Source organism: Chlorocebus sabaeus, chromosome 18 (assembly GCF_047675955.1).
Source record: "Chlorocebus sabaeus isolate Y175 chromosome 18, mChlSab1.0.hap1, whole genome shotgun sequence".
NCBI classification, from domain to species: Eukaryota; Metazoa; Chordata; class Mammalia; order Primates; family Cercopithecidae; genus Chlorocebus; species Chlorocebus sabaeus.
The window spans coordinates 20,549,297-20,621,135 of NC_132921.1; the positions used below are offsets into that span (position 1 = coordinate 20,549,297).

General features: G+C 42.7%; 2 protein-coding genes and 1 pseudogene across 4 annotated transcripts; 1 reads left to right on the forward strand and 2 right to left on the reverse strand.

Moving 5' to 3' along the window:
* Window positions 1–2,322: 2,322 nt before the first annotated feature.
* Window positions 2,323–3,461, reverse strand: LOC103244188 (pleckstrin homology domain-containing family B member 2). Its single transcript, XM_008013901.3, is given in 2 exon segments — window positions 2,323–2,768; window positions 3,255–3,461. Coding segments are annotated over 2 exon segments (525 nt in total). The 5' UTR covers window positions 3,334–3,461.
* A 26,651-nt stretch (window positions 3,462–30,112) lies between these two features.
* On the reverse strand, window positions 30,113–34,364 carry PMAIP1 (phorbol-12-myristate-13-acetate-induced protein 1). 3 transcript variants are annotated; one of them, XM_008013902.3, is made up of 3 exons: window positions 34,122–34,361; window positions 33,645–33,928; window positions 30,113–31,779 (listed from the first exon to the last, which is right to left on the reverse strand). In XM_008013902.3, exons 1-3 carry the CDS (start codon window positions 34,177–34,179, stop codon window positions 31,729–31,731), a joined length of 393 nt encoding a protein of 130 aa, XP_008012093.2. In that variant the 5' UTR covers window positions 34,180–34,361; the 3' UTR covers window positions 30,113–31,728. The 3 variants fall into 3 exon arrangements, with proteins under 3 accessions (XP_008012093.2, XP_008012094.1, XP_037843894.2); XM_037987966.2 differs by having other exon boundaries at window positions 31,405–31,779; window positions 33,782–33,923; XM_008013903.3 differs by lacking the exon at window positions 33,645–33,928 and having other exon boundaries at window positions 34,122–34,364.
* Window positions 34,365–41,862: 7,498 nt separating this feature from the next.
* LOC103244190 (cytochrome c pseudogene) lies at window positions 41,863–42,585 on the forward strand (annotated as a pseudogene).
* The last annotated feature ends 29,254 nt before the right edge of the window (window positions 42,586–71,839 follow it).

A 71,839-nucleotide genomic window follows, 5' to 3' on the forward strand; every position in this document is an offset into this window, starting at 1 on the left:
ACACACATCCTTCCAGCTAGGAACAGACACTCTCATGTCACCAAGTCCCCTAGGATTGGCGATAAAAACAGACTTGTGGTCACTGCTCGGTTTCTCTGGCGTCTGGTTTCATATGGAATCTTATGTAAGTTGGCCTCAGAGGGAAGTGGCTGAGCAGCAAAGCAAGACAGCATGTATGTAATTAGTCGGGCAAAATAACACGTCCATGCTAACTGGAACGTATGTTAGGGAAAACAGAACCATATGGAGCGTGGGGCAGAGATATTCACTCAGCTAAACTGCCTTTGTAAAATCACATGTTTAAAGCATGCAGGACAGAAAACCAGAATAATTCAGAGCTTGAAAACATGAAATAACAGAAACGTGAATATTTGCAATACATACTTCCTAATATTGGAAATAAGAGCATTGGACAGAAAGGCAAGACTGGGTTTTCCAGAGACACACATTTTGGGGCTCAAAATTTCATGTTCTAAGCTTCTCTATCACGTAGGGATCAAGAACAAAAGCAAGGCTGGGGTCCTGGCCAGACCAAGTGGTACCTTGAGCCAGTCCGTGTGTCCTGAGGGCCCCTGGGCCCCATTTCCCATCCATAATCCAAGTTTGCTCAGCTATGGTCTGTCCTGGTACTCGGTGGACAGCCACAGGGCCCCGCTCCTGTGGGCCTTCAGAGGGACAGGAGAGAGCAATCCCCCCACAGTCCAACCCCCCAGAAGGCCTGAAATGGAAACGCTCTAACTAAGGCTCTCCTGCACTCCCCCGCCTTTCTTCTAATACTACTCTCTCAACAAGTAGAAAAATAGGCTATAAGGAGGCTTAGGCAGCGATGCAAAACCCAGGCAGACACACACTCGAATAGCTCTCTCTGAATAAAGCGAATCTGCCTCCATACGCTTGTTTGTTATTGTTCTGGCTTTTCCAAGTTTTAAAGGATAAAACCCTAAAACTCAGAAGCTCAAATCAATTCCTAATGTGGGATATGTTTTCCAAATATGGCTACCAAAACCATACAAGAATAACCTGAGAATAAGAAGCTAGGGGCCGGGCGCAGTGGCTCACGCCTGTAATCCCAGCACTTTGGGAGGCCAAGGAGGGTGGGTCATGAGGTCAGGAGTTCAAGACCAGCCTGGCCAAGATGGTGAAACCCCATCTCTACTAAAAAAAATATATATATATAAAACAAATTAGCCAGGCATGGTGGCACACGCCTGTAGTCCCAGCTACTCAGGGGGCTGAGGCAGAGAATTGCTTGAACCCGGGAGGTAGAGGTTGCAGTGAGCCTAGATCGTGCCACTGCACTCAAGCCTGGGTGACAGAGTGAGACTCAAGCCTGGGTGACAGAGCGAGACTCAGTCTCAAAAAAAAAAAAAAAAAAGAAATTAAAAAAGGAAGCTAGGGTTAGGGAGATTTCTGAAGCATCGTTTTTCAAATGCGGGTTGTACCCTGTCGTCCTGAGGAGTTACCCTTGCTGGGGGCCTGTGGAGCCCCAGAAGGCAGATCGGGGGGCTCTCACACCACAGCCTCAGAGAACTAACCGGAAGGTTACCAATCTACAACTCCTAAGGTAACGTGCAACCAGTTCTGGTCTGTGGTTTGAAAACCTTAAATGGAAAGGAGCTGTAGATTTTCTTGCCACAGTCACTCATGACTCATACAACACTATATTACTGGCATAACATGAAAACAAATTATCCCTTAAGCACTACACCTAACTCTAAAAAGAAAATCCCTTTCAAAACAGGTATGCTCAAATAAAGTATTCTGAGACTTCCGGAAGGACAGTCCTAGAATGAGCCAGTGCCCTGGAGAGCCCATGTTTGAACAAAATAGCACAGTTCTGGCCGGGCACGATGGCTCACGCCTGTAATCCCAGTACTTTGGGAGGCCGAGGTGGGCAAATCACAAGGTCAGGAAATCAAGACCATCCCGGTCAACATAGTGAAACCCCATCTCTACTAAAAATACGAAAATTAGCCAGGCGTGGTGGCACATGCCTGTAATCCCAGCTACTCGGGAGGCTGAGGCAGGGGAATCACTTGATCCCTGGAGGCAGAGGTTGCAGTGAGCTGAGATCGCACCACTGCAACCCAGCCTGGGCGACAGAGCAAGACTCCGTCTCAAAAAAAAAAAAGAAAAAAATACCACAGTTCAAACCTTTCTCTGTTGTACTTATGTGGATTAGTTACAATTATGGTGTCACTACTTTCAAAGGAACGATTAAAATTATTGTTAAAAACACTTGTCACAAACAGAAATGCCCTGTAAATCATATTACTGCACACAGGGTTATCAGAAGCTATGCACATCAAGATCTGACAGCCTCTAGAAGACCCAGAACAGAGACCCTACGGCCATGACCATAGCCACTCCCACCAACATGCCCAGTGCCAGGTCACTGTCATTGTCTGGATATCACTCTTGAATGATGACTTGGTTAGCAGGCTGCTGTTCATCAAGTCCTGCACAGGAGTCCTGGCAGGGCGCAGCATAGGCCTGGCCATTAGCAGCATAGACAGTTTGAGTTCCTGGCGGGCACACACCACTGTATGGCTCACGGCCCTATTCCTCAGTGGCCGGAGCAGCATAGGTCATGTGTAGTGGAGGGGAGGAAACCACAGGTGTCTCATGAGTCATGACAGTGGAGCCCACATAGGCTGTGTTTGTCCTGGAATCTTGGAGTGTAAACTTCCAGGCCAAGCAATCACCTGTGTTTTCTACACAAAGACTAATCGCTTTCCCATCTCACCTAACAATCTGCAGCATGCAGTCTTTTTCCATATATATAAAATATATATCAATATATATTTTAATAAGATTATATATTATATAATTATTTTTAAATATTACATTAATACAATTAATATAAATACATTAATATTTAAGTATAATTATATAATGCATAAATATTATTTATTATAAATTATACAATATATTTTATATATATATATATATATTTTTTTTTTTTTGAGACAGAGTCTCATTCTGTCACCCAGGCTGGAGTGCAGTGGCATGATCTCGGCTCACTGCAACCCCCACCTCCCAGGTTCAAGCAATTCTTCTGCTTCAGCCTCCCGAGTAACTGGGGTTATAGGTGTGCGCCACCAAGACTGGCTACATTTTGTATTTTTAGGAGAGACAAGGTTTCACCACGTTGGCCAGGCTGGTCTCGAACTCCTGACCTCACGTGATCTGCCTGCCTCGACCTCCCAAAGTGCTGGGATTACAGACGTGAGCCACCACTCCTGGCAGTATGCAGTCTTTTGACTTTCCATCCAGAGGCTGACTATCCCGACATTCCTGCCCAGTGGGGATGCTGAGGCATTCCACTTGCATGGGGACCTTATCCTCAACACTCTGCCGAGTCTGCTCGTCACAACAGGTCAGGTACCATCCGACCACAGGTCAAACCAATTCTTATTCCAGAGCTTCAATATAGCACTGTGTCGCAGCAACCAGCCACTCTTCACACCATCTCTCCACCCACTAGCCAGAGTGGAGAATACAAAGACGCCACTGCGGTTCCTCAGCTCCGACTGTCACACCAGTGTCTATTCTTCTAATGCAATACTGCATTTGGTTTGTGAATATTGATCTGGAATTTTTACATCTATACCCATAAGTAAAATCAGCCTATAGTTTTACTTTTGAAATATCTTTATTGGCTTTTATAAAATGTAATGCTAGCTTTCAGAAAATGAATTGGAAAACAGGAAAATAATGTGTTTCCTAAGATAATTTGGGGTGCTTTTCATCTACTTCTAAAGAATGATCATTAAACTCCTTTGAGCCAAGGAGACCTTGAAAAATTTAAAGAAACCTTTGGACTTGAGCCCTAGAAAATAGTATGTGCTCACTTAAACTTAATTTAGCATACAATTTACAGGAGTTCTTCAGATTTTACTCTGCATTACAACCCTGGCCAATTAGAATGAGAATGAAATGACGTGTTTACTTTTCCATTTTCTCACTAAACCATAAGGATCATAAGGAGAGGGACTGAGTATGTCTTAGTCACCATCCAGCACTTAATGTAGTAGGCACTGTTTAGAATCTTGATATGCTGTTTCACATAATCCTTCCAACAACCTTTCAAGACAGGTTTATTGGCAAAGTCACCTGACATAAACTACCTTGTAAACAGCTTTCTTTCCAGTTATCAGAATGTCCCTGAGCTAGTTGAAACCATAGGCATTACACATAAATGGGCTAATGCACCTTGAAAATAATGTAGGAGTTTGAACAGAAACGCACTTACCAGCTTAGAACTATCTGAATATGAATGAACTTTCTTTTTTTATTCCTGTGGTAGGAATTTCAGGCCCCAATGCCTGGACCCAACAGTAAGAATCAGGACCACATCTCCACAGCCTCTAGGAAGAACCCGTGTGCATCTCTTCAGGCCAGCTCGCAATGCATCCAGGCATACAGAATTCTGCACCTTCCCTATGTCGTGTCTCTGTTGAGATGCCCCTGAAGAAATGCTGTTCTTCTAACTGGATGAACAGAGCCAATGTACTACAATAAAAATATATATATTTAGTCTTAGTCCACAGATCCTGACACATGAGCTTCTAAAACCCATAGAATCTCTGGCACGACTAAGAGTGGGTTTTTTGGACCTAAACACAGAAATGTCATTTGACCCAGCAATCCCATTACTGGGTATATACCCAAAGGAATATAAATAGTTCTGTTATAAAGACACATGCACACATATGTTCATTGCAGCACTATTCACAATAGCAAAGCTATAGAATCAACCTAAATGCCTATCAGTGACAGACCGAGTAAAGAAAATGTGGCACATGTACACCGTGGAATACTATGCAGCCATAGAAAAGAATGAGATCATGTTCTTTGCAGGGACATGGATGGAGCTGGTGGCCCTTATCCTTAGCAAACTAACCCAGGAAAACTAAATACCACATATCCTCACATATAAGTTACAGCTAAATCATGCGAACACATAGATACATAGAGGGGAAAAATACACACTCAGGCCTATTAGGTGGCGAGGTGGGAGGAGGAAGAGGATCAGGAAAAATAACTAACGGATACTAGGCTTAATACCTGGGTGATGAAATAATCTGTACACCGAGCCCCATGACACAAGTTTACCTATGTAACACACTTGCCCTTGTACCCCTGAACTTAAAATAAAAGTTAAGGGTGGGGCACTCAAGCCTGTAAAGCCAGAACTTTGGGAGGACAAGGTGGGTGGGTCACTTGGGGCCAGGAGTTCGAGACCATCCTGGCCAACATGATGAAACCCCGTCTCTACTAAAACTACAAAAATTGGCTGGGTGTGCTGGTACACAGCTGTAGTCCCAGCTACTCAGGAGGCTGAGGCACGAGAATCGCTTGAACCTGGGAGGCAGAAGTTGTAGTGAATCCAGGTTGCGCCCCTGCATTCCAGTCTGGGTGAGAGAGTGAGACTCCATCTCAAACAACAACAACTAAAATAAATAAATAAATAAACAAACAATTTTTTTTAAAAAAAAAAAGAGTGTCTTTCTATATGTTAATGAGATGACTGGTGATTAGCGGTTCCTAGATAACCTCAGGATGGGAGGTCTTTGCCAGAAAGCCCAACACGTGATTACAGGATTGGAACTTTCAGTTTCACACCCTGATCTTCAGGGAGAAGAGAGAGCCAGAGATTGAGTTCAACCACCAATGGCCAAAGATTTAATCCATCATTCCTAAAAACCCCTAAACAAGGGGCTTCAGGGAGCTTCGAGGTTAGTGAACTCATGGAGGTGCTGGGGGAATAGGGTACCCGTTCCCTGTAGCTTGCCCTGTGTGTCTTTTCATTTGGCTATTCTGAGTTGTATCCTTTATAACAAACCAGTAAATGTAAGTAAAGGGTTTCCCTACATTTTTCCAGCAAATTCTCAAACATGAGGAGAAGGGCATGGACACGCCTGATTTATAGCCAGTCAATCAGAACCAAAGTGCAGGTGCAACCCAGGACTGTGATTGGCATTTGAAGTGAGGCCAGTTTTGTGGGACTGAGCCGTTAACTACGGGCCTGCACTAACTCCAGGTAATTATTATCAGACTTGAATGGAATTGTAGATCACCCAGCTGTTGTCCGAAGAACTAGATAACTGCTTAATGTGAGGGGAAGAGAAACCCACACACATTTGGTATCAAAAGTGTGTGAGTCAACAGATTTTAGGCACCAGTGAGCTGCTGGAACAGTGCCCCCTCCATTTCCCCAGGTCACTAATGAGGTGGAGGAAAACTACAGCTTCTTTCTCCCTTCTGTCTTTTCTCCTGCTAAACTAAAAAAGACTGGAAGCAGCATCTGAATTTGTTTGTGTTTTACTCATATCCCATGCAGCTAGCTTATCTGTGCAAAGGCCCCATGCACTTAGAGAAAAATATCTTGCTTCAACCTCCACCCGTGGAACTAGAAATTTTGCTTTTAATCCAGCTAGTGCAGTAGATTTTACACTACCTATTTTTCAAATAATAACATCGAAATTTAACATTAATTGGTCCAAGTTCACACAACATTGCAGTATCAGGGCCCAACGTGGAAGCCTGCTACAGCGGTTACTGCTTCAGGGGACCACCACTGCATCACCCCATATACAAGGTATTCAGTCATTCTCCCCACACGAATCTTTTTCTAAATCCACCCACATGGGGGAAGTTTCTCTGGTTCAATTATTTCATTGAGGAGGCAGAGATGACTCACCCCAGGAAGTCACACCAGAGTGGGGAAGAAGCGACAGAAACCCAAAAGTAGGAATCCTTCTCCCAAGCACACAGTGAGAACTAGGTTGGCAAGAGCTGAGTGTCATTAAGCTTTTAGTCTCCCACATGTGTCTTATCAGGCCCCACAACAATTCTTTGGGGAACGCCAAGGAAGAAAAGATTACTTGATAAACAGTTGTGTCTTCCCCTTCCCTAATCTCATTTACCTACCTCCAGAAACATGTTTCATTCTGACTGGGCAAGTCTTGGCCTAGACATTCTGTGATCTCAGACCTCCAGACTTATCAAACTGCTTTGGGATTAAGCTTGGTCTTTCTTGCCAATTATAGATTCCTTTCTCTGTTAAAACAACCCTCTAGCTCAGAAGGGAATTTCAACACCATCCCTGGACTTTCCCTTTGGGCAGGTCTAGGAGCACTCAGCAAGATGATTGGTTCAGTAACTGTGATTGTGACAATGGGTTTTCAGTGTGAATCTTTTCTAAAGGAGTAGAATTCTGAGGCACCTGTTAGGAAGCGTGCTCGGACTTGTGAATCTCCAAGGCAGGCACTCATTTTCTCATTTAGGCCTCTTGTGCAACTGGCCTCATTTTTAAAATTAATATATTAGTTTTTTCCCCACACCAGTAGTTTCTACTCTTCCTAGAAAATGTGACGCTAACACAGAAAAACAATGACAGACTTAAGTCCATGGAAGATATTACCTAGCTGATTAGTAGTAATAATAGTAGCAAACACTTAGGTAGCACTTACTGCCCATCAGGTGCTGTTTTAAGTTCTTTCTATATATTAACTCCTTTCATCAGCACAGCAATCCTATGAGGCAGGTCTAGTGTTATTCCTACTTTACACATGGGAAAACTGCACCACAGAAAGGTTAAGTAAATTGTCCAGCTATTAAGTGGTGGATTTGAAATCAGAGTCTTTACCCTTAATTACTACACAATTTTGCTTCTAATAGAGTGTATTTCTGAATAAGCTTCTGTAAGGGCAATGGTCTCAGGTTTTAGTGGAAACCACAATTCAGGCCTCAGGAGCCCTACCATTCTCCGGCAGACATGGCATGGCCCAAACATAAACACGAAAGCATGAAAAAGGTTTTTGGTCAACTACTGATTTCTGGACATCTTTGCAGTTGTCTTTTTGTGAGGAAAAAAAAAAAAAAACGATGGAGAAAATGAGTATGCATGCTTGCAGCAGGACACTAATTTTGAAAAATTATAGGAAAAAGTGTGATTTTGTTAAAGAAGTGTAGTTGGTTATTTTCAGAAGATTTATAGAAAGTCAAAACAAGGCAGGCACAGTGGCTCACACCTGTAATCCTAGCACTTTGGGAGACTGAAGCAGCAGGATCCCTCGAGGCCAATTGTTCAAGGCCTGCCTGGGCAACATAGTGAGATCCCATTTCTTCCAAAAAAAAAAAAAGCCAGGTATGGTGGCATGTGCCTGTAGTCCCAGTTGCTTGTGAGGCTGATGCAAGAGGATTGTGTGAGTCCAAACTCAGGAGTTCAAAGTCACAGTAAGCTATAATCACACCCCTGCTCTCCAGTCTGGGCAACACAGTGAGATCCTGTTTCTGAAAGAAAAAAAAGAAAAGAGAAGAAAAACCACCTAAATCTCTTCTTAAAAATATCTAAGAATTTATCTAATGTCCTTTAGTAACAGAAAAATAATAATTTGTAATTTGTGCATCATGTATTTTTATGAAAACAGTATCCTTAGCATTGTTTCATTACAAATACAAACATAAAATAACAATGATAAAAAGATACCTTACACAAATTTCAAACCATAGGAGAGACTTACCTAAAAATAAGTAGACAGATTGTTTTTCCTGCCCTAACTCTTCAATCTAGGATTCCCAACATACAGGGAAAAATGGGTGGCTAAACTATCTATTAGACTACTACTTTGGAGGCACTGGAGTACAATTTGTTGCTGCTGTTGTTTTATTTTTTCACTATGATATGTACCATATGTATCCGAGTACTTACGACATAAACAATTTAAACACTAATTATTAGTGAACACTTATTAAAGCCACCACCATTTGTGATGAAATTCTGGGCCGAGGAATAGAGATGGAAAAGATATACTACTTGTAGACTTGGGCCCTAAAGAGTTCCCAGATGGGATTCTCGCTCCACTCATCCGTTCCCTGGATGCTGCTGAGGTGCAGGTATTAGCTTGCTGGGACTACCATGACGAAATATCACTGACTAGGGGGGCTTAAAAAACAGAAATGTATTTTCTCACAGTTCTGGAGGCTGGAAGCCCATCACCGAGGTGCTGGCAGGTTTGGTTTCTCCTAAAGCCTCTCTCACTGGCAGGCAGACAGCTGCCCTCTCGCCATGTTCTCACATGGGCTTTCCTCTCTGTGTGCACATCCCTGGTGCCTCTTAATAGCTCCAAATTTCCTCTTCTTCTTATAAGAACATCAGTCACATTAGATGACGGCCCATCCTAGCAGCTTCATTTTAATTTAATCACATATGTAGAGGCCCTGTTTCCAGCTATAGTCACATTCTGAGGAACTGCGGGCTAGAGTTTCAACAGATGAATCTGGGGAAGATACAATTCAGTGCATAACAGTGACCTGGAAGCCAAAATATGGAACCACAAGATGAAAGGATCCTGGGTCCTCAAATCGCCCCTTGGAAGAGAGAAGCCTAGAAGATTTCTCAACTAGGAACAATAGCATCAGACTTTTAATGAGCAACCCAGGAACTTTTAATTTTGTTAAACAACTTATATTTTGGGATTATTTATAACAGAATCCTCCACTGATCAAATGAAAGAAAGCTCAACCATCTCCTGCTGAGTGTATCTAATTAAATCAGGTTTTAATATACTGGCTTCCGGTGAGGAGAAAGAGTACAAATGAAGAGAGATAATTCTACACCTGCAGTCTCTGAAATTGATTTGGTGAAACTGACCATGGACATTAGATTCTGTAATGAACTAGTACATTAATTAATGCTAAGTGGTATGATTAATTTGAATTACGTTTTATTTAAGTGCAATGAATAGTTTGGGTTCTTATCTGTACCTGAAAAAAAATTCAGAATTAACACATCTCAATTGGTTCATTTGCAGTTGTTTGGTAAATGCGAGCTAGTCCCATATTCTTGGGTAAGCATATTTCTGGAGAGAAAAAGAAAGAAAAAGAAAAAGCTTCATATTCTGACAGCTTTATGATCTCTTTGAGGTCAGTTGAAGTGTGACTACCAGAAGCAGAGGCCTGCCAGCACCCACTATTCTTCTGTTCAGAGACAGTAAATTAGGATTTGAAGGGAAGAAAAAAGAAATTGGAAAGGCAGCCTCTTGGCAGCTTAAATTTCCTAGGCTGCTGAAAGGGGAATCCTCCACAGTGAGCAGTGAGATGCTGAAAAAAGATGGGGTACGGGCCGGTGTTGCTCACGAGTAGCCCACGGAGGCGAAGGGCCCTACGTTATGTGGAAGGTGAAGAATGCTTCTGAAGAGAGCGTGGGGTCTGTAGTGGATCCATGGAGGTTCATCAAAGCTTCCTGGTGCTGGAGACAGACAGCCCCTGCTTCAGTTGGTCCCCTTGTCCCCAGCCTCACTAAACTGTTCCCCTCTTCAAGTCTTTTCTGTCTTGGACAAGTAGATTTACCTAATCTTCAGGGATGGAAAAACTGATTCGCCTTGGCCACCTATTCTTCTCAGTCTTTTGCATCTTCCACCTGGCTGTTAGCTTTTGAAACTAAAAGCCAAGAGTTGGATTCTTATTTCTGGGGTTCTGCTATGACAACTGTTCCTTGAGGCAACAGAGCTTGGTTTCTGTCTGCCCAGCAGCAGGAGGTTCAAGGCGCAACAGCGAATATCACGCACACCAAAACCTCTCTCAATATATCAAAGCAGATTCCTGCCAAACATCAAAATAAAGAGCCGGAAAATTTTTTACCCCTTTTATGTTTGTTTTTGGGGAAAAAACAACCAAAGAAACTGCACATTATCTAAGGGAACATTTACAGACAAATGCAATCTGTCCTCTTATGGGAATCCCTGGCACAAAATCCAACGACTGATGTGGTCACACCGCGTTTGACAGAGAGGCTGCGGCTATCGGGTGAAATAGAACTCCTCACAGAGACCAAACAAGGTTTGTGGGTTACCAGACACTGGTGTCCTCTTACAGACAAAGTGTGGTCTTGTCAGATGACATTCCAAAGGCACATGTCATCTTAGGTGTTCAGGTTGAAGTGACCATTGTAGAGAAGTCTCCTGTTTAGATGACAAAACAGTATCAAGCACAGCTTAGAAATTCTACATTTGCCGGCCTGGCCAACATGGTGAGACCCATCTCTACTAAAAATACAAAACTTAGCCAGGCATGGTGGCATGTGCCTGTAATCCTAGCTACTCGGGAGGCTGAGGCACGAGAATTGCTTGAACCCAGGAGGCAGAGGTAGCAGTGAGCCAAGATAGCACCACTGTACTCCAGCCAGGATGACAGAGAGACTCCATCTCAGAAAAAAAAAAAAAAAAAAAAAAAGAGGCCGGGCACGGTGGCTCACGTCTATAATCCCAGCACTTTGGGAGGCTGAGGCAGGTGGATCACCTGCGGTTGGGAGTTTGAGACCAGTCTGACCAACATGGAGAAACTCTGTCTCTACTAAAAATACAAAATTAGCCAGGTGTGGTGGTGCATGCCTGTAATCCCAACTACTCAGGAGGCTGAGGCAGGAGAATCGCTTGAACCTGGGAGGCAGAGGTTGCTGTGAGCTGAGATCACACCATTGCATTCCTGGGCAACAAAAGCGAAACACCACCTCAAAAAAAAAAGAAAATAAAATAAATTCTACATTTGATATAGAATTAAACCATTAGCCAATTCAGAGTCGCTTATTTCCCTCTGTTTTATAGAAAATTGACCTAGATAAAAGTCAAACTCATGGTTTGTGTTTAAATAATTAAAAACTTGAAATGATGTACAAGTAGCAGTAACTGACGAAGCTTCAAGAACAAAATAGCCTAAAATGCTCTTATTTTAAGACAATTTGGCCCAGGTGTGGTGGCTCACTTCTGTATTTCCCAACAGTTTGGGAGGAGGCCGAGGCGGGTGGATCACTTGAGGTCAGGAGTTCAAGACCAGCCTGGCCAACATGGTGAAAGCTCGTCTGTACTAAAACTACAAAAATTAGACAGGCATGGTGGCACGCACCTGTAATTCTGGCTACTTGGGAGCCTAAGGCAGTAGAATTGCTTGAATCCAAGAGGTGCAGGTTGCAGTGAGCCAAGATCTTGCCACTGCACTCCAGGCTGAGCAAGAGAGAGAGACTCTGTCTCAAACAAAACAAAATAACAAAAAAAAAAAGACATTTTGGATTTGAGACATCAGGAAGCCACCAAGTGACTGTCAATATTTTGACCTCAACTCTGACTTTTGTTTAGGGTAGGTTATATCCTCAGATTTTTTTACCCTTCTTTGCCAGTGGGAAGCTCTAAAAAAAAACCAGAGGATCTACCTCCAATTCAGAAATAGCCAAAAATCAGCACAAACAAACACAAAGCAGCATGAAGAACTGTTTTCTACTGCTGGAATACCAGGAAATCTGAGCAGAAGACAAGAAGTGCTGCTGAGACAGGGCTTTAGTGGTTGGGTTGGTTGGGGAGGTAGGTGGTTTGGTTTGGTTCTTTCCCCTGGATTCAACTTATAAATTAGGTGGTAAATCACAAGAAAATTGGCCAACATCATGAATCATTTATGGGAGTTAAGGAATTACCGCCACCCAACCTAACATTTTCTAGACATGGAAATTGACATCTGGAGGAGTGACTTTCCACCCTCCCTCAGCAAGTTAGTTGCAACACTTAGAGCAAGAACCCTGTTCCATCTCTGAGTCCAAGACTGTTCCCACTTCAAAAGTGATCATGGACCACAAACCACAGCTTCTGCTTGACAGCCCTTACTATATTATCATGATGAAAACTCACGAGAACAGCAGCATGGAAGTTCGAGGTTCTAACGGCGATAGAAACTGGATGTACAGCATGTAGTAGGTGGTGAATAAATATTTTATTGACAAATTACTGAGTGATCATGTGAATAAAGTTGTCAGGGCATTAGAGACATAATGAGCAGCTTATAGTATATAATGGGCTTTCTTTTAGGGTTTACTTTCTCAAAATATTTGGACAAGGGTTACCTGATAATGCTAAACATTCATAACAGTAAGTATAGACTTCAAATTTGGCTCACTCCACTGTTCAAATGCTTTAAGTAAAACGTCAAAATTCAGAACATCTGGGATGAAATAAGGCTTGGTTAGTCTTTGCAATTAAAATACTCTTAAAATTACATTAAAAATCAGGCCAGGTGTCGTGGTTTACTCCCGTAATCCCAGCACTTTGGGAGGCCAAGGTGGGCAGATCACTGGAGGGCAGGAGTTCGAGACCAGCCTGGCCAACATGGAGAAACCCCATTTCTACTAAAAATACAAAAAGCAGCCAGGCGTAGTCGGGGGCGCCTGTAGTCTCAGCTGCTCGGGAGGCTGAGGCAGAAGAATCGCTTGAACCCTGGAGATGGAGGTTGCAGTGAGCTGAGGTCGCGCCATTGCACTCCAGCCTGAGCAACAGAGCGAGACTTTCTCTCAAAACAAACAGAAATGATATTAAAACTCAAAATGGTTTTAAATGTATTACAGTGGTTGTTGCTGGGACTGCCAATAGGGATTAATTTTTCCTCCCCTTTTTACCTTTCTTTATATGCTGAATTTTGCAATATTAAAAACAAGATTTAAGGCCGGGGGCGGTAGTTCACGCCTGTAACCCCAGCCCTTTGGGAGGCCGAGGTGGGCGGATCACGAGGTCAGGAGATCAAGACCATCCTGGCTAACACAGTGAAAGCCCGTCTCTACTAAAAATACAAAAAAAAAAAAAAAAAAAAAAATTAGCCTGCCTTGGTGACGGGCTCCTGTAGTCCCAGCTACTCCGGAGGCTGAGGCAAGAGAATGGCGTGAACCCGGGAGGCGGAGCTTGCAGTGAGCCGAGATCGCGCCACTGCACTCCAGCCTGGGCGACAGAGCGAGACTTTGTCTCAAAAAAAAAAAAAAAAGATTTAAAAGGGCAGGCCGGCCGTGGTAGCTCATGCCTGTAGTCTCAGCACTTTAGAAGGCTGAGGTGGGCGGATGACTTGAGGTCAGGAGTTCCACACCAGTCTGGCCAACATGGTGAAACCCGTTCTCTACTAAAAATACAAAAATTAGCCGGGTGTCGTGGCGCACGCCTGTAATCCCAGCTACTTGGGAGTCTGAGGCAAGAGCATTGCTTGAACCAGGGAAGTGGAGGTTGCAGTGAGCCAAGATCGTGCCACTGCACTCCAGCCTGGGTGACAGAGGGAGACTCCTCCATCTCATTAAAAAAAATAAAATAAAAATAAAGGGCAAACCAGTTTGAGAATAAACTGAAAGAAGTCAAGCATGGTAACCCCTATTGCCTTGCCTGCCAGGTTCTTGATCTGGGGGATACAGCAGTGCATGGAAGAGCCCAGGCTTTGGCCCTCAGGGCCCTACATTCAAGAGAGGGCATCAGATGACTAGCAAATCAGCAGATCTATGTCAAGTGGTGAAGAAGAATAAAGCAGGCTGGCATACAGTGAGTGATGGTAGGGAGCACAATCTTTCAACAGGTACTCCAGGCTTCTCTGATAAAATGACATTTGAGCAGAGATGGAAGAGGAGTAAGCGTAGAAGCTGGAGACCAGTTAGGAGGCCTCTATGACAACCAGGTGTGGAATGATAGTGGCTCTGTGTGCAGGAGAATACAGAAGGGTCATACTCTGTCCATATTCAGAAGACATAGCTGCCAGGATTTGCTGAAGGAGTGACAGAATGTGAGGTCTTTAGAAAGAAAGAGTCTTGGATGAGGCAAGATGCCTGAGCTTGGCCTGAGCCTCCTTTGCTTCAGAACCAGTCCAGCCAAAATCCAGGTAGCTCGTGAAAGATGAATGAAGTTTCACTTTTTGAGCACCTGTTGCTTTTCAACACTCTGTCCCCATCCTTTCTCCTGTCTGGATTCACAATAGTCTTTTAATAGCTGGAAAAAAAAAAAAAATGTTATCCCAGACTACATAAATCAGCCGCGATCACACCACCAGTGAAAGATAAAATGGAGACGAAAACGAACATTTGGCAATTTCCCTGGGTGGTTCTCCTAGAGGATACTGACCCCTTGATAACAGGGGCCACATGTGTCAGCACTGTGTTCTCCAGCAAAGCACCTGGCATGCTATAGGCCCTCAACAAATGCTAACTGAATTAACTCCCCATGGGGAGAGGCCACGGGTGGCTACATTGTGAGGCTTGAGGACACAGGCATTAGACTTAGACAGATCTAATATTTGTCATACCTCTGCATTCAGTCCTCTGAGCAAGCTTTTAAACCTCCTAATCTTCAGTGTTCTCTCTCGTTTTTTATTAAAAAAAAAAAAGAGAGAGAGAGAGAAGAAAGAAATGAAGATAATGATACTTAGCCCTCAGAGTTGGTGGAAAGATTAGATGAAATTATATTTGCAAAGCACTAGCTACAGAAGCTGGCACGCATCAAGGAATCAGAAAGTGTAAACTGTTATTAAACCAAGGACCTGGAGACTATGCAATCCCTCCTCACTCCTCAGCCAGTACTTCAGTTCCTGCCAAACCTGTTAGAAGACCCTGTAACTTAAAATAGAGCCACTGGGGAAGATCTCCTCCGCTCCACTGCCCTCAGCCCCACCCTTCCTGGCCTCGATGCTATGTTGGCTGAAGCACACAAGCTGAGTCATCCCAGCTGCCAGCAGGACAATTTTAAGTCCTAAGGGGGCCATGTCCGTCACCCGATCCACAGCACACCCACACCTAGCTTTCCTGTCTGCAGAGATAAATGGCAAATGGGGGAGGCCATGTGTCTTTCTGGGTATCTGGGCCATCAACTGTGGAATGGACATCCTATCTAAGCGTCTATCAGCCTTGGTTTGTGTGTCAGTGTCGGAGAGACACCTGGCTTATACAGTGTTCGTCTGCAGACAACAGTAGAGAAGTGTGAATCACTAGATTATTTTTGTGGATGGCTAACTAAGCAATTAATGCAATCTCCATATCTAGCATAAGAAACCGAAAAGGCTGGGGGCAATGGCTCACGCCTGTAATCTCAGCACTTTGGGAGGCCAAGGCAGGAAAATCACTTGAGCCGAGGAGTTCAAGACCAGCCTGGGCAACATAGGGAGACCCTGTCTCTGTTTTTCTGTTTTTTGTTTTTTGTTTTTTGTTTTTTGTTTTTTTTGAGATGGAGTCTTACTCTGTCGCGTAGGCTGGAGTGCAGTGGCACGCTCTCGGCTCACTCCAACCTCCACCTCCGGGGTTCAAGCGATTCTCCCGCCTCAGCCTCCCGCATAGCTGAGATTACAGGCGCCTGCCACCATGTTCAGCTAATTTTTGTGTTTTTAGTAGAGATAGAGTTTCACCATGTTAGTCAGGCTGGTCTTGAACTCCTGACCACAGGTGATCTGCCCGCCTCGGCCTCCCAAAGTGCTGGGATTACAGGCGTGAGCCGCCACCACACCCAGCCCCCTGTCTCTATTTTTAAAAATTTTTTTAAAAAGAAAAGAAAAAGAAACAAATATTTTTCAGTCTTAGTAACTTACCTGTTCATTTGATGCCTTTCACTGGCTCATTAAAAAGAAACAGAAAACGAAGAAAAAACACTTCCTGAAAAGTAACCTGCTGAGTCACCCTGCAAAGGCAACTATGACCTGTGCTCAGGAACTGGCTCACTTTTCTGATTTGCATTTCATAACCCCATCCCTAGCACCTCTTGGTTGCCACCGCTTTCTCTTTGACATCCCCCCTCCCACTTTGGAGGCTCGCTTGGCAGCCCCCTGTTAACCCTCTTAGTGCATCCCCTTCGAAGCTCCACAGTGACTTGCACTGTGGAGCTGATTCCCCCTGAATGCACAGTGGTATGGGAAGCAGGGGAGAGATGCCCCAGGAGGCAGCTCCCCACCCCAGCGCAGCAGAGGAGTCCAGCAGAAACCTGAGGGAATGTCTTGAAATGCTTCCCAGAAGTATATTAAGTCCTAATATGCAGGCTCTAAACAAGCGCTCTCCCCAGGGCAATGGTAGTTTCGATGGGATGTGCCGTATTATTTATATAAAGAGCAGAGGGCATCAGAATCTGAATATTAGTGCCAAAAGGGTGGGTGTAGGAATTGTCTGGTGCCCAACCCAGCTGCACACCAAGATTACTAGAGGAACTTAAAAAATACCAATGGATAAGCCCTCTCACAGACCAATTGACTAAGAGTCTCTGGGATTGAGATGGGGCATTTGCAACCTCTGCAGGTGACTCTAATGTGCAGTTAAATGTAGGAAATCCAGTCCAGTGGCTCTTAAGTGCTACTGAGTCACAGACTCCTGTGACAAGTACCATAGGTTTCATCTGAAAAAAAACAAACAACTCTTTTATACACAATTTCAGGGAGACACTGACATCCTGAGGCTCCCCTATCAGGTCAGACTTTTCTTTGGGCAAATGATGAGTGAGGCCGAGAACAGTTAAGAAACCTCAGTCCTAGGCCAGGTGTGGTGGCTCACATCTATAATCCCAACACTTTGGGAGGTTGAGGCGGGCGGATCTCTTGAGCCCAGGAGTTTGAGACCAGCCTAGGCAACATAGTGAGACCCTATCTCTACAAAATTTTTTAAATTAGCCAGGCATGGTAGCGCATGCCTGTAGTTCCACCTACTTGGGAAGCTGAGACAGGAGGATCACTTGAGCCCAAGAATTTGAGGCTGCAGTTAGCGGTGATCATGCCACTGCACTCAAGACTTTGTCTCAAGAAAGAGGAAAAAAAAAAAAAAGCCTCAGCCCAGCCAAAAAGGCCTGTGAGCTAGCAGAGGCCCAGCCAATATGTTTTCTCCTTTCTCAGTGGTGAGCACTAGTCAGAAACAGTCTTCTCTGACCTAACACGGTACCACAGATACTGAGAAAAGCAACAATTACCATCTATCTTGTCTAATTCATTTATTGAGCAGATGTCAGGCAAATCCTGTAATAATACTAAAATGCATCCGTCTACTAAAACTGTCCTTAGTGAAGTTTTACTAATTGATTTTAAACAACTCCTGTTATGGGTTGAGTTGTGTCCCCCCACAAAAGATATGTTGAAGTCCGAACTCCCAGTCCTTGTAAATAGGGACTTATTTGGAAATCAAGTCTGTATATATAATCAAGTTAACATGAGTTCATTAGGATGAGTCCTAATCCAGTATGACTGGTGTCCTTATAAGACGACAAAGCGAACGGAAGGCCGAGACACACAGGGGAAATGCCATGTGGTGACAGAGGCAGAGGTTGGAGTGTTGCATTTACAAGCCGAGGAACGCCAAGGATTGCCAGAAACCAACAGATGCTAGGAAGAGGCAAGGAAGGATTCTCCTTTACAGGGGTCAGAGGGAGCATGGCCCTGCTGACACCTTGATTTTGAACTCCAGACCACAAAACTGTGTGAAAGAAGAAATTCTTGCTGCTTTAACCCACCCAGTCCGTGGTACTTTGTACAGTTACCTTAGGAAATGATAAACCCTTGGGCCAGGCGCGGTGGCTCACACCTGTAATCCCAACACTTTGGGAGGCTGAGGCAGGAGGATCACGAAGTCAGGAGTTCGAGACCAGCCTGACCAACATAGTGAAAACCCCGTCTCTACTAGAAATACAAAAATTAGCTGGGTGTGGTGACATGTGCCTGTAATCCCAGCTACTCAGGAGGCTGAGGCAGGAGAATCGCTTGAATCCAGGAGGTGGAGGTTTCAGTGAGCCGAGATCATGCCACTGCACTCCAGCCTGGGCAACAGAATGAGACTCTGCCTCAGAAGGAAAAAAAAAAAAAAAAAAAAAGCAAATGATAGACCTCTTAATTGTTCTAAGCAAGCTGGGTCTCCTAAGCCACAGAGGAGAGCTGCTAGAACAGCCTTCCTACCTGGCTTGGTAAAAGAGGTTTCCTTGATGAAACCTTTAAAACTGTGCCCCGGCTCTGTTTTTTAAAAAGATTCTACTTGAATATTTTGTGCCCTCTTAGTTTTGCTCATGGCACTTTCTGTATTTACTTTGGGTACTTGTAATTATCTCCAGTGTCCATCTTACCCACTGGAGTATAACTTCCCTAGGGAAAGGAGAAATGTCTGTCTTGTTCATGGTCCATACCTAGCTCAGTGCCCAGTAAATAGAGAATTGAGTGAATGCATGAATGTGAAAGTGACGTTCAATCTTTATCCTGATGGATTTCTCTGCTGCATCTGACCACTTCTCATCCTTTGACTTGAATGATGGGATCTTTCTATGTTTCCCAGACTGGCCTCAAACTCCTGGGCTGAAGCTTTCCTCTTTCCTTGGCCTTTCAAAGTTCTGGGATTACAGGTGTGAGCCACTGTGCCTGGCCAATATTTTCTCTTGGCATTCATTTCTGATTGTTCCTTCTTATTCTTTCAGGCCTCTCTTTCTCTGTACATTCTTTACATCCTTCTATTCCCCAGATTCATTTTCATTTCATTCTCTGTTCAACTCTTCTAGTTGGACCCACCACTGATATTTATATGACTGGCAAACTTGGAGCTAAGTTCTTTCCTGAACTTCATAGATAAATATCTACGCTGTCTGAAAGATGTTTCTCCCTAAGTGTCTCTAGATGTAACAAATAAAATTCAATCCACTTTATCTTTTTTAATATCTCAAGCCCATTTCCTCTTCTCCTACCCTAAAAGACTGCCAACACTGAGGTCTTCATCATCTTTCTACAACACTCTCCTTCTGGCTTCTGATTCCAGATTTATCCCTCTCAAATCTATCTTTTATCTAGGCACCAGCTTGAGATACCTAAAATGTCAACATTCCAGTTACCCCTTCTTATACTAGCAAGATAAAGCCCCTTCATATGACAAACCAGGCCCTGCTTAACTCTCCAGCCTCGAATCCTTCATCTCCTACTTTAAACTTTATGTATTTATGTATTTATTTATTTTTGAGATGGAGTCTTGCTCTGTCGCCCAGGCTGGAGTGCAGTGGCACGATCTTGGCTCACTACAAGCTCCACCTCCCAGCTTCACGCCATTCTCCTGCCTCAGCCTCCCAAGTAGCTGGGACTACAGGCGCCTGCCACCATGCCCAGCTAAGTTTTTTTTTTGTATTTTTAGTAGAGACGGGGTTTTGCCATGTTAGCCAGGATGGTCTCCATCTCCTGACCACATGATCCGCCCGCCTCAGCCTCCCAAAGTGTTGGGATTACAGGTGTGAGCCACCGCACCTGGCCCCTACTTTAAACTTTAAAACCCAGCAGCACCAAAGTGTCTCCTATGCACGTTGCCATATGCATTCTCTTCATCATGCATTTGCCTGAGCAAGATATCCTGAGTTAATGTCTTATTCTTTAAGACTCATTGTGGTGGTGGACAGCCTTTAATAATGGATCCTTGGCCAGGCACAGTGGCTCACACCTGTAATCCCAGAACTTTGAAAAGCCAAGGAAGGAAGAAAGCTTGAGGCCAGTAGTTTGAGATAAGCCTGGGAGACATAGAGAGATCCCATCTCTACCAAAAATTTAGAAAAATATTAGCGGGAAGTAGTGACATGCACATGTAGTCCCAGCGCCATGGGAGACTGAGTTAGGAGCATCACTTGAGCCCAGGAAGTCAAGGCTGCAGTGAGCCGTGATCAAAACACTGCACTCCAGCTTGGGTAACAGAGTGAGACCCTATGTCAGAAAAATGAATAAATAAGCATAAAATTTTAAAAACTTAGCCAGGCATGGTGGCACACATTTGTGGTCTCTGCTACTCAGGAGGCTGAGGTGAGAGGATCCTTGAGCCCAGGAGGTCAAGGCTACAGTGAGCTCTGATTGTGCCACTAAACTCCAACCTGGGTTTGAACCTGCCTCTTCAGAGCTTCCACAGTGCAAGACCCTGCCAAAAAACAAAAAACAAAAAAAAAAACAAACTCAAGAATCCCCAACTCCTACTTTTTACATCCTGTGTGATCCCTTTTCCTCAAGTATAGGTCAGACCTGGTGATTTGTTTCTAAGAAATAGAATATAATGAAAGGGACAAGAGGTCACTTCCATGATTACATTATACATGACTGTGACTTCCATCTTGTTTGTACTTTCTATCTCTAGTTCTCCTCAAATGTTTCTTTTGAAGAAGTAGGCTGGAGAGGCCTAGGTGGTAAAAAATAGAGGATGGCCTCTTGACAACTGCCAGTTAGGAACTGAGGCCTTCAGGCAACAACAGTGTCAAAATCAAGTCCTTCCAACAACCACAAGAGAGCTTAGAATGAATCCTTCTCCACTGGAGCCTTCAGTTGAGACCACAGCCCTAGCCAACAACTTGATTGCAGCTTTGTCAGAGACTCTGAAGGAGACGATCCAGCTAATCCATGCCCAGAATCTTGATCCACAGAAACTATGAGACAATAAATGCATGCTGTTTTAAGCTGCTGAATTTCTGAGTAATTTGTTACAGTAATATGTAACTAAAACAATCATTTCAGGCAACCTCTATTCCATGAAGACTTCAGTCCTTCCTGCCAGACTCACACACACACACACACACACACATATTTTGTGAGCCTCTTCAGAGCTTCCATAGTGCTTTCTACTCACCTCCTACCACTGTATGTAAAGGTTTAATTATAATTAAGCCTTTAATTAATTTTTGAATTGTTGTTCTCACTAGACTTTGAGACATTTGAGGCTGTAGCATGTCCTCCTGGTTATTCTATCTCAGTATCTCTAGTGTCAAATAGTTCTTGGCACATCTGGTCAAAAATTATTTTATGGATAAATGAATGAATGAGTGAACAAATGAATAATAGTCATTTTGCTAAGTGAAGCAGGGGGAAAAGTAAATTAGATCTATGTTATAACTATAGGAACATATAATCAAGTTGAAGAGGCAGACAAAAAGTATTATGCCTATAATTTCATGTGCTGTATTGTATTGCACAAGTTTTTTTTTCCAAATGGGAAAAGAGGGGTATTTTTCTGACAAATTAATAAATGTGTGTTTCTTGAAGACACAGCATGTGGGAACTTCCTACTAAAAAGTAACCTTCGTGAAATTAAAGAATTTCATAATATAACCACCCATTTGTTCCTCCCAGGTCCCCAACACTTGTCCATAATGAACCAACAATGAAGTAAGGATCTAGAAAAGAAAAATGTGCTATGGGAATCTAAAAGATAGAATGCCCTTTCTGTTCTGAAAAATCTGAAAAGAATTCTCAGAGGAAATGGATTTTGACATGGACCTTGAAGGATAACAGAGCTTTGAGCAGCAAAAATGAGAAAAGAAAGAAATCCAGAGTTCATAAAAAGCATAAAAAAATTCTTAAAAGGGAAGCAGAGAGACAGAACTTGGGAGAGGGAGAGAGAAGCCAGATGAAAGATGAAAATTGAAAATCAATTAGCTTAAAGAGGGTACATGAGGTCATTACTCTTAGATAACATGGTTGAAAGATGAACCTTGTGAAACTGACATTTAAGGAACAAAAGGGAAGAGGAACTTGCTAAGTAGAGTTAAGAGGGCTCGAGGTGCATGGAGACAAGTGCCAATCACTTTACATGAGTTTGAGGGAAGAGATGACGCTCAGAGGTTTAGCATGATGCAATGTAAAAAGAGGCCTTTGGATGTGGCAATTAGACCACTAGACCTTTAGGAAAACAGTAACTGTGGAAAGAAAATGGAGATGGAAGACAGATTACAACATGGCAAAAGTACAATATATTTGAGGAAGTCAAAAAAGCAACTAGTTTTTGGAAAAGCAGTCCCAATAATAACTTGGTAGATGTGCTCATTAATTAAGTCACTAGTGATTTTGACAATAAAATAACTTATATGATTGTGAAATAAACACCTTCCTTTACTTGAAATAAAAAGTAACTGATATTACCTGACTTTTTTTTTCTTATTTTGAGACAGTCTTTCTCTCTTGCCCAAGCTGGAGTGTGGTGGCACATTCTCGGCTCACTGCAGCCTAGACCTCCTGGACTCCAGCCAACCTCCAGCCTCAGCCCACCAAGTAGCTGGGGCTACAGGCACACTCCACTATGCTGGCTAATTATTTTTAATTTTTATTTTTTGTAGAGACAAGGTTTCCTCGTGTTGCCCAAGCTGGTCTTAAACTCCTGGGCTCTAGCAATCCCCCAACCTTGGCCTCTGAAAGTGCTGGGATTGCAGCAGTGAGTCGCTGTGCCCAGCCATTTTTTTCTTTTTTCTAGTGAATACTTTGTTGGCTTATAACTTTGAGTTCTGAACCATTTGCAGATATTTCATCTGGTTGTGTTCATCTGTCTCCTCAACTGTAAAGTCTATAAATCAGGAGGAATGTCTTTATCTCTTCACTCATTTTGTACTTAATAATTCCAACAACTATGATAACATTTGGCTTTTGTAAACTCTTTGTAATCCTACAAAGTTTTTTTTTTTAGCCATTTAGTAGTGGCTTATGAACAGTCATGCCCTGGGCTGAGAGCTTTGACTCCGTGGTATCTTTTAATCCCCTACTGAAACTTGTGGTAGGCAGGGAATAATGATTATATCCTTCTCACAACTGGGTGAAAAGTGGTGAAAAAAAAGCAATTGGGGGCCGGGTGTGGCGCTCATGCTTGTATTCCAGGACTTTGGGAGGCTGAAATGGGAGGAGGTCAGGAGTTTGAGACCAGCTTGGCCAACATGGTGAAACCCCAACTCTACTTAAAATACAAAAATTAGCCAGGTGTGCCAGCACGCATCTGTAATCCCAGTTACTAGGGAGGCCGAGGCAGGAGAATCCCTTGAACCCAAGAGTCTAGAGGTTACAGTGAGCTGAGATTGTGCCACTGCACTCCATCCTGGGAAACAGAGCAAGCTCTTCTCTCGGAAAAAAAAAAAAAATGTAGTGGGATATAGCTGCTTAGATGCAGATTCTTAGTGTTAAATCTACTAAAGTTTCCCATGGAATCACATTACAGCCTCACAAGGGTGACTCGCCTGATTTGCCTGGAAGTGAGAGCATTTCTAGGACATGGTACTTTCAGTTTTATTTTACTTATCTTTATTTTATTTTATTTTATTTTATTTATTTTTTGAGATGAACTATCTCTCTGTCACCCAGGCTGGAGTGCAGTGGCATGATCTCAGCTCACTGTAACCTCCGCCTCCCAGGTTCAAGCAATTCTCCTTCCTCAGCCTCCCGAGTAGCTGGGACCACAGGCGTAGCACCACCATGCCTGGCTAATTTTTGTATTTTCAGTAGAGACAGGGTTTCACCATGTTGGCCAGGCTAGTCTCAAACTCCCGACCTCAGGTGATCCACCCACCTCAGCCTCCCAAAGTTTTGGGATTACAGGCGTAAGCCACCACGCCCAGCTTGTTTTTATTTATTTTATTTATTTTTGAGATGGAATCTCGCTCTGTCACCCAGGCTGAAGTACAGTGGCTCGGTTTCTGCTCACTGCAACCTCTGCCTCCCGGGTTCAATCAATTCTGGTGCCTCAGCCTCCCAAGTAGCTGGGATTACAGGCACATGCCACCATGCCTGGCTAATTTTTGTATTTTTAGTAGAGATAGAGCTACACCACATTGCCCAGGCTGGTCTTGAACTCCCGGGCTCTAGTGACCCTCCCGCCTTGGCCTTCCAAAATGCTGGGATTTCAGACATGAGCCACCAGCACCTGGCCAAGGGACTTTCATTTTTAAAAGCGGGACAGTCAGAGGCAAGCCAGTAGCAAAGAAATTTCCATATTCATTAAGGATGAAACAATAAAATGCTTTCATAAAGAGGAAGGGTCAATATCTGTGGCCTCGCACAATATTTTTAAAGAAAAAATTTCAGTGTAACTTTAAAGAAAAAATTTCAGTGTAACTTTAAAGAAAAAATTTCAGTGTAACTATAAGATAACGTGGGTTGAAACTTGCAGCAAAGTCTGTTTTAAGTAAGTATACATACTTTTTAATTTAGCCAACTTATTCTAAAAATAGTATGGTTGGCAAATAACACACTGACGCCTTGTTACTGCCCTTTGTCCTTGTTTACGTTAATTTTAAGTTCAGAAAAAAAAGCCTAGATTTATCATCTAGACTAGGTGCTTTCCAAGACTCTGGGAAAGGTCTCTCAATACCAGGATAGCTCAGGAGTCATTGATAAGTTATTAGCCTGACTTCCTTATATTCCTCTATAAACATTTTGAAAGTTAAAGTTTTAGTCTTGACTTGCTAGTTCTCAGAAACCTGTTCGTTTTAATATAACATCAGTAAAGATTTCGAAAGTGGTGAAGGAGCTGTTTTCTCACTTCAGTGACCAGCGTGGTATTGTGTCATTTTTATTCAGATAGGAAAAGGGGAGCGTTTTCCTGATGAATCAATAAACGCATGTTTCTTGAAGACAGCATTTGGGAATCTCTTACTAAAAATGCAGGCTTTGTGAAACCAGAGGATTTCACAATATAACCACCCATTGATTTCTGACGGGTTCTCAACACTTGTCCAAAATGAATCATCACAAACATACACTGGTTAGTCTAGATGTTCTCTGTTGTTTGGTTTTTTTTAAAGTAGTGGCAACCATTTTTTCTTCCTTCCTGACTTCTGCCTAGACTTGCTGAAATAGGGTGGGTACTGCAGGGGAGCCGGAAAAACACACCCGTTGCTGTTTTGACAGGCTTCTTTTAATACCTTTCTTTCCATTTACAAATAGCTCCTGCAGGTCTGTCTCAGTAGGTGCTGTTTTGGCTTAAGTTGGTAAAAAGGAGCCCATGAATGCTGTTTCTTTCAGAATTAATTCTATTCTCCTCCCCCACAAAATCTCTCCGGGAGTGAGATGCCACAAGACTGTGCCTGGCTGGCTGGCACTACCTAGCAAATGAGACAGTTTATAGGGTTAGTCTCATTTATTCCTGCAGATTGGAAAGCCCCTATACCAGTTGAGTGCAAATGGGGGCTGCAATGATCGCTCTATTTTTTTTTTTTTTTTTTTTTTTTGCATGTCAGCTGACTTAATCATCAACCTTCCTCGGAACACCCAGGGGTGTAAACCTTGCTTGTAATTAATGAGACACTGGATGGAAAACAAACTAGTGTTGCTCTGGGATGGGGATCCTGCCTCCAGCCCCACTCTGGGAGGCAGTCGCATTGTGGTAGGAAGATAAAAGAATTTTGAGGTCAGAAAGGCACAAGTTCAGGCCCGGCAAGGTGGCTCACACCTGTAATCCCAGCACCTTAGAAGGCCGAGGAGAGCAGATCACTTGAGGTCACGAGTTCGAGACCAGCCTGGCCAACATGTCAAAACCCCATCTTTACTGCAAAATTAACCAGGCGTGGTGGTGTCAGCCTGTAATCCCAGCTACTCAGGAGGATGAGGCACGAGAATCGCTTCAACCCAGGAGGTGGAGACTGCAGTGAGCCGAGATGACGCCACTGCACTCCAGCCTGGGCAATAGAGCGAGATTGTCTCAAAAAAAAAAAAAAAAAGAAAGAAAGAAAAGCCCAAGTTCAAATCCTGTGACTTCTCCTCATTTGCCAATTGACTACTTTGGGACTTTGAGGACACTGCTGCTTCTCTGAGGCTGCTTCTTTGACTATAGAATGAAAAAGATAATCATACCTTCCCAATAGCAGTGTGTGAGCACCAGGTGAATTAATAAATTTATGTTTCTAAAGTGTTTGGCACATAATGGGTTTGTCAGTGAGTAGTATTTATCGAGTGGAAGTTTTGTTCCTATTAGTATATACTCAAATGTGTACATATGTATATACATATATATGTATATATGAGTTATATAAGTATAGTCTTAAAGTAGCGCTATCGCACCCCTGTGGATGCATGCAACTGACTCCCTAAAGGCAAAAACAAAAGCAGCTGGGGTTTGACCTGTGTTTTCCAAATTAATGCATTTTTGGTCTTATCTCAGGGAGAGCATTTCAAGATTCCCTTTTGAAGAATTACTGTACCCAAATCTAACCTTACCCCAGTCAAAAATAACTAGACTGGAACTTTCTTTCTACTTCTTGAGATGTTATTATGTAAATCAGGACCTGAATTTTTATATGAATACATACAAGGGGATTTGGACAATTAAATAGTGCTTGTGAAACCTGTTGTATACCAGGTGAAAAAAAAAAAAAAAAAAAAAAAAAAACGGTTTACCATTACTAAGAGTTTATAAATGAAAAGCAGATGGCCTCATCAAGGGAAAAACTGCCACTTCCCCTCCAGCTCCACCACTGCCCTACCCGCCTTCCTTTGAAAGGTTTCAGTTCAGTCTAACGATCTTAATTGGGTAAGATCTTCCATAGCTTTGTAAGAAAGCTAATCTCTAATCCTCCCTCTGTCTTGTCGGGAAAGTTAACTCACACTTAATGGACACTGACCGTAAACCAGGCACTGTGTTCATCTCATCTCATTTGATTCTCAACGATGCTTGGAAATAGACATATTTTGGACCAGTTTATAAGAAAACAGAGATCAAATATTTATCCAGAGTCACACAAAGTGGCAAAAAGACAATTCTGAAACGAGAGACAATGACAATGACAACTGTGGAAGAGGGACATAGTCGTTTTGAAAATGGGTGAGTAAAGATGTGAATTTGGAAATGGGCAAATCTCATAGACTCTGCTAGAGATCATAGTAACAGAGCATGAGAAGAACAATAGAGGTCTTTTTCCTAAAACACAAGAAATACCAAGGAGTTATTTGCACATTCTATGTTGTTCTGTTCTATCTTATTGCACAGTGTAAACCCAAGCCGAGGCTTCTCGCACTGAGCAATTTCTAATGGCAGAGAGCATAGATAACATGGAATGGATCAGGGCAGGGGGGTGGTTGGGAGGTGCGCAGAGCATGTGGTTAATAACTTGCTAAATTAAAGAATCCAAAATCCCCATCTATAACTCTTATCAACTCTCCCATTTCTCTGGTGATTTTAAGAATGGCATACTTGGAAGAAAACCATAAGGGAATAAATCATGAGCATGGATGTTTCACCCTGAATTGGCTGAACAGATTTCTGTAAGTGTTTAAAAGAGAAACTAAAGTTAGTGCGTGGGCAGTATTGACAAATGTTTTGCTCTTTAACCATGAACTATTACTTGAAAAAATCCACGTGATGACACGGCAGGGTGTGTCTATCAGGTGACCCTATCTATTTTCAGCTACACATAAGAAGGAATTCTGGCAGTGATATCATCACTGGGAAAGCTTGCATGCATAGCAAACTCTCCTTTCCAAGAAAATACAAGTCCAAGAGGTTCCCACTCAACCTCCTCTAAGACTTAAAGTCAATGTTTGGGAGAAGAATCCAGAAAACAGAAATTTTGGGAGGTCTTTTAAAATCCCACTCCCCTGCTTCTTTTTGCAAACCCTTAACTTCCCTCTTACAGTGTCTGAAATGAGCTCAGAAGTGGGGGCCAACAGACTTGGAACTAGGTGGGAGACCTTCTTCAGACTGCTTTGCCATCCCATTTTATGATTCCAACTTCAGGGACCTTAAAGATGATCTAAGTCTCAATTTCAGATTAAATGTGGCTTAGAGAGGTTGTCTTGTCCAAGGTCACACAGCTCATTCATGATTTTGCCTTGAAAGTCCAGCTTCAGGATTCTAAAGTGGGATACTCCTTGTATCACATCACTTCCAGTCACACCACTTCCAGTTACCACAGGAACACACTGAATGAATGAAAGATCATCTGAACAGAAGCAATACACTTTGAGTCAAAAGAAGCAAATGATTTTACGTTGTGTAGTGACCTAAGAAATCTATTTTTAAGGTGTTGGTTCTCTTCCTGATGGATCGTCCCCTTTGACGACTGACAAGGAGATTTACAGGATTTTTGACCCTTTAGGTGGTTTCTGCTCAGTGATTGAGGAGAGGAAGTGGCGCAGGGAGGGGTTTGTAGAGTTATTGCAATGGATTCCAAAACCCAAATCACAACACACAGTTCTTTAAACTGAAGAACAACTGATTCACGGGTAGATACATTTTCTTTTATAATATAAATGCAAATTTAAAAGCTAGCAGTTGTTTTCAGTCAACAGATATAATTAGAATTGCCTGAACATCTTGGACATTTTTTAACATTAAAATATGGTTCTCAAAAAAATATATAGTTCTAATAACTGAAGATTGTGAATCTGTGCCTAAACTTTCATGTGTTACTCTTTATATAAAAGAAAAGCTTGAGGTACACTTTTTTCCGTATTTGTTTTCTAGTGGTGGCGAGAACTACTAAGGTGCACGTTTAGCAGAACAATTCTGGCTATGCGAAGAGTCTTACGGACAGGAGTTACTCTTCCAGTGATTCTCAAATCAAACCATGCAGTTTGTCCCCACCCTTTCTGAAGCCAAGCTCCCGCCCCCACCCCACTTTCCCAGACGAAAGTCTCCCTCCAGGAATTGTCATATATCTTGTCCATAACCCCCGCATCCTTCAGCTCTCCGGTTCTTCTTTTCCTCTAGTAACTCCTCCTCCTTTCCCCACGTTTCCCATTTTAGAAAGGCAATTTACATTCTAAGGTGTCAGCTGACTCTTTCCCAGGGCAGGGGTGGGGTGAAGATGCGGCTCCCAGATCGAAGCTAAAAACTAGGGGTATCTTTTAGTTCACACACTCAAACAGGAAGGCCATTGAGTTACATCTACTTTTGCACATGACTAACCTCAGATGAAGCAATCTTTGCTACTCTAGCGCTGGAAGCAGAGGAAGAAGTGTGAGGTCGCCAAAAAGGAAACCGTCCTGTAGCTCCTCTTGCCAGACAGACCCAGGAGCAGTCAAGGATGCCAGCTCACAAAACACCTCTAATGAGATCGTGAATCTCTACAGGCTGTAATCCCAGCACTTTGGGAGGCCGAAGCAGGCAGATGACTTGAGGCCAGGAATTCAAGACCAGCCTGGCCAACATGGTGAAATCCCCATCTCTACTAAAAACACAAAAATTAGCCCAGTGTGGTGGCGCGGTGAGGAGGCTTTAGCACAAGAATCACTCGGACCCGGGAGGCATAGGTTGCAGTGAGCCAAAATCGTGCCACTACACTCCAGCCTGGGGGACAGAGCAAGACTCTGTCTCAGAAGAAATTAAAAAAAAAAAAAAAAAAAAGGACCTACGTAGGGCATTCATTTCCTATTTTTCACTATTTTCCCTCCCAATTAAAGTGTAAGTCCCTTGACAGCAGAAATCATGCAAATTCTCCTATATTTGCTAGTCCAACTACTGGGAGGAGACCGTGTGGTCAGAAGGTTCTGGGATGGGTCAGAAGGATCCTCTGGGATGTCTGCTGATGGAAATCAGTTAAAATACTGTGGCTTGATAATGAACACTTACTAATTAGCAGCTTACAAGATGAAGACAAAATTAACACACAGAAAAGAACAGTGAAAACTTTTAATAGTTTACTGCCACAGTATCAACGTTTGTATGTGTACATATATTTAAATACAAGATAGACTATAAATACCAGATGGTAAGATATCTGCCTCTAGGCTGAAAAGAAAAAAACTCGGCCACTAAATAAACAATCTTAAGTAATACTGAAGAAAACATATGTGAGGTAATCTTCCATCTAAAGTGACTATAACCTACATTAAGATATTTTAACTAAAAATTCAAGTAGTTATAAGACTCTCGTAACTCAAAAACATAACTTTAATACACATTTTCAAACTAAAGAAAAATATTTTAACTATAAATAGGCAAAATAAATAAAATTATTTTTGCTGAAATAAAATCATGGCATTATTTCTTTTATGCATTTAAGGACTGTATATAGCCCAGATAAAAAATGAAACTTACTTGCGACCCTTCTAAGAATCTATATAATACTCTAATACAAATTATCGATACAGATATCCATATAAGTAGGTAAGTATGTGTAGATACCTATATTCACTGATGCATATGTGGAACTTTCATTCTAGATGAAAGTATCTGTTCCTTTTTTTTAAGAAAAGTATATTCCAATTATAAAAATATTCTTAATTTATATTAAAAGGTCACTTTTTGTAGGGTGCACACTAATGTGACAAGGAGCATTTTCCAAATCTTTAGAAACTTCTTTAGAAACATTCATTTCTTATCAAGTTACTTCTGAATATTTGTTTTACTAAGTTTTAAAAACATCAATTAAAAATCAACTTCTTTTTTCTTTTAATTATCCCTGGTTATACAAAATCCCTGTGTTCTTTTATTATATTGAATGTTCAGTCTACCGATTTACTGGCCCCAAGTAACCCTCCTATACTTCTATCCAATTTTTTCAAAGTTATTTTCCAGTTTTCCATAGTTTCCACTAATGCCCAACCGGAACACATTGAATGAAAGATCATCTGAACAGAAGCCATACAATTTGAGTCAAAAGAAACAAATGATTTTACATTGTGTAGTGACCTAAGAAATCAACATTGACTCTAACATTTCAGTGTTCTCAGAATGAATTTTTTCCTTATAACAAGGTAATATGTATAAACCGAATCATATACATTGTGCTGAGTTGGCATTGAAAAGCAAAACACCAAAAACAGCAACAACAAAGCACTGAACTGTTTCTTCCCAGCCGCCCAGTCTAATCATTGGTCATCTCCCTTTACACTAGGCCAGCAGTAACCCTCAGCGAAAACACTAGAACAATTCTCTAAGTAAAAAAGAAATGTGTCAATAATTACTTCCTTATTTTCAAGGGTCTTCCATTCTTGCTTTAAAATAAACAAAGTGGTTTTATAATGTTCTCTCATCCCAAAGAATGATAATCTGGGAAATCTCGAGCAGAAATTCACTTCGATGTATTCCATCTTCCGTTTCCAAGGGCACCCGTGAATGTGCCTTCACATTCCTCCCAATTACAATGCAATCTTTCTTCAAATTGATGAAGTGTGCACCTCCTGAGAAAAAGTCTCTTTTGGAGTCCCCTTATGCAAGTTTTTGATGCAGTCAGGTTCCTGAGCAGAAGAGTTTGGCTATCAGATTCAGAAGTTTCTGCCGGAAGTTCAGTTTGTCTCCAAATCTCCTGAGTTGAGTAGCACACTCGACTTCGAGCTCTGAGAAGGAAAGCAAAACATGGACATTAACACTGATGATATTACAAACTGTAACCAGCAAGACCTAATACGCCCACACTAGTGACAAACTGAGTATCCCACGAAGCATTTCTCTTAACTTTGGCTTTATATGCACCTGTTTTCCAAATGGAAAACACACACACACACACACACACACACACACATTGTGACTCACCGAAAGCAATCGTTGAGGTAAGAATAAAGACATTTACTTTGAGTTTTTTAAAAATGCATGAGGCAAGTGTTACCTTACTTTCAAATATATCAGATAGTACAAAGAGTAGCATTAGTCATTTTACCAGCCTTAGATGATGTCATCTTTTTCTCTTTCATTTAAGGTTGGCTGGAAAACAGAAGTCAAGTTCTCTGTGGCTTTCAAGTAGGATTTGATTTTCAAATGGCAATAATTTACAGCTTAGGTTATACTCTCATTATATAGGCAAATCTAAATGTATTCTTTTTCTCATTAAAAAAAACTCTGTTATTTTCTCATAAAAGACTCATAAAATCTTTTTCTAAAATTAAGTCCACATTCTCTAAAATAATTTAAACATTTCTATTTTAATGTAACCCCACTTCTTCCTATAACCCCATTCTGTACCAATCCTTTGCCTTTATGGGAATGAGAGGAGCAGAAAATAAGTGATGTTTAATTCACATATTTACTACTTTTTGGAACTGAGTTATTCTAAACTGAATATTAAGAAAAATAATGCTTATAATTTCCAAGTACACTTTTTTCAGTAAGTGCAGTTAACATTATACTGACTATAATATCGTATCTATACTGACTATAATTTCAATTTTCTTGAATATTTCAAAGAGCAGCTTGAGGTCTTCTGGGTTCACTTCATGACTACAAACATTAAAAATCATGATTACAAATTAAAATCTGGTCTATTTTATAAATCGACTCTGAAAATACTATATTTAGGTTCAAAATAAATCAAAGCTGTAAATATATAGTAAAGCAAAATTTTCAACCTATATTTCAACCAATTTCTCTCTACAAGAGGTGAGTGAAATATTTCCTAACTCCTACACCAAGAGACCTAATAAATCTAAGACGTTATTCTTTATGGGCTACAGGATCAAACATTTTGGGAAGTATTTACATAGACATGTTGTCTACAGAGATTGAGATATATTAATATACAGTCCTAAAAGTAAAAAAGAAACACCAAATAACATTCAGCATCCGACATTGGAAGCCCTGAATTCTAAGTGGAAAAGTTATCCCTTTCACCAAAAATGTAGAAAACAAGGCAGAAAATAGTTCCCGTTCACTTCCTTAATTTTTAAAAAATTGCAGTTACACACCTATAAATGTATTAGTATCAATCAAATCAAGTTTAAGCGGAACTCTGTGCTGCTTCTTATTCTTGGGAATTAAGTCGGACCAAAAAGTGCTATGCACAGGTAAGATCCTTCAGAATGAAACACGGTCAGAATCCTAGGACATCACAAAAGGTAGACAAAGTTTTTTCCATCCTACACAAGAGCCAGAGACAGCAGCCTGTTACCAACTTAGGCATGGTCACATTTGCAATGCACCACTTCCACTTCCTTAGTACGCCCCAGGAGCTCTATAAAATGAAAGTAACTTAAAAGGTGGGGGGGCGGGGGGCGTATAATCGTCTGATGCAACAGCAGTATGGCCCACACAGATTTCGGGCCCTGGTTAGATTTAGAAAAAGGATGGGGCCGGGGCGCTGGCCTGAAAAGTTATGATGGAGTTGTAAGTATGGGGGCGGGGAGTGAGAATGAATGAATGAAAAAAGGGAGCGGACTAACTCCTATTCTCCTATCCCCAACTCCCACATGATCGATTATTTAAATATTACAAGATTTTCTAGGCTTCTGAACACAGGTTGCCCTTGTGGGGCCGTCTCTGGAAGGGCTGGGAGTCCAGGCGGTCTCCGGAGTCCTCTCTTGCCCCTTCTGCCGCGACAATGACTTTCTCCCAGAAGCAGCCGCCTACACTTGCACTTGTTCCTCGTGGCCCCGCGGAAGGGCAAGTGGGGAAGAGGAGACGAGCTTTTTGTCTCTGGTGAAATGCAGCTGCATCCCAATCCCAAATCCGGCCTGGTCCCTCGCCGTCCCTGCCGTCCCTGCAGTCCCCGCTGTCCTGGGGAAAACCCCCGAAGAACTTTCTGGAGGCGCCCCTAAGGCTCGCGCCAGGGCACATACCTGGCCCGACCTTGAGCCCCTGCGCAGTCTGTGCCCGAGCCCCGACGGGCTGAGCCCGCCCTGACCGAGACCTCCACCCCGGCCCCGACACCGCCCAGCCTGGGTTTTCGCTGGCCCCAGCGGGTCGGTACCTGCCTGAGCCCGCGTTGGGCTCGGTTGCGCGTTCTTGCGCGCCTTCTTCCCAGGCATCTCCGCCGGTGCCGCCGCCCGCTCAGCTACAGAGCCCGGGAACCTCGGTCTCCAACTGGAGCACGTCGGACGTCTGCAGGACGCGAGCTGAACACCAACAGACCCGCGGGCAGGGGTGCCGGGATCGACTGCTCGGACGCCCGGAACTGCCAAGTACACTCGGTGAGTGCCCGGGAAACTCTGAGGTCCCCGCGCCAGAGACCACGCTTTTGTCCAATAAGAACTTCCCCGGTGACGTAGGGAAACTAGACGCCGGGCCCGCCCCTGTCCCCGCCCCACAGACGGCGCTCGGGGAGCGGACGCGCTACCCAGGCGGGCGGGGAAGTCCCCCGCCGAGCGCGACCTGCCCGGACACGCTCCCGACCCGCGGCGGCGCCGACCCGCGGCTGGGGGCGCAGAGCCCTCGGCCGCGAAATTACTTCCTTACAAAACGGGGTGGGAGGAGAACGGAGTCGGCTTTGACCATCTGCAAACGCTGGGCGTCGTCAGCGGCAGTGGTGGCGGGAGCTGGGAGTGGCGGGAGGAGAAGGGTTTTCCCAGGAGGAAAGTTTTCCCAGGAGGAAAGTTGTGGGTGGGGAGAGACCAAAGGCCTTGGCAATTAGAGACTTGGGTAAACAAGTCCCGGAAAGGGATTGGAAAAGGAAACTTTTCGAACTTGAAGAGTATGGGCAGTAACAGGGAAGGGAAATGGGAAGAACCGTAATCAGCGCAGAGGAGAACCAGAGGCCCTGTGAGAAGGCGCCGGGTCCCAGGAAGTCACTGCAAACAGAAGCCCTGGTGCCAGCCAGAAAGAATATCGTGTTTGAATTGGGAAGGGATTTGTGTGCGAGCTTCCAGATAGGTCCATATCGCCCATTCTGGATGTTTAGCAAAAACAAGTGGATCGTTGTCATACGGAAAACGTTCAAATCTTTTGTGGGAGGAATGAGCTACCTGGGAACGTGAAATTATTTGCACAATATTTGGCGAGGCCATGAGTAATTCTATTATGAGGAGTAGTAATTAGGAGTAGTTAACGGTTACTGGGAGCCGCTTCATGCTAAGGGCTTTGGCATGCATTCTCTCATTCCGTCCTCAGAACAACTGTTGCTACTTTACAGGTGCGGAAACTGAGGTTTGCAGAAAATTGCCCCAGTTCACTTAGGCAGAGAGCTGCCCCGATCCCGACCCAGGCAGGCCCACAGAGATCAAGAGCTCTTACCCACTGTAGCCTTCCCAGCAATCAGTTTCCTAGAAAATGTGTGTTTTCGCCGAATGCGGTGGCTCACGCCTGTAATTCCAGCTCTTTGGGAGGCCGAGGCGGGTGGTTCGTTTGAGGCCAGGAGTTCGAGACCAGCCTTGCCAATATGGTGAAACCCCGTCTCTACTAAAATACAAAAGATTAGCCAGCCTTGGTGGTGCACGCCTGTCGTCCCAGCTGCTTGGGAGGCTGAGGCACGAGAATCGCTTGAACCTGGGAGGCGGAGGTTGCGGTGAGCCGAGATGGCACCACTGCACTCCAGCCTGGGCAACAGAATAAGACTCTGTCTCAAAAAAGAAAAAGAAAAAAAAAAAGCGTGTTTTCATATTAGCTGTGCTGTTTAATGAAAAGATTGCAAATTCGTTGCATGGACTCCCTAGAAGTGTTTAGTTTGGTTTACAGTATTGGCCTTCAAAATGTATTGTAAAAAATTTGAATTGATGACCAACATTTCAAACATTGAGGGATTGCATGAAAAACCCAGATTCCAGCATCTCTTGGAAAATCAGAAGCTCTGACAACCCGGGATCCATTTTCTGAAAGTGCAAAATAGGCTTGAAGTGTGTGGTTGAAGCCACACCCTTTAGAGGAACCTAGGGTGCTCCTGTTCACCCCACTCCCTGCTGTTTGCTTTCCCCATTTACATTATCTGGCCTCAGTAGGCATTTGAGGTTGTTTATTTATCTTAAATCATTCAATCAACACAAACCAGCAAATATTTATTTATGGCTTGGTCCTGCTGAAGGTATGGTCAACAATATAAGCATGGAACAAAACTGCTCTTGAGTTTAAACAACATAGTTTCGAGGCTGATGTTGGCTGTTTTTGACTGGGGTATATACAAACGAGTAAGAGTGGACAGAACTCAGGAATCATCACAAGATGCAGAAAGGGCAGTGGAGATGCTGCCTTGAAATCTATTATCCCCAAGTGGTACTCAAAACCACTCCAGGCTCATTTTGACATACTTAATACATAAGGAACACCGTTAACTTTTTGGTTGCATAAATTATTAAATTTCTGTTGTTCAAATCACACATCCTGAAATGCAGTGAATATACTCAACAACAACCAAAAAAAAAAAAAAAGTGAATCATAACATTGTTTACCTACAAAAGGTATGTTAATCCCATCCTCTAACATTTTCATTAGAAAAGAATTGGTCACGTGACCCGTACTGGATACAAACCTTAGGCAACTCTGTTTTTTAGGGAATTGCAAATTCAGTTTGCAAAGAGGAAAAGAGCGGAAAGAAGTCAGGGGAGGTGGACTTTGGAAATGGGTCAAATTGAGCTGGTTTCTAGAGGACTTTTAAAGATTTGGGATTTGAGATGGTCCATAAACAACTCTTTGGCAGGGCTAACATTCTCTAAAGAGAATTGGCTGGGCATGGTGGCTCATGCTTGTAATCTCAGCACTGTGGGAGGTGGAGGCAGGGGGGTCGCTTGAGTCCAGGAGTTCATGACCAACCTGGGGAACATGGCGAAACCCCGTCCCTGCGGATAATACAAGTACAAGCTGTAGTGTCAGCTACTCGGGATGCTGAGGTGGGAGGATTGCTTGAGCCCAGGAGGAGGAGGTTGCAGTGAGCTATGATCGAGCCACTCCACTCTAGCCTGAGAGACAAAGTGAGAACCCTGTCTCAAAAAAAAAAAAAAAAGAAGCAGCAGCTAGAAGAAGCAGAGTGAATAGCCTCTCTTAACTGTATATTCTCTGGAAAAGGGGAGTATCATTTAATGTTGGACTTGCAACAAATATAAACATAGAGATATTTGACCAAACAAAATAATTAATAAAAATGTATCGTGAAGTGTTAGAATTCCCTATTATTATTTTTTTAAGTAAGACTGGTGAAAATGACATTTTAAAAAACTATTAGATAATCCTTTTTCATGAAACAAGTTCAAAAATGACAGTGCACATCTGATCATTTCAATGTCAGTGTTAAAAAAAAGTATATATATGTATATATGAACCACAATGACAAACAAGACAAGCATGATTAGTAATAGAATAGTCATTCGTACATTTCATGCAGAAAGTAGGATTTGACCGTTAAACAAGAAGATATGAGATATAAATGAGGCATATTTAGAGTCAGCCTGGGATAAAATATACAGGCTGTAGATCTGATTGTGTTTGTTCTAATAAAAGGGAAACTTGTTGTTGTTTTCCTGTATAACATGTTTGTTAACAGGAAATTAGCCGCAGTATTTGATGGATTATATCTGTCACGCTTGTAATCCCAGCACTTTGGAAAGCCAAGGCTGGCAGATCACTTGAGGTCAGGAGTCCGCCAGCCTGGCCAATGTGGCAAAACACCGTCTCTACTAAAAATACAAAAATTAGCCAGGCGTGGTGGTGCATGCCTGTAATCCTGTAATCCCAGCTACTCGGGAGGCTGGGCTGAGACAGGAGAATCGCTTGAACCCAGGCAAAGGTTGCGGTGCACCGAGATGGTGCCAGTGCACTCCAGCCTGGGCAACAGAGTAAAAATCTGTCTCAAAAAAAAAAAAAAAAAAAAAAAATCTCTCTTTAAGACAGACACTGAGGCCAGGCACGGTGTGGCTCACGCTTGTAATCCCAGCACTTTAGGAGGCCAAGGTGGGTGGATCACCTGAGGTCAAGAGTTCGAGACCAGCCTGACCAACATGGTGAAAACCCATCTCGACTAAAAATACAAAATTAGCCAGGTGTGGTGGCACATGCCTGTAATCCCAGCTACTGGGGAGGCTGAGGCAGGAGAACTGTTTGAACCCGGGAGGTGGAGGTTGCAGTGAGCCGAGATCACGACATTGCACTCCAGCCTGAGCAACAAGAGCGAAACTCTGTCTCAAAAAACAAACAAACAAATAAAAAAACAAAAAGACAGACACTGAACTAGGCCAAGGGAAAGCAATGCCCCCTGCCTCTTATGCAATCTTCGGTTGAGAGACCAGTAACTCAGAAACTTCATGTGCCTAAGAATCACTTGAGTATCTTCTTAAAATGTACATCTGATTCTAGAGCTCTGCTTGGACCTGAGATTCTGCATCTTTCATGAACTCTGGCTGTGTTGCTGCTTCTGCTCTGTGGACAACTTTGAGTAGCAAGGCCAGAGGGTGATATAGATAGTAACCCAGCAGGTGCAATAAGATGTGTGTCAGTCCTGAGCCAGGGAAATTAACACAGACTACAGGGTTGCTGGGGAGAGCAATCAGTAGGAAAAGGCATCCACATAGGGACCTGAGGCTCGAATAGAAGTTGACCAAGCAATCACACTAACCAAAGGGAAGAAGGACATTCTTGGCAGACTGACAGCAGTGTGAGGCCAGGAGTGGCAAGAAGCGATGGGGAGAAAAGCCACTGGAGAAGTTTGGATATTATCGTAGGGGCAGTAGGGAACTATGGAAGGTTTTTAGCAGGTAGTTGATGTAATAAAACTCTAGAAAGTCACTCTGGCTGTGGTGTGAGTAGATTAACCAAGCTAAGACCCGAGACAGTGTGACTTGTAAAAATATTATGGTAATTCTAGTACAAATGGCAGTGTCAGCAAAGATAGTCACTGTTTCAACCTATCTTATTAAAACTCCCATATTTCCTGACCAGGGTAGAACCACATTGTAGTCGAACATGTCTTGTTTTTTTTGTTTCAGCATCATTGTAATTGACATTTTATCTTATGCTAGCTTCCTAGGGCTGCTGTAACAAAGTACCACACTCTAGGTGGTTTAAAACAATAGAAATGTATTCTCTCAGGCCAGGCATGGTGGCTCACGCCTATGATCCCAGCACTTTGGGAGGCCGAGGTGGGCGGATGACTTAAAATCAGGAGTTCGAGACCAGCCTGACCAACATAGTGAAACCCCGTCTCTAATAAAAATACAAAAATTAGCCAGGCAGTGGTGCACACCTGTAGTCCCAGCTACTTGGGAGGCTGAGGTGGGAGAATCACTTGAACCCAGGAGGCAGAGGTTGCTGTGAGCTGAGATCAGGTTGCAGTGAGCCAAGATCACACCACAGCACTCAAGAAGTCCAAAATCAAGGTGCCTTCAGGGCATGCTCTTTATGAAGCCTCCAGAAGAATCCTTCCCTCCCTCTCCTAGCTTCAGGTGGGTGCCTACAGTCCTGGCATGTCTTTTTTTCTTTTCTTTTCTCTCTTTCTTTTATTTTTTTGAGATGGAATCTTGCTCTGTCGCCCAGGCTGGAGTACAGTGGCATGATCTCGGCTCACTGCAACCTCCGCCTCCTGAGTTCAAGTGATTCTCCTGCCTCAGCCTCCCGAATAGCTGGGATTACAGGTACCTGCCACCACACCTAGCTAATTTTTATATTTTTAGTAGAGGTGGGGTTTTGCCATGTTGGCCAGGCTGGTCTTGAACTCCTGACCTCAGGTGATTCTCCCCACCTTGGCCTCCCAAAATGCTGGGATTACAGGCATGAGCCACCACACCCAGCCGATACCACATTAGTTTTTTAAACAGACTTTGACTCTGAGCTCTGTGGGTTGTGCCTGTAATCCTAGCTACTTAGGAGGGTAATGGAGGAGGACTATTTGAGCCCAGGAGTTTGAGACCAGCCTGGGCAACATAGGGAAATCCCATCTCTAAAAGAGAAAAGAAAAATAAAACAGCCTTCTTATAGTCTATTATAGTCCAACAATAACAGGCTATAGTTCAGTCATAATCGGTTAGAAAAATCAATGTTTTTAAAAAGCACCATTCAATTAGTAACAAAGAAATATATATGTTTAGACTCGGTGTGGTGGCTTAAAGCTGTAGTCCCACCTACTTAGGAGACTGAGGCAAGAGGATCGCTTGAGCCTAGGAGTTTGTAGTTGCAGTGAGCTATGATGGTGCCACTACACTCCAGCCTGGGCAACAGAGCAAGAACCCATCTCTGAACAAAATTAAAACTATCAATATGCTTACTAAGGCGTACGCAAAACCTAAATGAAGAATCCTGGTTGTGTCTTGAAGGACATAATGGAAGAAGGATTTCTGGATGAGAAGACATTCCTCTGCCCAATTATTCTGTGAACACAATGCAATTCCAATTAGAATGCCATGAAGAGTTTTTTTAGGAATGTAAGAAGCCCATAGAGAACCACCCCTACCCTTTAAAATATTACAAAGCAAATATAAACACAGTATTAAATAGTTCTGCAGAGCAGAGAGCTAAAGATACAGATCTCAAAATGTAGGAATAATGTATATGATGGAGGTGGCATTTCAATTCCGTGAAGACAAAGTGAATTGATTATTCCATAAGTGGGTTTTTTTGTTTTGTTTTGTTTTTGTTTTTGTTTTTGTTTTTCTGAGACAGGGTCTTGCTGTGTCGCCCAGGCTGGAATGCAGTAGTGCAATGTCTGCTCCCTGCAACCTCCATCTCCCAGGTTCAAGCAATTCTCCTGCCTCAGCCTTCCAAGTAGCTGGGATTACAGGCATCCACCACCATGCCCGGCTAATTTTTGTATTTATAGTAGATACGGGGTTTCACCATGTTGGTCAGGCTGGTCTCAAACTCCTGACCTCAGATGATCCTTCCATCTCAGCCTCCCAAAGTGCTGAGATTACAGGCGTGAGCCACTGCGCCCAGCCTCCATAAGTAGTTTTAAGACGATTGATTATACATTCAGAAAAAATCATTAATGTCAGTTTCCTACCTCATTATCTGCATCAAAACAAATTCCAGAATTTCACATGTTTAAATATAAATATCAAACACGTTGAAAAGTTCTTAAATAAATCATAGGTGAGTATTTTCATCATTTTAGGACTGGACTGGATTTTGAAAGTCTGCTGTGAAGACTAAATCCCAAGGACACATTTGACTTCCTAGGAATATAAAAGTTTGGATCAGTAATGTAGAAAGTAAAAAGTTCCCTCTTCAAAGTTTCCCTTGTTAAAAAATAAATCATAAATGTTAAAAATAATAATTTCTTTTAAAGACTAATTTCCTTCAAGCCTCCTCACTTTATGCTAATAACTCTTTGTTAGGCCCTATCCTATGTAGCTGTTAAACATGCTCACAGGCACGTAGTACCTTCTATGTCCTTGTACCTTAACCAATATATTTGTGACAGACATGCCCACAGGCACCTTCCAGCTCGCAGCCTATGCCCCTTCCCTATTTGGCATAAGCAACTTCCTCTTTTCCTTTGTCTTTCCATTACTTTTACCTATTTTAAAAAGTTTTAAACTGTTAGCCAATCAGGTTTTAGTTTAGATTGTGCTGTCTGGCTCTGGCCAATGGAGACAGGACAAAGTAGCAGGGACAAACTGCGTAAGGAATAAAAATGGCTTCCTTCCTTTGTTTGGATGTGCTCTCGCCATTGTTCCATCTGCTACGAGCACCCTTTCTGCAGAAAGTAAAAATGGCCTTACTAAAAAAGTTAGTTAGAGTGTGGGGACGTCCTGCTTCGGAGCGGGAATCTTCGTTGCACCAGTGACTAAAAAGAGAATTAAATATGGGTAATGTTGAGAAGGGCAAGAAGATTTTTACTATGAAGTGTTCCCAGTGCCACACCGTTGAAAAGGGAGGCAAACACAAGACTGGGCCAAATCTCCATGGTCTCTTTGGGAGGAAGACAGTTCAGGCCCCTGGATACTCTTACACAGCCGCCAATAAGAACAAAGGCATCACCTGGGGAGAGGATACACTGATGGAGTATTTGGAGAATCCCAAGAAGTGCATCCCTGGAACAAAAATGATCTTTGTCGGCATTAAAAAGAAGGAAGAAAGGGCAGACTTGATAGCTTATCTCAAAAAAGCTACTAATGAGTAATAATTGGCCACTGCCTTATTTATTACAAAACAAATGTCTCATGTTTTTTTATGTGTACCATACTTTAATAGATCTCATACACCAGAATTCAGATTGTGAATGACTGACAGCATATTTTGCTGGGCAGTCCTGATTTAAAACTAAGACTGGCTTGTGGTTAAATGAATATGTTCAGTTTTTGAATTTTAATAGTAATTCCAATTCAGTAAATGCTATCACTGTTGACCCCTTCTAAAGATATGATTAGACTTCATTAGTAATGTTCAGCTTTTCACAAAGATGGTGCGTGCCATCTTAAAACTTACTGGAGATTGGTTTTATATTTAGATTTATATAGCTGGTTATGTGAATATGTTTAAATACTGGGGAAATTCCTTCACTGTCTCAGAACCAAGCAAGATTCACCTGTCATTTGCCTCTTAAAGGCAAGGGTTGAAGATAAATAAGGTAGCAATGTCTAGAGTTTTGGCCTTAACGATGCCAATCTAATTACAATTCCCTGTATTTAAAATGGTTCCTTTTACTTATTGAAAGGCATTTTAGTATTGTTTATGTGTAATATTAAAGATTATTCAACACTTCTCACATCTTATAAATCTATAAGGTCACATGCTTTTAAAATAGAAGCAAGTTAAAACTTCACTCTTGAATTCTTTACAATGTAAGTCAAACTAATTTATAATTTAGGATTGTCTTTAAACAGCCATTCAGAAACATAAAACTGTTGAACTGTGTATCTGTGATTGGGAATGGTGCTTTTGCCAACTTAAAGGGATTAAAGTAGCAGAGATATATACAAATTTTTAAATTATGTGTGATCACAAGACTAAAGATAATTAAAAAGAAAACCACAGATCATGGGGGGAAAAAAGAAAATTAAATTTATGTTCGAGTACTATTTCTTTGCAGCACCAGCAAACAAGCGTTCTGTTTCCAAATAAACCTCTTACATACAACCAGTAAAATAATACTATGAAAAAAGTCAAAAGACCACTTCTAAAATGAAGGGAATAGGGCAAGTAAGAGGGGCAGTTCCACCCTAAAAGTCCCTGGAATAAACTTTAAAATAGTGTATTCTTCATTTCAAACACACAAGCCATTCCTGGGAAAGCTTGCAAGCCACAGTGCTTGGGTGGAAACATGACAGGCCAAATTACAACCAGAAATCTGTGATTATAAACAGAACCATTTTGATTTCAGAGAAAAAAAAAAAAAGAGGTGACAAATAGAGAAAGGAAACTAAAAGAAAAAGAGGAAATGAATCACTTTCTGAGCATGAGACCTCAAATGCACAAACAGGCCGGGGAGTGGAGATGAGTTAGCTCGGTCATCATCAGTAGGTAACTTTTTTAAAGCTGTCTCTTGGGGTATATGCAAAAGCGAAATACCCACATTTATCTGATTGAGTGACTTTCTGGCAGGAAAGGAGCACGGGATCTCTGACCTTTGTCGGGAGGCATGAGAGTTTCCCCCTTTCCTTTCAAGGTCCCGAGAACTCTGCCCTGTGGAGCTCAGGAGTTTTTGGCTAAAGGAGGCTTGGGTCCAGCACAGATCCCTGGGCAGCTTTGGCTCCCAAGAGACACAGGAGCCCTAGGTACCAGGCACTGTCAGTTTTGACATTGTTGCTGTCAGATATTAACTCTGATTCCTTAATGCAGGAGGTAACTAGAACTAGTTAGTTTTAGCCAGAAATCTGGATTTACTCCTACTTCTGCCATTGGAAACCCAACATGTTCTTAGGCAAAGGATTGACTTCTCTGGGGCTTCGTTATCTCATCTGTTAAATGGTTGTCTTAACTCTGTGCCTACCTCCTCAGTTTGGGGGAAGATTAAATAGTGAGAGTAGATAAAAGTATGTAAACTATAATGTTCACACGCGGTTTATTAGTATTATTAGGACCGCAGTTCAGTCAATTAGGATGTGTTTATAAAGCTGTGATTGCAACTGATAAAATGTGATAGTTCCAAAAAGAAAGCTATTTTTATTTACTTATTTATTTATTATTATTATTTTTTGAGACAGAGTCTTGCTCTGTTGCCTAGGCTAGAGTTGAGTGGTGTGATCACGGCTCACTGCAACCTCCGCTGACTGGATTCAAGTAATTCTCGTGCCTCTGCCTCCCAAGTAGCTGGGACTACAGTCATGTGCCACCACGCCTGGCTGATTTTTGCATTTTTAGTAGAGACTGGGTCTCGTAATGTTGGCCAGGCTGGTCTTGAGCTCCTGAGCTCAAGTGATCTGCCCGCCGCAGCCTCTCAAAGTGCCACAGGTGTGAGCCACTGTGCCCAGGGCCATATATATATATATATATATTTTTTTTTTTTTTTTTTTTTTCCATAAGAAATGGATAACAGTAAGCTTCTCAGAAGGAGAATGGAGTGGTTAGCAGGCAGGAGTAGGAGGGACAACTATTTTCTACTGTACACTCTTCTGTAAATTTTGAATATTTTAAAGCATGTGTTTATGTTAATTGCTCAAAGAATATGCAAAAATAAAATTCAAATTGATGTGGTCCGAGTTATTTCCTTCCCAGTTATAAATAGAAATGTACATACATGTTCACCAAAAGGCATGTCCAAGAATATTCACAGCAGCCCTAATTGTAGTGGCCCCAAGGTGGAACCCTATCTGAACACCCAACCACTATAAAATGCAAAAATTGTCGTCTTTTCCCACAGTGAAAGACCATGTAGCGACTACAGTAAGTGATCTATAACTACGGGCAGCAATGTGAATGAATATGACAAACATGTGGAGTGAAAGAAGTCGGACACAAAAGAGTACATACTTTGTGGGTTCATTTATAAAAGGTACAAAGGCAGGCAAAACTACTATAAGGCATTAGAAGTCATAATAGTGGTCCCCCTTACAAGGTTTTGTAACTTAAGGAGTCAAAGAAGGGCTTCTGGAGTATTGATAACATTCCATCTCTTAACTGGGGTGCTGCTGTTTGCATATGTGTCTTCAATTTGTGAAAGTTTATTACACTGTTTTCTGTATGTTACACATCAACTGAAGGTTTAAATACATAAATAGATAATAAGAAAGATGGGATAGCACAGGAACCATCTAATGGGACTCACAAGAAAACAACAGAACAATAAAATAAATTTTGCTTTGAGCTTTTCCAGTGATCTCCAAATGGTATCCATTTCATTCCGTCTTGAAAGGGCAGTTTCAGAAATTCACAGAGGCTACCATTTGTTAGTGGCAGCAGAAATTAAAATACAGAGCGAAGGGTGATATTAAAATCAGAGTCAGGTGTATTCGTATCTTTTTCAGTACTATCAAGCAACAGTACAATGAAATAAAGATATAATGTATAATTAGAACCGTGTCAAGATCTTAAAGTCACAGAGTTCGCAATGTCCAAGTATTAGAGTTTGGAAAGTCAGCGTGATAGTAAAAGACATTTTTATATTCCTCAGAACTGAAAAATGTCACTGTATAGCATAGGAAACTTAGCAATAACTATCCAAAACAGAAGTCAAGTGAAATGTAAATGAATGAATTCTAATTTCAAAGGCCGTTTGATGAAGACAATATCTCTAACCACTATCTCTTACGACCTCGAAATCCCCGAGCTCAGGAGGTACATAGGCCACAGAGCTGGTAGGTTATGGAGCCACGGTTTGAACCCAGATCTTGAAAGTCCAATGTAAAGCACCTTGACCTTTTGTCAGTTACTGGACCACATGCAGCTTTCTTTCCTGAAACTTTTACACTTATTCACACTCTCCTGTCGAGGTTGGCACCTTCTCATCCTCCAGATCCCAGCTGAAATTCCCTGAGGCCTCTTCTGCCACCTCATCTGAAATCGTTCTCCTTCTTGATCTCTATGTCTTGTTTTCTTTCTTCATAACGTAGCAGAAGTCATAGTTGCTTCATTTACTGGGCACTGGTCCTTGATCCTGTATTCACTTACCAGTCTCCCAGCTGGACTATCAGCTCCATGAGATGACAGCCACATCTATTGTGTCTCCAACTCTTCCTCCTGCACTTGGCATGCTAAGGATGCTCAACAGATGACTATTTTAAATGTCAGTCATGGCCAGGCGTGGTGGCTCATGCCTGTAATCCCAGCTACTTGGGAGGCTGAGGCACGAGACTCACTTGAACTTGGGAGGCGGAGGAGGGTGCAGTGAGCCGAGATCGTGCCACTGTACTCCAGCCTGGGTGACAGACTGAGACTCAGTCTCAAACACATAAATAAACAAATGTCATAATGAATGCCAAGAGAATGTGAATCGGCAGCTCTCACAGGAGACCTGGGACAGTAGTAGCTGCAGCTTACCTCTGTTTGCTGTTTACGTTCTGTGTGATCTCAAGCAAGAAGCTCCCATCTCTGGACCATCATTTTCTCATGTGTAAAATAAAGGCTGATTACTTACTTTCTAAATTTCCTCCATTCTAATTGCCACTCACTAAATTAAACTAATTCACAACAATGTGTGAATGGCTGATGGTTTATTACCATTCCCAGAGGGAGGTGCGTTTTTAAAAGATAATGTTCCACATTCATCTCTATTTTTAGGCTATTAGCTCGGTAAGTGAAAACAGTGGAACTGATTGGAAAGAGAGAATTTTCTGCTGAGAGCAAATGAACCTGAGATTCTGCGCCTGTGAGTCAGCTGCCCTATTAGTTCCTGCTTTTCTCAGCTGCTTCCTCTCTCCTTATTTCAACTCAGGCTTCAAAAGCATGGAAACTTAAAAAAAAAAAAACAACTTTTTTTTTCCCACCTCACACCCTCCCCAACTGCTACAGTACACGTGTCCATAGGGCTTCTGCTGTGATCATCGTTAGAGAGTATTAAGCTGTGCCCAAGGAAGGCAATGGCTTTGTCTGAAGTTGTGTGGTTCCAGTGGGTTTGGTTTCTAGAAACCCCAGGATTTCTTTCTGTTTCCAAGTGTGGGGCTCTAGCTGGTTGCCAGGCATTGTGGTTTTGCAGACAGAGCAGTATTTATCTCTCCCTGAGCCTTAGTTATTCATCGTCGTCTTTCCGGAACTCAAAGTGTCCTACCAGGAAAATGAGCGTCTAGGCAGAGAGGACAAAGGTTGGCTCAGAAGAACAAACAAAGAGAGGAAGCACTCAGTAGTAATCACAACATTGGGTAGAGCAGCAAATAGTAGAATTCGGCCCGTGTTTACAGAATGGCTCTGTTCAGTCTTTTCTTTCCTTGTTTTGATCCAACATCTCTAATCTGAATCCTCCAGAACTCTAGCCAAGGGCTGGGTAATCGACCCAGCTGATCCTAGCTTCTGATGAAAGTGAGAATACGTTTTGCCTCTTCACAGGGGCCCCACCCTTGTTTTTTCCTTTGACTATCATGTTCCTCCTGGCAGCCGGGCGTTGAGGTTGCCTCCTTTGATGCCTGGGTCATAACTCACCCTGAGGAATATATTGCTGTCAGGCCTTACTGGGCACCTGCATCCACACTCACCAGCACTGAAGTGACAATTGAGTGGCTTTGGTCATTGTTTCTTCAGCCAGGGCTTGCTTTCATCTTAGCCTCAAAATTCCCGGCCCTGAAGGTTAATTACCAGAAGAGTTTATTTAAATAAACAATTACTAGACCAAACTTCAGTGGATCCCACCTTGGGAAGATAACTTTTTTTTTTTTTTTAGATGGAGTCTCACTCTCACCCAGGCTGCAATGCAATGGTGTCATCTCAGCTCACTGCGTCCTCCGCCTCCCAGGTTCAAGCAATTCTCCTGCCTCAGCCTCCCGAGTAGCTGGGATTACAGGAGTACGCCTGGCTAATTTTTGTATTATTCGTAGAGAAGGGGGTTTCACTATGTTGGCCAGGCTGGTCTCGAACCCCTGAGCTCAGGTAGTCTGCCTTCCTCGGCCTTTCAAAGTGCTGGGATTACAAGCATGAGCCACCATGCCTGGCCAGAGCCCCTTTCTTTTACCCACATTTCAAGGGATCCAGGCAATCTGCGATGGACTCACCATTAATACACTGAATGACAGAGATCCAAGAGTTCAAATGTAGGACACTCATCAGTATTGTGTGACTTGGGAAAAACTCGCACACACACCCACCCCAGAATGGTTTTTAGGAAAGGAAAATCCCACATACAGAATGCCTTTACTTTTCTTGTGAGATCTTGCCTTACGCATTTCTGCCTCCAGAGCAAAATTAAACTCTAGTTCTGGCTTGGTCTAACTCACTGCTACCATCCTTGCCACTCAGTATGAGAAGGGGTGTAAGAAGTCTGCATCTTCTAGGAGCTGAATTAAAATGCAGTATCTCAGGCCCTGATCCAGGCCGGCTGAGTCAGAATCTGCATTTTAACAAGATTTCAATGGGATTCATATTCACCTTAAAGTTCAAGAAGCCTCTGTAGCCTCCTTCACTGTTAATTCTTATTTTATTTTTTATTCAAATTTTAATTTTGTTGAGACAGGATCTCACTGTCAGCCAGGCTGGTGTGTAGTGGTGGATAACAGCTCACTGCAACCCTGAACTCCTGGGCTCACAGGGTCCTCCTGCCTCAGCCTCCCAAGTAGCTGGGACTACAAGCGTGTGCCACAAGGCCCTACTAATCTTTAAAAATTTATTTGTAGAAATGGGATCTCACTATGTTGTCCAGGCTGGTCTCAAACTCTTGGTCCCAAGTTATTCTCCCACCTCAGCCTCCGAAAGTGCTGGGATTATAGGCAAGGGCCACCGGGCCTAGTACCTCACCATTAACTTTTAAACCAGTGCCATGCAATCTAAGAGAATTGAGATGGCATTGTTGTGTTCATAACATACTGCGGTCAGAGCAATTGGAAACAAGAAAATGTATGAGCAGTTAAAAAAAAAAAAAAAAAAAAAAACTCTGGCAGGCATGGTGGCTCACACCTGTAATCCCAGCACTTTTGGAGGCAAAGGCAGGCAGATTGCTTGAGCCCAGGTGTTCCAGACCAGCTTAGGCAACATGGTATAACCCGGTGTCTACAAAAAAAAATACAAAAATTAACCCACTGTGGTGGAGTGCACTTGAAATCTCAGCTACTCAGGAGGCTGAGGTGGGAGGATTGCTTGAGCCTGGGAAGTGGAGATTGCAGTGAGCCCAGATCATGCCACTCCACTCCAGCCTGGGTGACAGAGCAAGACTCTGCCTCAAAAACAAAACAAAAAACAAAACAAAACCTCTGATACCTGTTGAGATAGTGTAAAACTTTTATTTTCTCATCCTTTTCTTATTGTATTGTTTGAGTTTATTTGTTAAAGGAAGAGTTAGGTTTTGTATTATTCTTATCTTTTTTTTTTTTGAGACAGAGTCTTGCTCTGTTGCCCGAGCTGGAGTGCAGTGGCCCGATCTCAGCTCACTGCAAGCTCCGCCTCCCAGGTTCACACCATTCTCCTGCCTCAGCCTCCCGAGCAGCTGGGACTACAGGCGCCCACCACCAGGCCCGACTAATTTTTTTGTATTTTTAGTAGAGACGGGGTTTCACCATGTCGGCCAGGAATGGTCTCTCTCTCCTGACCTCGTGATCCGCCCACCTCATTCTCCCAAAATGCTGGGATTATAGGCATGAGCCACTGTGGCCGGCTTTTATCATTTTTATTTAAGAAAGTGAGTAGAAAGCATGATTTGCTCTCAGTCCTAAAAAAATCCACAGAGATAGAAAGTTTTGCCAGTGTTAAATGTTCTAAGTGCTATTGTAAAGTAAGTAAATTAACAAACAGGATGCTTAATATTAGTTACCTCTGTGAATGAGCACTGCTGATTAATTGGGCATTTGGGGGTTGGGAGGGGTGCCCAGAGCTGGTCCATGTTAACTATGGGCATCAGTGGAGGTAAGATACCTTTCAGGTGACCACCATTTTGTTTGTTTTGTTTTGTTTTGTTTTGTTAAGACAGACTCTAGCTCAGTGGCCCAGGCTGGGGTGCAGTGGCATCATCCGACTGACTGTAGCCTCGACCTCTCAGGCTCAAACCATCCTCCTGCCTCAGCCTCCCAAGTAGCTAGGATGAACTACAGGCATGTGGCCCCATACTCAGCTACTTAAAAAAAAAATTTTTTTTTTGGAGATGGGGTCTTTGTTCCCCAGACTGGTCTTGAACTTCTGAGCTCAAGCGATCCTCCCGTCTTTGCCTCCCACTCTTGGGATTACAGTTGTGAGCCCCCTGCTCTAGACAGCCACTCTTTTGTATGGTCATGTAGTGCAGGCTTCAATGGTGTCGCTTTGACTAGATCTTGAACTGTTCTGATCTGACTCACTGTGTAGATCACTTGAGGAGTGTGTGGACGTGGGAAAAAGGGGCTTTGGAGTCCGCTAAGCCGAAGTGGAGTAAGGAGGAGTTGCCTTAGTAACTCTAATTTAAAATTAGGCCCAACTTTCGTAAACACTAACTACATAGACTAACATATAGGTCCAAATTTCTTACACATTCTACTTTCTTAAACATACATAGAATACCAGATATGGTACACTCTCCACACAGAATATTAATCCTAAAGATTTTATTCTCTTAAACATTTGTATACCTAATACACATTCTTCTCCTGGTAGAAAAACATAATACAAAGGCAACTATCTTTTCAAACTATCTAAATCTGGGGTTTATCTTTCCATGTAATTTTCAGGATTGGTGTCCTCAATGGACTCTCATCAGGCATGGCGACAGAGCATCCTGAGCCTGATTTATAGTCTGTAACAAGGACTTCATAATTTGTGGGTCTGTAGCCTATTGTGACCATTCATTTCATGCTCTTCTTCTACCGGTGGGGCTGTGCAATTCTCACCTGAATGATCTCTTGATTTTGCATTTCTTTGGTTCTTAAGATATGTAAATGGGTTTTTCATCTCAACTGAAAATGCTCTATGCTGTTTTAAAAAATTTTTTAGACGCAGCCTGGCTCTGTTGCCCAAGCTAGAGTGGAGTCGCGCGATGTCGGCTCACTGCAACCTCCACCTCCCGGGTTCAAGCGATTCTCCTGCCTCACCCAAGAGTCTGGGATTACAGGCGTGTGCCACCATGCCCAGCTAATTTTTGTATTTTTAGTAGAGATGAGGTTTCACCATATTGGCCAGGCTGGTCTCAAACTCCTGACCTCAAGTGACCCACCCGCCTTCACCTCCCAAGTGCTGAGATTACAGGCATGAGCCACCGTGCCCAGCCTTGAATATACTTTTCATAAACATCCAATGTAAGAACTACGTAACACTCAGTGATGAAAGATGTCTAATTAGATTTAGGGACAGAGTTATGGCTTTGCATGATAATTTGGTCACAATGTCCTAGATCGTTTTACTGATATTACGGATTCACACACACACACACACACACACACACACACGGAGGCATGCACAGGGCAAATGAAAATAGTTATAAAAGGGAACTATTTCTACTTTCTCAGAAGCCCAGAAATCCAGAAATCATTTTAAACAAATCAATATATTTCGAAGCAGCATCATTGAAAACTACAAACAGGAAAATGACATCTGGGAGGCCAAGGAAAGCTTGTGTAATGGAATGTTTCTTAATTGGACAAGATCTAGTAAAAAAGGGGAAGTCATCTATTCTTAGTTCCTTGGATAGCCATCTATGTAAAAGAGGAAGGAAAAACTCCCACCTCCCAAAACCATTAACTTTACCTTAGCACAAGTCAATAAAATTAAATATGTTCTTCCTATAATTTATCTGATTACAGTCTTTTTTTTTTTTACTGCAATGTCTTAACCTGTATATATAATATGTTAACTATTAATGTATTTATCGATAAATAAAAATTACACATATTTATAGGGTCCATAGTGATGTTTTGATAAATATATTGTGATCAGACCAGAGTTAACTAACAATGTCTATTATCTCAAACATCTATTATTTATTCTGTTGGGAACATTCAATACCCTCCTTTTGGCTATTTGAAACTATATATTATTGTTAGCTATGGTAATGCTACAGTGGTATAGAATACCAGAATTCATTCTTTCTATCTAGTTGGAATTTTATAAACTTTTTTTTTTTTTTTTTTTTTTTTTTTTTTTTTTTTTTTTGAGACGAGTTTCACTCTTGCTGCCCAGGCTGGAGTGCAATGGCGTAATGTCAGCTCACTGCAACCTCCACGTCCCAGGTTCAAGCGATTCTCCTGCCTCAGCCTCCCTAGTAGCTGGGATTACAGGTGCCCACCACCACGCTCACCTAGTTTTTTGTATTTTTAGTAGAGACCAGGTTTCACCATGTTGGCCAGGCTAGTCTTGAACTCCTGAACTCAGGTGATCCACCTGCCTTGGCCTCCCAAAGTGCTGGGATTACAGGCGTGAGCCACTGCGCCTGGCCTGTTTTACTTTTTATTTCTATGAGACTAACTATTTTTAGCTTTGCCATAAGAGTAAGAACATGCTGTGTTTAACTTTCTGTTCCAGGTTTATTTCCCTTAACATAATGTCCTCCAATTCCATCCATGTTGCTGCAAATGACAAGATTTCATTCTTTTTTTTTGTGGCTGAATAGTATTCCCAGGTATATATGTACCACATTTTCTTTATCCATTCATCTCTTATTGGAATCAATGATTCCATATCTTGGCTCTTGGGAATACTGTTTGAATAAATGTAAGGGTACAGACTATCTGAAAATAACTTTGGGACTAGAGCACAAAATTCTGACCAGTTGAGGCTAAAGAGTGACGGCTCGCATAAAAGACACTCCTTTTTTGAGATTTTCCTTTGTGAGATTTCTGTCAGTTCCGTATCTTGAGAAAATTGTTTGTGGCTATGGTTTATGATGTCACTTTCCAGTGCAGGGTAATCTCTCCTGGATGCTATTTTCAGCTCAGGATTTGTTTTTAAGTCACAAGTTTCAGTTCAGCATTATTCACCAAATATGTCTTCTGTTTTTGCTTTTAGTACATATAGGCTCCTGGATAACTAGGATAATGTAAATGGATTCGACTGTAATTTCAGGGACTCTAATCTCATACAGTGTCTTATTTAACTTTCACTGCCACCCTGTAAAGTAAGAAATGTTTCAATTTTACAAGATATGAAAACTCCCCTTGGCTAAATAGGGCAGAGTTGAGATTCAAATAAACAAGGTTCAACCTGGAGGACATTATGCTAAGTGAAATAAGACACACAGAAAGATATATGCTGTGTGAACTCACTTCTATGTGGAATATAAAAAAATCAACTCACAGAAGCAGAGAGTAGAATGATGGTTGCCAGGGGCCAAGGGGGATGGTGAGAGAAACAGGGACATGACAGCCAAAGAGTACAAACTTTCAGTTATAAGATGAATACGACCTGTACATCATAGTGACTATAGTTAAGGATACTGTGATTACTTGAAATTTGCTAAGAGAGTACATATTGAGTGTTGTCACACACACACACATTCACATACACAGAAAATGGTAACTTGGTGAGGTGGTAGATGGATTCATTAATATGATTGTGGCAATCATTCCACAATGTATACATATATAAAATCATTATGTTAGAAACCATATATATTTTTTATTTTTTTATTTTTATTTTTTAAAATTGAGACGGAGTCTCTCCCTGTCACCCAGGCTGGAGTGCAAGCTCACCACAAACTTTCCCTCCTGGGTTCAAGCGATTCTTGTGCCTCAACCTCCCGAGTAGCTGGGATTAAAGGCATGTGCCACTCCACCAGGCTAATTTTTTTTTTTTTTTTTTTTTGGACATAGAGTTTCGTTCTTGTCATCCAGGCTGGAGTGCAATGGCGCGATCTCGGCTCACTACAACTTTCACCTCCTGGGTTCAAGCAATTCTCCTGCCTCAGCCTCCCAAGTAGCTGGGATTACAGGTGCGTATCACTACACCCAGCTAATTTTTTGCGCCCAGCCTAATTTTTGTATTTTTAGTAGAGACAGGGTTTCACCATGTTGGCCAAGCTGGTCTCGAACCCCTGATCTCAAGCGATCTTCCCACCTCAGTCTCCCAAAGTGATGGGATTACAGGCATGAGCCACCACGCCCGGCCATGAATAAATACACATATATGTATTATATACATATTATAATATATGTGTGTATATATAGTCAATTTTATCTCAATAAAGCTGGGGGAGAAAAACCAAAACCCAACAAGATAAATGTGAGAGGTTTTCATTTTGAAATTCAGGCTATTTCCTGACGCTGAGGTTCTTTGCACTGTTCTATACCAGCTCTCAAGTCTGTTTTCATGGATTTGCCTCAGGCAACTCTTAAAGAGAGGTAGTCTGCCTCTAAGCTTGAATATCAGGAGTAAAGTGTGCGACAGTGGTAGGTGCGTTCTGGGTGCTTGAAACATGTCAGCCTTCGATGATGAGTCACATCAGTAGTTTATGAATTCCGCCAAGTAAGATGAAGTGCAGGCCATTTGAAAACAAACCAGCACGATGTAATTTCTCCTTTGATCGTTCCAATGACCAAATATGTGTAAAATCCCTTGGTAAACCCTAAGACAATTTTATGAAAGTAAACGAATGGGCCGGGCGCGGTGGCTCAAGCCTGTAATCCCAGCACTTTGGGAGGCCGAGACGGGCGGATCACGAGGTCAGGAGATCGAGACCATCCTGGCTAACCCGGTGAAACCCCGTCTCTACTAAAAAATACAAAAATCTAGCCGGGCGAGGTGGCGGGCGCCTGTAGTCCCAGCTACTCGGGAGGCTGAGGCAGGAGAATGGCGTGAACCCGGGAGGCGGAGCTTGCAGTGAGCTGAGATCCGGCCACTGCACTCCAGCCTGGGCGACAGAGCGAAACTCCGCCTCAAAAAAAAAAAAAAAAAAAAAAAAGAAAGTAAACGAATGTATTGTTGTTATATTTTGGTTTTAGTTGCCTGTTGTTTCTTCAGTCGTCGATTGGAGCTGTTCTGGAAAAGTGTCATTCCAAATAGATATTGTAATAAAAAGACCGTAATAATTTCTAACGAAATAATATCCATTTAGAGTTTTGTCCCGAAAGAATTTATGTCACCCAATAGCAGAGTTTTCTGAATAGCCTCTAAAGTAGGAAGCATCTTGGTGGCTTCCTCCGCCTTCATCTGGAAAATGTTCAGGCTCTTTGACATTGTTTACTAGGATTCTTGGTGGCAGACAGAGAACACAATTTGGAATAAAATCTGGACTTTCATTCTAACAGATTGAAGTTTCCATAATGCCTACAGATACTCCTTTCTAATGTTTGTATAAATAAAAGGATATGACCCAGTTGTTTTTAGATCAGCGTCAGATATCATCATTTCCTTCCCTAGATGCACAGAAGTAGTTTGGGAATTTGTGCTTGTCTATTTTAAAAAGAATCAAGAGTGAAAGCCAAATATTTTTGGTTTTTGTTTTTGTTTTTGATTTTTTGAGATGAGATCTCACTCTGTCAACCAGACTGGAGTGCAATGGAGTGATCTAGGTTCACTGCAACCTCCACCTCCTGAGTTTAAGCGATCCTCCCACCTCAGCCCCCTGAGTAGCTGGAACTACAGGTGCATGTCATCACGTCTGGCTTTGTTTTTGTTTTGTTTTGTTTTGTTTTTTGTATTTTTGGTAGAGAGAGGGTTTTGCCATGTTGCCCAGGCTAGTCTCGAACTCCTGAGCTCAAGCCACCTCAGCCTCCCAAAGTGCTGGGATTACAGGTGTGAGCTGCTGCGCCTGGCCAAAAGCCAAAGGTTTGATTGTGAAGGCCCTATGTCACTCAATATTAGGCTAGATCTACTAGCTGGACATTAGTTGTCAGTTCAAGTGGCTTGAACTCTGAATACTAACAGTGGCATTGAACAAAATAGCAAGAAGTAGCATAATTATTCAAATAAGGCAAATTATTAAGAATTTTAGAAATGCAAATATCCAGATTTAAAAGCTAAAAGTCAGGCCAGGTGCAGTGGCTCACGCCTGTAATTCTAGCACTTTGGGAGGCTGAGGTGGGCGGATCACCTGAGGTCAGGAGTTTGAGACCAGTCTGGACAACATGGTGAAATCCCGTCTCTACCAAAAACACAAAAATTAGCCCAGCATGGTGGCCTGCACCTGTAATTCCAGCTACTCTGGAGGCTGAGGCGGGACAATCGCTTGAACTCTGGAGGTGGAGATTGCAGTAAGCCAAGATCGTGCCACTGCACTCCAACCTGGGCAACAAGAAGAAAACTTGTCTCAGAGAGAGAGAGAGAGAGAGAGAGAGAGAGAGAGAGAGAGAGAAACTAGCTTTGTGCCAAAATCCTTTATGATTGGCTGATTTCCTTTACAAAATTCAATATATTTTTCACTGAGAATATTTTTTAAACCCAAGGTTTGTAAATACCCAAATTTACAAACCCAAGGTTTGTAAATAGACATTTATGAGCCCAAATCTCTTTTTGAGATTCTCCTTTGTGAGATTTCTAGAACCTCCCCTGCCCCCTATCAGTTCCATTATCTTGAGAAAATTGTTTGTGTCTGTAGTTTCTGATGTCACTTTCCAGTGCAGGGAAATCTCCCCTAGATGCTATTTTCGGCTGGGTATTTGTTTTTAAGTCACAAGGTTCAGTTCTACATTGTTATTCAGCAAATATGTCTCCTGTTTACCATTTTAAGTGGTGTACAATAAAAAGGAGTTCTCAACATTTCAAGAAAAATAAACCTTTACATTCTTTATACATTTCAGAAATTTAGATACAATGTATATAACTCATTAATCTTTGAAAAGAAACGAGAAAATAGTGAGAAGCTATACCTACAAACTGTGTGTGTGTGTGTGTGTGTGTGTGTGTGTTTTTGAGACAGAGTCTCACTCTGTCGCCTAGGCTGGTCTTCAACTCCTGGGCTCAAGAAATCCTCAGTCCTCTGCCTCCCAAAGTGCTAGGATTGCAGGTGTGAGCCACAGTGCACGGTCAGCACTTAAGTTTTAAAGAGGCTTTGAATTCCAAGCTTAAAGTCATTTCAGCCGGGTGCAGCGGTGTGTGCTTTCAGTCCCAACCTCTCCACAGGCTGAGGTGGGAGGATGCTTGATCCCAGGAGTTCAGGGCTGCAGTGTGCAGTAATGGAGCCTGTGAATAACAGCTGCACTCCAGCATGGGCAACAGAAGGAGATTCTGTCTCAAAACAAAAAAAAAATTTCATTTCATAAAATACTGAAGGGAGTAAAGGGAAACAAGCCGCCTACGGTGAAGAGTCTTGGAGTCTAGTCCTGACTCTAACTCAGCGTGTGATCTTAGGCAAAGGACGTGTCTGAACTTCAGGGAATTTAACACGTAGTTGAATACATATTTGCCAGGACCTGAGTTTTGTTTATTCAAAGTATCAGACTCCTCATCTTCACAGTCAAAAATGTTTTGAAAATAGAACTCTCAGTCTTCAGGTTGCAGGTTACAATAAGAGCAGTTTCTTTTCCTTTTCTTTTCTTTTCTTTTATTTTTTTCTTTTCTTTTCTTTCTTTCTTTCTTTCTTTTTTTTAAAGACAGGGTCTTACTCTGTAGCCCAGGCTGGAGTGCAGTGGCACAATCACAGTTCACTGCAACCTCAACCTCCTAGGCTCAAGTGATCCTCCCACCTCAGCCTCCTGAGTAGCTGGGACTACAAGCGAGTGCTACCATGCATGGCTAATTTTTGTATTTTTTTTTTTCATAGAGACAGGGTGTCAATATGTTGCCCAGTCAGGCCTCGAACTCCTGGGCTCAAGCGATCCACCCACCTTGGCCTCCCAAAGTGCTAGAATCACAGGTGTGAACCATCACGTCCAGCTCTAAGAGCAATTTTCAATACAGCAAAAGTCTTCATCAAAATTTACCATGAGAAAAGGGCCCATGTACTACTGTTTTTGTTTGTTTGTTTGTTTGTTTTTTGTTTTTAAACTATATTTACTTATTTGGGACAGGGTCTCGCTCTGTCACCCAGGCTGGAGTGCAGTGGTGCAAGTATAGCTCACTTTAACCTCTAACACCTTGGCGCTTGCAATCCTCTTGCTTCAGCCTGTCAGGTAGCTGGCACTACAGGTGCCCACCATCATGCCTGGCTATTTTTAAATTTTTTAGGGACAGACTAGCTGTATTACCAGGGCTGGTTTCAAACTCCTGGGCTAAAGCAATCCCTTTTCTTTCTTTCTTTCTTTTTTTTCTTTTTTCTTTTTCTTTCTTTCTTTTTTTTTTTTTTTTTTTTTTTTTTTTTGGAAGAGGAGGATATAGAAGGGAAGGGAAAGGGAGGGAGTTCCTTTTCTTGACATGTACTTGTTACCTCATCCCACTCTCATGTCATAAAATAGCTATGACTCAGTCATACTGAGATGTTTTTAACCAAGTTCAATAGTAGTGAAATTCGTGTTTATTTCCACATGCTCTCTTTACTTGAAAATGTGTGTTCTTGCTTTAACAACAATGTTGGTTTAAAAATGAAAATATGTAACAAAAAATGAAAATAAGAAAAAGTGAATAAAAAAATTAAAGACTGTTGCATGCATACAATACTAAAGATGCTGGTGACGTGAACTTTCTCCTCTCATTCGTGATCTCTAACTTACATTTTTAAAATGAAACTTGGATAAAATCATTTCCCAGTCAGGTGCAGTGGCTCACACTTACAATCCCAGTACTTTGGGGGCTGAGGTGGGAGGATGACTTGGGCCCAAGAGTTCGACACCAGCCTACATAACATGGCAAAACTCTGTCTCTACAAAAAATACCAAAATTAGCCAGGCGTGATGGTCTATGCCTGTAATTCCAGCTACGCTGGAGGCTGAAGATGGGGGGATTGCTTGAGTCTGGGAGGTTGACGCTGCAGTGAGCAGTGATTGCACCACTGCACTCCAGCCTGGGCAACAGAGTGAGATTCTGTCTCGAAAAGAACAAAACAAAACAAAAACCCATTTCCTGTGTCCCCTAATGTTGCATTATTGTTGGATGCATTACAGGAATTTGTAAAATACAAAACAGAAGAAAGACTAGAGGAAAGACAGAATCCTATATTCACATTTAAAGAAAATGTAAATATACTTTTCTCATTATGTAAGTAATATATAGCTGGGCGTAGTATTATCAGCTTAATGTCCCAGTTACTTGGGAGGCTGAGACAGAAGGATCACTTGAGCCCAGATGTTTGAGGTGCAGCCTGGGCAACATTGCAAGACCCCATCTCTAAAGAAATTGTATATATGTATTACATATATATGTAATACATTTTATTGTATGTTCAGAAAACTCAAAAGCATAGAAATGTAAGAAGTGAGAAGTAAATCTCCTGTTATCCCATTCAACCAAAGATAACTTATTATTTTTAGTATATACTTTTAGACTTGTTTATATTAATATACAAACATATATGCACATATACATATATATTTGTTTAATAGAATATTCTGCATATCTTGTTTAGTAGACTTTTTTTACACTTAGAGATATATGTTAACATCTTTTCCATATGTCTATTTCATTAAGTGGCATAACAGAACATGCAATCATTAATAACCAATCTACTAGTGATGAACATTTTGCATTCAGTATTTTGCTATTATATACATTCTACAAAGAACATCCTTGAACCAAGTTACTTAAGTTCCTAGGATATCTTAAGAACCTAGTTCCTATGTTAAGAACCTAGTTACCTACTTCTGTACATATATTTGAGTAGATAAATTCTTTTTTTTTTATTTTTTGACTCAGAATTTCGCTCTTGTTGCCCAGGCTGGAGTGCAGTGGTGCGATCTTGGCTCACTGCAACCTCCACCTCCCAGGTTCAAGCAATTCTCCTGCCTCAGCCTCTCAACTAGCTGGGATTACAGGCATGTGCCACCGCGCCCAGCTAATTTTGTATTTTTTAGTAGAGATGGGGTTTCTCCATGTTGGTCAGGCTGGTCTTGAACTCCTGACCTCCAGTGACCCACCCACCTCAGCCTCCCAAAGTGCTGGAATTACAGGCATGAGCCACTGTGCCTGGCCTGAGTAGATAAATTCTAAGCATTTGTCTCTCATACACATTGCTAAAATTATTTTCTCTTGATATTTGTGTTTAGCTTCATATTTTTGCCATTTAGATTTTTTTTAGGTAGTCAATTTTGTCTCCTTCCATTTATAAGTTTTAGCCTTGGTGCTATTCTAAGCAGGTCCTACCTCTATCAAGCTTGTAAAAATCTTTTGGGCTGGGCATGGTGGCTCACGCCTGTAATCCCAACACTTTGGGAGGCCAAGGCAGGAGGATCACTTGAGGCCAGGAGTTTGAGGTTAGCCTGGACAACATAGTGAGACCTCATCTCTACAAAATCAAAAAATTAGCCAGGTGTAGCGGTGTTCTTCTGTAGTCTCAGCTACTAGGGAGGCTGACTGGGGATGGATCACTTGAGCCAGGAAGGTTGAGGCTACAGTAAGCTGTGACTGGCCACTGCACTTTAGCCAGGGTGACGGAGTGAGACTGTCTCAAAAAAAAAACAAAAAACAAAACAAAACAAAACAAAAAAACCCCACAAATGCCTGTTTTCTACCACTATTTTGTTACATTGTTGCATTGTTACTTATTACATTTTTATGTAACAAATGAAATGTTTGTTACATGTTTACATTGTTAAGATTATCCATGCAGTTACTTCTTTCTTTTTATTTGCAGAGGAAAACACTTTGAAACAAACTGTACTTCAGAAAGTCTGCCACCAGCAGTGAATGGCATCAATTCTCACAGTCCTCCATTATTCTGCATATTGTCTTTGTTTATACTATTTGTCAATCTGAAAAGAAAAAAAGCTTTCTTTCTTCTTATACTTTACATCTTTTTTGTTTTTCACAAGACCAATCTTTTGGTTTTTGTTTCTGTTTTTGAGACAGGGTTACTCTCTGTTGCCCAGGCTGGAGTGCAGTGACGTGATCACAGCTCACTGCAGCCTTGACCTCCCGGACTCAAACAATCCTCCTGCCTCAACCTCCCAAGTAGCTGGGACAACAGGTGCAGACCATCAAGCCTGGCTAATTTTTTTTTTTTTTTTTAATTTTTGTAGACAATGGGGTCTCACTGTGTTGCCCAGCCTGGTCTCAAATTCTTGGGCTCAAGCAATCCACCCACCTTGACCTCGCAAGGTGGTCCCTTAAGGTTTAGATCCCCTAAACCTCCCAGGGATTACAGATATGAGCCAACATGCCCTGCCTAACCTTTTAAGATATGTTTATTTACAATTATTATTTTTTCTCTTGAAAAGTATTGAATTACATGTTTGGTTTATTTTTCTCCTGTGCTTTAAAAAAAATGAATTTGCAAGAGTTTGTCATATTTTCATATACATTTAGAACAAGATCCAGAAGAAGAATGTGAAGGATATGGACCCTTTTTAAATTGTATCTGTTGCAAATATTTTGAATTGTATTCCAAACTGTATGTGATAGTCTGGAGATAATCCCTGAGATTGTGCAATTTTAGCTGCTGCCCAGAGGTAAACATGTGGTGCTGGGTAGAGAAAACTTTCCAAAGAGTTTATGCTAAATAGCAAGACAAAGCAAATCCACAGATAGCAAAACAAGCAGGCACAAAGCATGACTCATTCTCATGTTAATATTCATCTATTGATGGTGTCTTCAGGTGTATGAGTCCACTGGGCTCATGCCAAAAACAGCCTGGGGAAACAGACAGAGGAGAAGGGGGCTAGAAAGAAGGGGAGAGAACCCAGAGGTTTTGGGGGCTCTCCAAGCCCATGATACTTTATAACATGCTCTTGGGGCACACTTGGAGAGTGCTGTAGACTGAGAGAGTGCATTTTGTTTCTGCTTTGAATCCATGTGATGCATGGATGAGAACAGAGAATTAAATACATAAAATACTGTGCAATGTAATAGAAATGTGTTTTTTCCCTTAAGCCAGAGCTCTAGGATCATAAAGATATTTTGGCTCCAAATTACACCCTCTCCCCTCACCCCCACCACCAGCCATCAGAGGCCAGTGTATTCTACTCACCATGGAATCAGGTCAAAACAGAAAACAAATTATTTTCATATGTAAGCCTTGCCTACAATGCTCAAAGTCTCAAGACTTGGGATTTTGCATCTCACTGTTTCCAAGGTCTGGACTCTCACAGGGACACCTAGCTATGTGTGACATCATCGTTAGCACTTCTATGCATCCCACTGTACCCATTTCCACTGATGCTGGCACATTATCTCAATGTTAGGCAGCCGTACCAGGAAATATCTCCTTTTCACACATAGTCTCAATATATTCAAGCCAGATAAAGTCTCCCTATTTGACCATTATCATTATTTGCTGAACTTTTTTTTTTGTTACGAGCATACTAATAACACTGTTACTTGGCCAAGCACGGTGGCCTACACCTGTAACCCCAGCACTCTGGGAGGCAGAGGCGATGGGGGCGGGTGGCGGATCACCTAAGGTCAGGAGTTCAAGACCAACCTGGCCAACACGGCGAAACCCGCCTCTACTAAAAGTACAAAAATTAGCTGGGCATGGTGGCAGGTCCCTGTAATCCCAGCTACTCAGGAGGCTGAGGCAGGAGAATCACTTGAACCCGGGAGGTGGAGGTTGCAGTGAGCTGAGATCATGCCACTGCCCTCCAGCCTGGGCGACAAGAGCAAGACTCCATCTCAAAAATAAATAAATAAATAAAATAACACTGTTACTTAACATTATCTGATTATTATAGTAGAATGGTTGGAAAACTTTCTGAATGACAATCAATGTATATCCACTCACCTTTACAGTTACTGACTTTCGGTGCATCCCTGCTGTGACTCCAAGTCCTGCTACAGCCCCACTACAAACCCCACTATGACCGTGACCAGCAACAGCAAATCAATTGGAGTGTAATGGTCATGGCTGATATCTTTTTGCTTACTCCTGAATCTTAGAACTATTACTAGTAGTCTACATAATATATGCTTAACAGAATTAGGTAAACAAAACACTCTATGCTGCTTGGAACCTTTCAGGGAAGACTCGTGATCTTCTACCACCTTGGAAGTACAGGGCAATCTCACCAAATCAAGTACTCGTAGAAAAGTGTGGTTGACATCACTATGTTGTTATGAAGGATGCACATTTATATCTTCTGTTTATGTCTTCCCAGATAGTAGATGCAAACCTTTGTGGCCTGTGTTTCACCTCCCATTTTTTCCGTGATGCTCAGATGTGATCAGTCTTATCTAACATGAGGTTAAGTCAAGGGGAAGAAAGATAGTGCAGAAGGAGTGGAAGAGAATGAGGAGAAACAGAGGTGCATGGTAGAAAGCAGATAAGCCTGCTGGCTGCTGTTGACATGTAGAACCTTCTAGAAACACTCCAAAAAGCTCTATTTCTCTCTAAAGCAACATAGGAGAGAGGCATCTTCATTTCTTTATGCCGTAGTTAGGATAGAAAAGCATAATTACGTAGTGTGACTACTAAGCCACTCTGAGGATAGAGTCTTAAACTTTCTGGATCCAGAGACTTAAGTCTGTGCATGTAGGGAAACACTAGCCACACTTAATTACACCTGCCTGACCCTGAACGACTCACTAGCTGGGGTGAGAAGTTAGGGGGCTGCAGGGATGTAAAGTTGGACACTCCAAGACAGGTGTCGACAGTGTTGGACAGAGGGGAGCGACTTTGGAAGTCTGTATTATTGAAGATAAAGACTTTTTTTGGACTAGCAGTGTAAAATCAAGAGTTAATGCATGCTGAACTTGGGTGATCCCCCAATATAAGCTTGTCTTCCACAGAAAGCAGCAAACCACTATCCCATCCTTTATGACTTCTAATCTGTAAAATTTTGTGTAACTTTCCCCATCTCATCTCAGGTTTTCTTCTATAATTTCAGAATTTATTTATTTATTTAGAGTCTCACTCTGTTGCCCAGGCTGGAGTGCAGTGGCCTGATCTTGGCTTACTGCAACCCCCACCTCCCAGGTTCAAATGATTCTCCTGCCTCAGTCTCCTGAGTAGCCGAGATTACAGGCGCCCTCCATAATTTCAGAATTTTAATGATGCTTAATTCTATACTTAAGCCTGAATATTGAGTCTAAACTTCCATTGGCTTTTCTAGGAACAAGATTAGGTAATAATAAAACTATGTTTACTAATAGTTTCTCAAGTTTTCCCTTTATTCATAGTCAACTGTGTAGTCACATAATCACTTTATAAATAGCACATGGTTAGGCTTTTCATCTGCCTTATCTCACTCGCACTGTTTTAAAATGGAGTGTTTTCCCTGTACCTTCTTATATTTTTTTTAAACTTATTGAATTTTTTTTTTTTTCCACTTCATCCTCCCAAAGTGCTGGCATTACAGGCATAAACCACTGTGCCTGGCCAGACATATTATTTTTGAACTCTTGCCTTGGCCTTTGTTCAGACTTGTGCCGTAAAGTCAGTTAGTCGTTGCTAGATAATGTACACCCTTTTTGAACTGGTTTTGAACAGCAAGGAGTGGGAGTAATCCAATCTGTGATGCAAACTTTGTTTACCAGAAGGTTTGTTACCAGGTGGTAAACAAAGTGTTTGCCCTTATAGAAAAACACTTCCCATACAACTGACGGTCAATACACAACAGAACAACGACAGTCCCAGAAGCTTCCCCGGGCCTTGGTGCATTGTTATGTAGATGAGCGTTTGCTAAAGATGGCTGCAGGTGCAGCCAGGAGTCCCTGGAATATGCAGAAAGACTCCTGGCTTTGTGTAAATCGCTTCCAGCTGATTTAGACAGTGGGCCAAGGGCTCTTATTCAGCTACCGGGAACAAAACTGGCATCTGTCCTCCGTTCCTTGAGGAGGTCTGAAACTTTTTTTTAAAGATTATATTTTTAAGGCCAGGCGCGGTGGCTCACGCCTGTAATCCCAGCACTTTGGGAGACCAAGGTGGGCGGATCACAAGGTCAGGAGATCAAGACCATCCTGGCAAACATGGTGAAACCCCGTCTCCACTAAAAACACACACAAAAAATTAGCCGGGCATGGTGGCGGGTGCTTGTGGTCCCAGCTACTCGGGAGACTGAGGCAGGAGAATGGCATGAACCTGGGAGGCAGAGCTTGTAGTGAGCCAAGACCGCACCACCGCACTCTAGCCTGGGCAACAGAGTGAGACTCCATCTCAAAAAAAAAAAAAAAAATTTGTATTTTTGGAACAGTTTTAAGCTCAACATAAAATTAAGAGAGAGTTACAGAGATCTTTCACACATCCTCTGCCCCCACCTGTGCAGCCTCCCCTATGGGCACCAGCATGGCACGTTTGTTACAATGGCTAAATTCACATGCCATTATCAAAACCCATAGCTTACGTGAGGGTTCACTCTTGGTGCTTTTTATTCTATGGGTTTGAACAAACGTGTCATGACATGTATCCACCATTATAGTATACACAGTATATTCACTGTTCTAAAAATCCTCTGTCGATTTGAAACGTTTTTGTTGTTCTGCTTTTTTGGTTTGGGGGTTTTTTGTTTGTTTTTTTGTTTTTGTTTTGGGGCGGGCAGGGGTGGAGGGCAGGGTCTCACTCTGTCACTTAGGCTAGAGTGCCGTGGTGTGATCATAGCTCACGGCAGCCTCAACCTCCCAGCTCAAGCAATCCTCCCACCTCAGCCTCCTGAGTGGCTGGGAAACTACAGGCACATACCACCACACCCAGATTTTTTTTTTTTTTTTTTTTTTTTTTTTGAGACAGGGTCTCACTCTGTCACCCATGCTGGAGTGCAGTGGCACAATCTTGGCTCACTGCAATCTCCACCTCCTGGGTTCAACCAATTCTCCTGGCTCAGCCTCTGGAGTAGCTAGGACTACAGGTGCGAGCCACCATGCCCAGCTAATTGTTGTATTTTTAGTAGAGACGGGGGTTTCACCGTGTTGGCCAGGCTGGTGTCAAACTCCTGACTTCACGTGATCCGTCTGCCTTGGCCTCCCAATATGCTGGCATTACAGGCATGAGCCACTACACCTGGCCTTAATTTTTATTTTTTGTAGAGATGGGATCTTGCTGTTACCCAGGCTGGTCTCTAACTCCTGAGCTCAAGGGATCCTCCTGCCTGAGGCTCCCAAAGTGCTGGGATTACAGACATAAACCAATGCCCCTGTCCAGGTCTGAAACTTTTTAAAGGAAAGTACCACTTGTTGACCCCTTTCCTTTTGATACTGGGAAGGAAATGCTTAAGTGGGTGATGCCTCCTTTCTCAATGCGAAGCGGAGGCTCTCACTAGTATATTTGGGAGTAATGGTTGCCTTTGCCAAATGAAAGTTTGTGTCTACCGTCTGGGGAGACATAAACAGAGCCACCAATCAGCACTGTGGTTATAGCCAGAATGGCCTGGTCCTGAGAGTCCCAACTTCTTTTGACTACTTACTTCTGCCAGATGTCTGTGGGGTCTTCAAGATAACCAGGCCCCTCTCTTTGTTTCACTAATGACTGCCTTTTTAGGACCTTGGCTCTGCTTGAGCGGGACCTGGAAACCTATTTACCAACCACTTTATCTATTGAAAACAGACACTCATCTCTTTCTACCTTGATAGACAAGTCTTATCTCTTCTTATAGAGACTTCAGCTCCTTGCAGGAGAGATCCATGCCCAAATCTTTAGAGTCCCGATGTCCAGCATTGTTCCTGGAACAGAGAAGGCACTGAATATTTATTGGATGAAATAAAGTGAAATATGAGTGTAGTGGAAACGCTATAAAGTATGAGAGAGAATGATCAAATCGCCGACCCGGTATCTCCAATTACTGAATAATAATCATTATTATTGGTCTTCAAAAAAGTGTTGTAACATACCACATCTCTAGTCAAGGCAAGGCAATGCCTTGCAAGATAGGTACAAAAATCCTCCTTTTACAAGGAAAAGACAGACACTTTTGGAAATAAGGCAATCTGCGGCTGGGTGCAGTGGCTCATGCCTGGAATCCCAGCACTTTGGGAGGCCGAGGAGGGCGGATCACAAGGTCAGGAAATCGAGACCATCCTGGCCAACACAGTGAAAATCCGTCTCTACTAAACATACAAAAAAATTAGCCGGGCATGGTGGTGGACGCCTGTAGTCCCAGCTATTCAGGAGGCTGAAGCAGGAGAATGGCGTGAACCCGGAGGGTGGAGCTTGCAGTGAGCCAAGGTCGCACCACTGCACTCTAGCCTGGGTGACAGAGCAAGACTGTCTCAAAAAAAAAAAAAAAAGGAAATTAGGCAATTTGCCTAAAACCACACAGCTGTGAGTGGCAGGGCCACATGGCTGTGAGGTTTGTCTCCTAAACCCTTGGGGTTAGGTTTGTCTAACCTGTTAAAGCAGGTTTGTCTCCAAAGCCCTTGGGGCTTTCCTGACATTACACCACCTTTCTGAAGTTGCTAGAGATGCACAAAATGAGGTTGCAGTCAGGAAAACTCAGTTCAATGCATGGCCTAGTAAAACAGCCAGTGCTGGAAAGTTCAGGAGAGGAGGGTGAATTTCTTGTTCTTAAAGTCCCTGCACAGCCCTATAGGGTGACAGCAAAGTCCTTGGTTGGCCGTCTGCCCTTAGCCTGGACATTGGACCCTTGACACCATGTTGAAGGCCAGTGACCCACAAGGCTGCTGGCTCCCCACCCTGCCTGCCTCTTGCCTTGGAATTCTAAAAAGCAGTTGAAACAATCAAGTATTGATGTCAAGTTGGGGGAAAAATCATGTATTTCCAAACTGAAATTCGAAGTTAGTCCTTCTGAGACAGGTAAAGGGTATACGGAAACTGTCTGAGATAGCAATTGTTCCTCCTAATTCTGCCTTAGTCTCTCAGCTGCTAACAGAAGTCTGCAGAACTGTAAGGAATTTTTGATCAGACCCCATGGCTGGCCTCGGTCTTTCCTCAGTGAATCCCTGAGAAAAGTGTTGGTCTCTTAACTCTGCCCCTAGAAAGATCTAAAATAATCTCAAATCTAGAATGATCTCATTTCTACCTGTCTCTGCCAGAGTCCAGAAATGTTCAGCTACAATCTCTCTGCCCTTCAGCCTCAAATCCCTAACCCTGGGGTGACTCACTCCTGAAACAGAGTAGATAATTTAAGGCATTATTTAATCTAGGAAAACCCTCTCTTTCTAGGAAGAAGGGTTTAAACTCATCACCCTCTGTGTAGTCACAGGAACCTTGATGAATTAATTTATGAACTGATAACAATGTGTACAGATTGTTTTTTTAAATTCCACTTTTAGAGCATTGCTACTGCTGTATATTTCTTCTAATCTATAGCTGTTAAGCTGCTAGAGAAACAAGACTCACCGAGGTTAATAGAATGTCGTCAGAGGCAAGGGTTCAAATCATGCCTGAGCCCTGACATAGCCCTGCAACCTTGCACAGACTACTTAATCCTAGTTTCCTTTGTCTTAAAGAAGGAATAATAGCGGCACTTACCTCATTGGGTAGATATATGTGTTGAGATCATGCACATGGTGTACATACGGCACTTAGTACATAATGTGTGCTCAGTAGCCCCTGGGATTATCATTGTTACAGGGAGTGCTTTGAAAATGCTTGTCCTATAAAGAATATTTGCTGGAATTTGCCCCAACTCTAATTTTTTTTTTTTTTTTTTTTTTTTTTGGCAACAGTCTTGCTCTGTCACCTGGGCTAGAGTGCAGTGGCACAATCAATCTCCGCTCACTGCAACCTCCACCTCCCAGGTTCAAGTGATTCTCCTGCCTCAGCCTCCCAAGTAGCTGGGATTACAAGTGTGTGCCACCACACCCAGGTAATTTTGTTGTTGTTGTTTGAGACGGAGTCTCGCTGTTGCCCAGGCTGAAGTGCAGTGGCGCAATCTCGGCTCACTGCAAGCTCCGCCTCCCGGGTTCGTGAGCTCAGCCTCCTGAGTAGCTGGGACTACAGGCGCCCACCACCACGCCCAGCTACTTTTTTGTATTTTTTGTAGAGATGAGGTTTCACCATGTTGGCCAGCCTGGTCTTGAACTCCTGACCTCAGGTGATCCGCCCACCTTGGCCTCCCAAATTGCTGGGATTACAGGCGTGAGCCACCATGCTTGGCCTCCTAATTCTAAATTTCTCTGCATCTTCCATCCGTTCTCTGCTATGGCTTAGTTGAAGTGAAAGGAAATAGTAATGTCTTATGCTCTGCTCTTTTATTCTTATTAGATACTTTCCTATTCACTGTCCCAATGCCTCAAATGATACATGCTTAAGAAATACTTTATCTTTCACAGCTGTCCTGGAAGACAGATGGCATCGATCATGATGGTGCTGTCTTATAAAGGAAGGGAGTCTGCTAAGGGCTTCCAGGTGGGCCATGCTGTATTCATTTATGCTGGGAATGCTATGGTTGGGTGGCTGCATGTAATAGAATTGCATTGTCTCAGAGCTCTGGAGGCTGGAAGTCCAAAATCAAGGTACTGGAGGGGTTGTTTCCTTCTGAGGGTTGTGAGGGAGAAGCTGTTCATACCTCTCTCCTGGCTTCTGGTGTTTTGCTGGCAATCCTGGGTGTTCCTGGATTCTAGAAGCATCACTCCAACAGCTGTCTCCTTCCTCACATGGCTTTTCTCCCCATGTGTGCCTCTTTGTCTAAAGTACCCCTTTTAATAACGATACCAGGCACTTTGGATTAGGGCTCACCCTAATGACTCATCAGAGCAACATCATTTACAAAGACCTTATTTCCAAGTAAGGTCAAATTCACAGGTGCTGGGGATTAGGCCTTCACCATCATTCAGATGGGACACAACTCAACCCACAACATGGGCCTAACGTTCATGTCATTTAAACCAGTTGCTATTTAGATGCCGCGTCTCCCAGCTTCTTCAGTCTCCAGAATCAGCTATTCTATTGCCTTTTTTTGGGGAGGGGATCTTGGGCCAGGCACGGTGGCTCATGCCTGTAATCCCAATACGTTGTGAGGCCAAGGCAGGCAGATCACCTGAGGTCAGGAGTTTGAGACTAGCCTGGCCAACATGGTGAAACCCCGTCTCTATAAAAAAAATAGAAAAGTTGGGCGTAGTGGTGGGTGCTTGTAGTCCCAGCTACTCAGGAGGCTGAGGCAGGAGAATGGCTTGAACCTAGGAGGCAGAGGTTGCAGTGCACCAAGATTGCACCACTGCACTCCAGCCTGGGTGACGGAGCAAGACTCTGTCTCAAAAAAGGAAAAAAGAGAGATGGGATCTCACTATGTTGCCCAGGTTTGTCTTGAACTTGTAGGCTTAAGCCATTCTCCAGCCTCAGCTTCCCAAAGTACTGGGATTACAGGTATGAACCACTGCAACTCCTACCCCGCCTACTTTTTTTTTTTTTTTTTGAGAAAAGAAAAAAATATTTGCTGCTAAACAAATTAACCCCATTTTTAAAAAAACAGTTGGGGAAAAAAAACACCTGCAAAAATATGAATTAAAGAATGGCAGGGAAGTTGTTCTTTTTTCTTCTCCTGGACTTTAGAAAGTTTAGCTTCTGGACAGGTGCAGTGGCTCACTCCTGTAATCCCAGCACTTTGGGAGGCCGAAGTGGGCAGATCGTGGCAGACCTCAGCTACAGAGATGTGATTCATTGTGCCTGGGTTGGAGGCCTGCGTTGTTTGAAAGCTCCCCAAGGCGATGCTAAGGTACAGCCCAGGTTGAAGTGCCCAGCTCCAGACCAGGGGTCCCACACTCAGTGTGCATCAGAATCACAGGACGGCTTGCTTGCTGGGCTCCATAGCCAGGTTTCTAGTGCAGTAGTTCAGGGATGGGGCCTAAGAATCTGCATTTCTAACATGCTCCCGGGTGGTCCAGGGAGCTCCTGGTCCCAGAGAGCACACTTTGAGGAGCACTTTGATCCTGTCTATGCCCGTTAGCCTTGGCATCAGCAGGGATTTGTGAGAAATGCAGAATTTTGGCCCCCACCTCAGAGCTGCAGAATAGAATCTGATTTTCACAAGATCCCCCATTGATTCCGGTGTTTGAGAACCCCTGCTCCAGTCAATTCTGCTATCAGGGAACATATAATTTTATACAGGTTATACCTGGCACAACCTGACACACAGTAAAACACTCAAGGCCAGGCACGGTGACTCAGGTCTGTAATCCCAGCGCTTTGAGAGGCTGAGGTGGGCAGATCACTTGAGCCCTGGAAGTCAAGACTGCAGTGAGCCATGACCACACTACTGCACTCCAGCCTCAGTGGTGGAGCAGACTCCATCTCTTTTTTTTTTTTTTTTTTTTGAGATGGAGTTTCACTCTTGTTGCCCAGGCTGGAGTGCAATGGCGCTATCTTGGCTCACTGCAAGCCCCGCCTCCTGAGTTCAAGCGATTCTCATGCCTCAGCCTCCTGAGTAGCTGGGATTACAGGCGTGTGCCACCACGACCAGCTAATTTTGTATTTTTAGTAGAGATGGGGTTTCACTATGTTGGTCAGGCTGGTCTCGAACTGCTGACCATAGGTGATCCGCCTGCCTCTGCCTCCCAAAGTGCTGGAATTACAGGTGTGAGCCACCAAGCCCGGCCAGCAGACTCCATCTCAAAACAAAAACAAAAACAAAACAAACAACAACAACAAACAATAAATATTTGTAAAATAAACGAATGCCCATGAGCACATTGATTTTTATTCCTGTCTAGTGAGTGCTTTGATAGTGGTATCTAGAAGCCTGACTGTAGCATTACTTAAGCAGAACAACAGAACCCCATGGGAACTCCTACATGAAAGACCCAGACATGGACCCTGGGGAGAACACAATAATCACAGCACTCTTCCATCCCTAAGCCAAGAGTTCATGCGTCTATTTTGGGTCAGGTCAGTGCTCAGACCCTGGATATAAAATGCTGATTGAGAATCTGTTCCTGACATGAAGGAGCTTATGACCT

What these genes read in the sequence shown, in the direction of transcription:
- PMAIP1 (XM_037987966.2), bottom strand. Translation starts at nt 34,179, where the DNA reads ATGCCTGGGAAGAAGGCGCGCAAGAACGCGCAACCGAGCCCAACGCGG. An exon ending in CCCAACGCGGGCTCAGGCAG is followed by an intron (nt 33,924 to 34,121) that starts GTACCGACCCGC and finishes TCCCCAGGACAG; the next exon opens with CGGGGACTGCAGGGACGGCA. An exon ending in CACGAGGAACAAGTGCAAGT is followed by an intron (nt 31,780 to 33,781) that starts GTAGGCGGCTGC and finishes TTTCCTTCTCAG; the next exon opens with AGCTCGAAGTCGAGTGTGCT.